At 37.2% G+C, this 72,089-nt stretch overlaps 2 long non-coding RNA genes across 2 annotated transcripts; both read right to left on the bottom strand.

Moving 5' to 3' along the window:
• Positions 1–20,182: 20,182 nt before the first annotated feature.
• On the bottom strand, positions 20,183–22,079 carry LOC139353258 (uncharacterized). The gene is made up of 3 exons (XR_011604441.1): positions 21,297–22,079; positions 20,993–21,242; positions 20,183–20,935 (listed from the first exon to the last, which is right to left on the bottom strand). It is a non-coding gene; the product is annotated as an uncharacterized lncRNA (long non-coding RNA).
• A 4,731-nt stretch (positions 22,080–26,810) lies between these two features.
• On the bottom strand, positions 26,811–35,184 carry LOC118877751 (uncharacterized). Its single transcript, XR_011604337.1, has 4 exons — positions 34,696–35,184; positions 34,392–34,641; positions 34,265–34,334; positions 26,811–27,214 (listed from the first exon to the last, which is right to left on the bottom strand). It is a non-coding gene; the product is annotated as an uncharacterized lncRNA (long non-coding RNA).
• Positions 35,185–72,089: the final 36,905 nt, after the last annotated feature.

Below are 72,089 nucleotides of genomic sequence, written 5' to 3' on the forward strand. Positions count from 1 at the left end.
TATTTTATATTTTGTATATCATATTTAATGTATCATACTATCAACTTTAACTATGCTACACTACTAAAACGACTTAAGGAACTTAAAAGAAGATCAACTCGGAGATCAAATCAAAAAACAAAATGATAATTCAAGTACAAGTAAAATGGGATTATTACTGTATCCATTCATTTCTTTGCAAGAAAAGAGTTTGTCAGCTGTGTCTGCTCTAAGCGAAGCACTGCGTTTAGTAATAATAAGTTTAGCTTCACGCTCAGACTGGTCGATGTTGCGGGAACACATACAAATTTTGATTTTATAAACTTATCGGTTTTAATTTAAAAATTTTAAATTTGGTTGCGCTTTTTGTTCTTCTTGATCGGCGTCGCTTATTAGTACTGTGCCCGTTCATTATTATTTACAATATCTCTTAAAACTAAATCGATTAATACTGATTGCACTAAATATACTAAATAACATTATGCACTGGAATTACACAGCTTACATTCGGCCAATCCTGACTCTAGATCGACCTCGATCTTTACATATTTACTAACTACATAGTCAACTATAAGAATTAACGGTTTTCATACACGTTTGCACCCAAGGCTTAAGTCTGGCGGCTTCAAAAATGCCCTTTTAAGGAAGTTGGGTGAGCTGGCACTCTTCTATGTCGGTGACTTCATATCTATCATTCGGGAATACACGGTTGATTTTATTAGGACCACGATATTTCGGCGAGAATTTCTTACAAGATCCTGGAGTAACATCAACATTTCGGATAGCTACAAAATCGTTAACCTTATAACGGGGGGGGGGTGCCTTATGTTTCAAAGCATATCGAAACTCATTTTGCTCTTGTGACCGTTTAATATTTTCACTAGCTTTTATCCTTTCGGAGGTAACATCACGCGGGTCAGAAAGGCTAAACTTCTCCTCAAGATACTCGGATAATTCGTCTACAATAGGTCCCCGTTGGTTGCTACCAAAAAGCAAAATACTAGGGGTCTTTCCGGTACTCTTCTGAACGGAATTATTGATTGCAAATTCAACTCGGTTGACCAACTTGTACCAATCGGATTGATTCAACGGTTCGGATAATTTAGCAACTTTAATGTGCTCTATATTTCGCTCACTTAGGAAACTAGAAAACTCAAATGATGTAAAACAAGTACCACGATCCGAAATAATTCGTCGTGGTCGGCTATAATACTCAAAATATTTTAAAAGACTGGAATTAACTTCTTTGGTACTGGTAGAATTAACCGGGTACAATTTCACGAACTTGGTAAAAGCATCGATAGCAACTAACAGGTGTTTTCTTTTCGAATTGATGCACGGCAACGGACCCAAATGGTCAATGTGAACGGTATCAAACGGAATTGGGGCATTCGGAATGCTATGAAGGGTACGGTCATGGACACTTTTAGGTACTGAATGCAGGATACACGGCAAACAATTGCGGATAAAGGATTCAACTTTGCTTCTCAACAACGGAAACCAATACTTATCTTTCAGGTCATCAACACACTTATCAACACCAAGATGACCCAACTTTTCATGACATAATCTGATCAACTGTTCTTGTATTTGAGTTGGAGCATACAAACATAACCTTCCGGCATCATTCTTTCTATAAATTATTCCATCAATAAGTTCAAAACAACCAACGGCTTCTCTTTCTAATTTATCACGGAGTTTGACAATTTCCGGATCCCTAATCTGCTCGGTCTGTAAGAGTAAATCTATATCCCCAGGGGTAGCTCCAACTACATTTACTACGGTATCCATATTTACATCGCACGGAAGAGACGGTTTATACGCTTCACACAGATTCACGGAACTTTCGGGAATAGCTACGTTACGGAGTCACACGGACCTAACGGTTTTTCATTATCGTACGGGCTCGAGGATCTAACGGTCTTACGCGGGTCTATCGGATTCATATGGCTAACGGATTCACACGGATCTATCGGATTCATACGGCTAACGGATTCACACGGATCTATCGGTTTCAAAGGATCGTACGGGTATATCGGTTCTAAAACACTATCATGAAGGGATTTCGGCTTAGTCGGAAGCACACACGGATCGCAAATTTCATCTATCACGGTATCTAACAATTCGGTTTGCCGACTCAAGGCATCAACGTGCGTCATACTAGCACCGGGTCTATGTACAATAGAGTAGTTATAATTTTCCAATTCTAAGGACCATCGTGCAATACGGGGATTTATGGATTTCTTACTTAACGTCTGAACAAGAGAATTACAATCGGTAACGATACAGAACGGCTTGTGTTCTAAATACACACGGAAACGACGGAGAGAATATATTATCGCAAGGGTCTCAAGCTCAAAACTATGATAACGAGATTCGGCGGCAGTCGCTTTACGGGAATAGGAAATCATCATCGTATCATTTCATGGAGTACGTTGGAAATAAATCGTTGAAAACGGCAGGGCCATTTTTTAGACCGAAAGGCATACGCAGGTATTCATAGTGTCCGTCAGGTGTTATAAATGCGGTGTATTTCACGGACTCGGGGTCCATACCGATTTGGTGGAATCCACTCTTTAAATCTTCAACTGAAAAAACCTTTTTACTTTCGAGATATTCTAAGCAATCTTCGATCAATGGGGACGGAAAGTTATCTCTAATTGTTAATTTATTTAACGCTCGGTAATCGATGCACATGCGGATTTCTCCATTCTTTTTCTTGACAAGGACTTTGGGAGATGCATAAGGGGACTGACTAGGCTAACAACTCGGCAACTGTTTTATTAACAACGTCTCTCTCTAAGTATGAAAATCTTCTCGGTGCACTATGAAACGGTGTAGAATCAGTTAATCGTATGCTCATTAAACATTTAGGCGACCCGTACGCGTTAGTTATATTATCCGAGTAATGCTTTATGATACTACTACATTCCTCAGCTGAAGAAACACCAAAATCGCGGCCTATATCTACATTATCAAGGTCAATAGACATAGCTCCACAAATGCTTTTCATATCAGAAAGCCAATCCGCGAGAGAATCATCAGGAACCAAGGGTGCATTCGGGTTTACAGAATCAATACTTAGTTTAAAGTTAGTCTAAAATTAATCTATTATTTATATCGCTAAGCAAGGATGCACAGAATGATTCATTAACGAAAGCAATACGATTATTTATTGAAATTAAATTTCATTCATTTCTTTCATGATTTCTTTTCACAAAAAGTTTAATATTGAGTAACTTAAGGGCGTCTCTGCCAAGGAGAAGCGCTGTAGGTAAGATGAGATCGGGAATAACGTATACTTCTAAATCGTGATACTTTTTCTCGAACAAAATTGAACAGGGTACTTTTCCGTACGTTGGTATTGATGTGCCACCAATTCCGCGAAAGGGACTTTTCTTTAGCTGATGATCTTCATTTAAATATGGATAGTATTACTTTCCCAAAAAGCTTATTGGGCTTCCGGTATTAACTGAATATACGGCTTTTCATCCATGGTTTCTTCAGCTTCTGGCAAGGTAAAGCCCACGGTGCGCTTGGGACACTGACGGTGCATATGGCCCACTTCGAAACAGATGAAGCATCCGTTGTCCGGTCTTTTCGGCTTCTTGCAATCTTTGGCGGTGTGCCCCATTTGTCGGCAGTTGTAGCATCTAGTGTCTTTCGGAATTACGGCTCCTGGGCGAGGGATCATGGTGACGGCTTTACGATTGGACTCCAGACGTACAGACTGGAATCGCATTAACTTTTGACGTAGCTCATCCAACGTGATACAATAGTAGAGTGGAGCAGCGCGTCCACTGTGGTCCTCTAGTCCATCGACGATGTACTTCACGACATCTACTTCATCGAAGTTGCCGTGCTGGGCGATATTACGCATTGTTATGAAATACTGCATAAAGGTCTCGGACTTCCCAATTGTGCGTTTTTGCAGTTGTTTCGCAATTTCCTGGTTTGACATTCTGTTTCCAAAAACTTGGGTGAGCGCGGCGCTCATTTCTGGCCAGGAAGACACCTTTCGGTACAGCATGTATTGCCTAGCTGATCCTCGGAGAAGACGGGTGCCAATAGATAGGCATTGTGTAACGCTTAGTTTATGAACCTCGGCAGCTTTTTCCAATTCACGGATCCAAACCTGGACCGACAGGTTGTCGTCTCCTGAAAACTCCGGGATCATGGCCTCCACATCCTTCAGATCGACTTGATGTATGGAAGCATTCGCTGTAGTCATGCCTTCCAATTCGGCGACTATCAATTTGAGTTCGGCTAGCTTCTTTCTAGCGGTGTACAGTTCCATCATCTGATTGATTTCCGACGTTTCGCGAGTCATTGAGCGAATGTTCTGCTCAATCGGTTCTTGCTTCAACATGTTCATAACGGTTTGCTGCGAACTTCCAGAAGGTTCCAATAACGGCGCCACAGCGTCGGCCATTTGCAATTTCTCACGGTCTTCGATCAGCGTTAGCATGCGGTTTGCAAGCTTCGGTGTGCTCGGGGAATCCTGCTCCTCATCTTGACCCTGGATCTCTGTGTCCTCGGCGTCCTCGATGTTAGCCTCCAGATTCCTTGCACGGCGTAACGCAGCACGGAGTTGGTAAATTGTTGCATCAGCCCCGAACATGATGCCCTTCTCGGAAAGGAGCTCCAGCAGCTCGTCTTTGGACATCTTAACAACCTCACTGTATGATAACATTGCGCAACATTTGGGCAAACCCCACACCTGATTTGTAAACTTATCAGTTTTTATTTAAAATTTTCAAATTTGGTTGCGCTTTTTGCTCTTCTTGATCGGCGTCGCTTATTTGTAAACTAAACTAAATCGACTAATACTAGATTGCACTAAATATACTAAATAACATTATGCACTGGAATTACACAGCTTACATTCGGCCAATCCTGACTCTAGATCGACCTCGATCTTTACATATTTACTAACTACATAGTCAACTATAAGAATTAACGGTTTTCATACACGTTTGCACCCAAGGCTTAAGTCTGGCGGCTTCAAAAATGCCCTTTTAAGGAAGTTGGGTGAGCTGGCACTCTTCTATGTCGGTGACTTCATATCTATCATTCGGGAATACACGGTTGATTTTATTAGGACCACGATATTTCGGCGAGAATTTCTTACAAGATCCTGGAGTAACATCAACATTTCGGATAGCTACAAAATCGTTAACCTTATAACGGGGGGGGGGTGCCTTATGTTTCAAAGCATATCGAAACTCATTTTGCTCTTGTGACCGTTTAATATTTTCACTAGCTTTTATCCTTTCGGAGGTAACATCACGCGGGTCAGAAAGGCTAAACTTCTCCTCAAGATACTCGGATAATTCGTCTACAATAGGTCCCCGTTGGTTGCTACCAAAAAGCAAAATACTAGGGGTCTTTCCGGTACTCTTCTGATCGGAATTATTGATTGCAAATTCAACTCGGTTGACCAACTTGTACCAATCGGATTGATTCAACGGTTCGGATAATTTAGCAACTTTAATGTGCTCTATATTTCGCTCACTTAGGAAACTAGAAAACTCAAATGATGTAAAACAAGTACCACGATCCGAAATAATTCGTCGTGGTCGGCTATAATACTCAAAATATTTTAAAAGACTGGAATTAACTTCTTTGGTACTGGTAGAATTAACCGGGTACAATTTCACGAACTTGGTAAAAGCATCGATAGCAACTAACAGGTGTTTTCTTTTCGAATTGATGCACGGCAACGGACCCAAATGGTCAATGTGAACGGTATCAAACGGAATTGGGGCATTCGGAATGCTATGAAGGGTACGGTCATGGACACTTTTAGGTACTGAATGCAGGATACACGGCAAACAATTGCGGATAAAGGATTCAACTTTGCTTCTCAACAACGGAAACCAATACTTATCTTTCAGGTCATCAACACACTTATCAACACCAAGATGACCCAACTTTTCATGACATAATCTGATCAACTGTTCTTGTATTTGAGTTGGAGCATACAAACATAACCTTCCGGCATCATTCTTTCTATAAATTATTCCATCAATAAGTTCAAAACAGCCAACGGCTTCTCTTTCTAATTTATCACGGAGTTTGACAATTTCCGGATCCCTAATCTGCTCGGTCTGTAAGAATAAATCTATATCCCCAGGGGTATCTCCAGCTACGTTTACTACGGTATCCATATTTACATCGCACGGAAGAGACGGTTTATACGCTTCAAACAGATTTACGGAACTTTTGGGAATAGCTATCGCGAGACGACCAACGAGATCTAACTGGTTTACGGAGTCACACAGACCTAACGGGTTTTCATTATCGTACGGGCTCAAGGATCTAACGGTCTTACGCGGCTCTACCGGATTCATACGGCTAACGGATTCACACGGATCTATCGGATTCATATGGCTAACGGATTCACACGGATCTATCGGATTCATACGGCTAACGGATTCACACGAATCTATCGGATTCACACGGATCTATCGGTTTCATACGGCTAACAGATTCACACGGATCTATCGGACTCAAAGGATCGTAAGGGTACATCGGTTCTAAAACACTATCATGAAGGGATTTCACACACACACGGATCGCAAATTTTATCTATCGCGGTATCTAACAATTCGGTTTGTCGACTCAAGGCATCAACGTGCGTCATACTAGAACCGGGTCTATGTACAATAGAGTAGTTATAATTTTCCAATTCTAAGGACCATTGTGCAATACGGGGATTTATGGATTTCTTACTTAACGTCTGAACAAGGGAATTACAATCGGTAACGATACGGAACGGCTTGTGTTCTAAATACACACGGAAACGACGGAGAGAATATATTATCGCAAGGGTCTCAAGCTCAAAACTATGATAACGAGATTCGGCGGCAGTCGCTTTACGGGAATAGAAAAAGACCGGATGTAACTTGCCATCATCTTGGCGCTGCATCAGCACAGCTCCAAACCCGTGGTAGCTCGCATCGGTATGCAGTTCGGTTTCGCTATGAGGGTTAAGTAAGGAAAGAACGGGAGGACTTGACAATGCTTTCTTTAAGCTAGTAAAAGCTTCCATTTCCAGTTTTCCCATCGGGAACGCACCTCCATTTTTAAGCAGATCTGACAACGGTTTAGCAATACGTGAAAATGACGGAACAAACTTACGGAAGTATGAGAATAAGCCTAAACAAGAATGAAGGGACTTACAATTCAGAGGTTCAGGGTATTCACGAATGGCCTTTAGGTGTGTCTCGCTTGGAAGAATACCATTCGTACAGACATTGTATCCTAAATAATCAATGCGGTTCTTTAGGAATACACTTTTCTTGTAATTAATTTCAAGACGGTTTTCATTGAGGCGGTCTAGTAATTTGGAAAGTAAAACAAGATGTTCTTCTACCGTACAAGTCGCCAGGATGATGTAATCCATATAAACATAAACCCGACGATTACGTATCATTTCATGGAGTACGTTGGAAATAAATCGTTGAAAAACGGCTGGGCCATTTTTTAGGCCGAAAGGCATACGCAAGTATTCATAGTGTCCGTCAGGTGTTATAAATGCGGTGTATTTCACGGACTCGGGGTCCATACCGATTTGGTGGAATCCACTCTTTAAATCTACAACTGAAAAAACCTTTTTACTTTCGAGATATTCTAAGCAATCTTCGATCAATGGGGACGGAAAGTTATCTCTAATTGTTAATTTATTTAACGCTCGGTAATCGACGCACATGCGGATTTCTCCATTCTTTTTCTTGACAAGGACTATGGGAGATGCATAAGGGGACTGACTAGGTCTAATAATATTACTGGCTAACAACTCGGCAGCTGTTTTATTAACAACGTCTCTCTCTAAGTATGATAATCTTCTCGGTGCACTATGAAACGGTGTAGAATCAGTTAATCGTATACTCATTAAACATTTAGGCGACCCGTACGCGTTAGTTATATTATCCGAGTAATGCTTTATGATACTACTACATTTCTCAGCTGAAGAAACACTAAAATCGCGGCCTATATCTACGTTATCAAGGTCAATAGACATAGCTCCACAAATGCTTTTCATATCAGAAAGCCAATCCGCGAGAGAATCATCAGGAACCAAGGGTGCATTCGGGTTTACAGAATCAATACTTAGTTTAAAGGGTTGCGTTTTATCTAAAATTAATCTATTATTTATATCGCTTAGCAAGGATGCACAGAATGATTCATTAACGAAAGCAATACGATTATTTATTGAAATTAAAGTTTAATATTGAGTAATTTAAGGGCGTCTCTGCCAAGGAGAAGCGCTGTAGGTAAGATGAGATCGGGAATATCGTATACTTCTAAATCGTGATACTTTTTCTCGAACAAAATTGAACAGGGTACTTTTCCGTACGTGGGTATTGATGTGCCACCAATTCCGCGAAAGGGACTTTTCTTTAGCTGATGATCTTCATTTAAATATGGATAGTATGACTTTCCCAAAAAGCTAATTGGGCTTCCGGTATCTAACAAAGCCAAAACATCTTTAATATCGGTGCATCCTGCTAAACTACTTAATCTTAAACTTACTAACTGAATAAACGGCATTTCATCCATGGTTTCTTCAGCTTCTGGCAAGGTAAAGCCCACGGTGCGCTTGGGACACTGACGGTGCATATGGCCCACTTCGAAACAGATGAAGCATCCGTTGTCCAGTCTTTTCGGCTTCTTGCAACCTTTGGCGGTGTGCCCCATTTGTCGGCAGTTATAGCATCTAGTGTCATTAGGAATTACGGCTCCTGGGCGAGGGATCATGTTGACGGCTTTACGATTGGACTCCAGACATACAGACTGGAATCGCATTAACTTTGTGATTTCCTGGAAGCGTCACACTATTTCGTCAGAATCCAGATTTCACGTGTTGTCTCTTGTATTCGTCCTGTGGTCCTCCCACAGCATGTATAATGTGCTCGGCGCAATACTACACTTCCCACCAACTCACAATCCAAGTTAAATACACTTTATGTATAGATTTAGATATATATTTTAAGTTCCTTGGATCACGTCTTGTCACTTCAAAATTATGCGGAAAAAGTGAGAGCTGAACCAGCTCATCGGAACCAAAACGATATTAGTGTTGCTTATACGATATTCTTATCGGTATGAAGTAATGTCATAGTCCAACACACCTCCTCAAAAGTCTGATGCTCATGATTTATAAATTTAAAGTTTAATAAAAAATTTGAAATTTGAATTGGCAAGACAAGATATTTCTGGGAGTGCACATTGACCCAACATTTGTTGCTTGAATTGGGGAAACCCAGTAAAACCCAATTAGGTCAATCTTAAAATTAATACAAAGAAAAATGAATATTCAAAATGACAAAATGATGTGATGCAAAATTAACATACAAAACAATCAAAGGCAATTTCAGGAAGTAATCTTATAAGTTTGAAAATTATAAAGTAATTAGGAATATCTTCTGTTTCCAAACTTAATCAATAACTAGAAAATATAACAGATTTTAAATTCAATAACATAGTTTCAAAAAATTATTCTTTTAAATGATAAATTAAATTATGTCTTCAACTTTTATGTAAGTATATAAAAAAAAATTGTCGTCTGCATCCATCAATCGGTTAAGCCAAGACGCTGTCTTAGTCGTGCGAAGCGTGGAGCTGGGAGTGGTTTTGTTAATATATCCGCCAGTTGATGATCTGTAGAAATATACTCAAGTTTTATTAGTTTATTTTCAACTTGTTCACGTGAAAAATGATATTTGATGTCTATATGTTTTGAACGTTTGTGGCAAGAGGGGTTGTTGGCGATACTAATACAGCCCTGATTATCTTCAAAAATTGTAATAGGTTGCTTTAGATTTATGTTCAAACTTTCTAGTAAAGATTTTAACCGTAGGGCTTCCCTTACAGCCTCAAACAATGCCATATATTCGGCTTCGGTTGATGATGCTGCCACTGAATTCTGTTTTCTAGTACTCCAACAAATCAGGTTTGTTTTAAACATCTTGAAAAGATATCCTGTTGTACTTCTCCTATCCAATTGACTTCCACCCCAATCTGAATCTACATATCCAACAAAGAAGTCGTCATTCTTCTCAGTTTTAGTGAATGTTAGCTTAAAATCAATAGTACCTTTCAGATATCTTAATACCCTTTTTAAGCATAGCCAAAGCTCTTTATTATTTTTCTGACTATACCGACTCAAAAGATTTACAGATATACTGAGATCTGGCCTTGTACATAGCATTACATACATAAGGCATCCAATCAAACTTTGACAAGGAGAATCGTCTCTTTCATCAGAGTCTAATAAATCAAAGTTCAGTTTTCTTGGAAGTGGTGAATTTACAGAATTACATTGCTCCATTTTAAATTTTAATAAAATATTTTTAATGTAAGCTGATTGGCTTAATTCCACTTTACTTTCTTTTGTGTCTATTTTAATACCAATAAAATACTTAATTTCCATTAAATCTGTCATTTGAAACTTGCTCATTAAATATGACTTAAATTTATTCACTGTTAAAATGTTTTCTGTACAAATAACCAAGTCATCTACGTATAACAAAACATATATATTTTTTAAAATAGTCCCTTTATCCAAAATATATATACATCTATCCACAGATGAATTTTTTTTTTTAATCTTTTAAAGCTTTTTCAAACACTTTAAACCAACATCTAGCCGCCTGCTTAAGACCATAAATTGCCTTATTCAATTTACAAACATGACTGCTATTACAAGACAGTCCTTGAGGAACTCTCATGTATATTTCCTCTTTTAAATCTCCATTTAAAAAAACAGTTTTTACATCCGTATGATGTACTTTAAGGCTTTACTGGTTTGAAAAAGACATTATAAGTCTGAAACTTGCAATTCTAGCCACAGGGGCAAAATGTTTCGTCGTAATCGATTAAATATTCCTGTGTAAATCCTCGTGCTACAAGTCTGGCTTTATATTTTACTGGTCTACCAAACTCGTTCTGTTTTATTGTAAATATCCATTTACAATCGACTATGTTTTTGTTTTCAGGTCTTTCTACCAGTGACCATGTATTGTTAATTTCATGAGAATTAAGCTCATCTTCAATAGCTGCTCTCCACTGTTCTTTATCACTCCTATTATTAATTTCATCAAAAGATATTGGAGCACTACCTGTGAAAGCTTGCGCATTCATAACACAATTTTTAATCATATCTCTATATGACAATTTGGGCTTTTCTTTTAGTCTATTGCTTTTTCGAATTTGAGTATTAGAGTCACTTGGTTCACCTTCAGATAAAACACCAGATATCTCTGGATCGGCATTTTCCACTTCATTCTCCACTTAATTTTCAATTTCACTAGGCTGCACATCTGATACTACCATATCAGTGTTTTTCTGAACCGTTTCACTCTCAATAAGACCAGAGTCTTGAACAGCAGGTTCAATATTTTCTTCAAGAATGGGAAAATCCATGTTGTTATCAACATCCACAGCTCTAGACATTATCCTGCTTGATTCATCAAACACTACATCTCTTGCAATAACAAATTTGTTATTCTCCACATCCCATACTTTATATCCATTTGGTTCATACCCGACCAGTATACCTTTCCATGATTTGTCATCAAATTTTCTTTTTTTCGTTTTATTGAAAACGTATACTGTCGAACCAAAAACTCTTAAGTACTTCAGGCACGGCTTTTTGCTGTGCCACATTTCAAAAGGTGTCTTTCTGTATTCATGTAATGCACTAGTTGGGCTTCTATTAATAAGGTAGGTGGCTGTTAGCACTGCTTCACCCCAGAAAGTTTTCTGAATCTTGCCCCCTATAACTAAAGCTCGAGCTTTTTCCGTTATAGATCTAATCATCCTTTCGGATACACCATTTTGTTGTGGAGTATGTGGAACCGTCAAGTGGTAACTAATGCCTTTTTGAACACAGAACTCTTTCATTTCATTCGATAAATACTCCCTACCATTATCAATATAAAGGTTAACTATATTTAAATTAAACAAAGCATGCGTTTTAGCTACATAGTCTTGAAATACACTAAAAATTCTGACTTATAACTCAACAGGTAAGTTATACAATAATGCGTATACTCATCAATAAAAACTACATAATAATTCTTATGATCAACAGTAGATGGGGTTATTGGACCACACACATCAGAATGTACAACAAATAATGGTCGATTTATGTGGTCCTTATTTTTAAATTTATTAAAACTTAATCTCGCCTGCTTTCCCTTGACACAAGCTTCACATAATTCATTTTCTGGTTTTATGTTATTCAGCAAATCTGTATCGTCAAACATATTTTTGGTTTTAATTTCTAAAAACTTTCCCTTACTCAAATGACCTAGCCTCTCATGCCACAAACTATAATTATTATTTTTAGCTGCATTTGCAATACAAGCTAGTTTATTAGAATAGAAATTAACCAATGGAACATTTCCAAATATACTTCCATTCATTACAATTATTTTACCTTTTCTAACAGTTACACCTCCTGGGTGAAATACAATGGTAAGGCCTGCCTCCTGCATTTTTTTAACTGAGATCAAGTTTTCAGGGATGTCAGGACAGTATAAGACATCTTTAAGCTCAATTTTCTCATTTAAATCTGTGTACAGCTTCACTGTTTTTCTTAACTGCATAAATGAATACATCGTTCTTGGCAACAGAAATTTTAATAGGTTCATCTAGTTCAGTGATAGTTGTAAACAAACTCTCATTGTTGGCCAAATGGTCTGATGCGCCAGAATCCAATAAGAACCCAATGTTTGGTTGGCTATTTGCGCTTCTCATCATAAATGCGATCCCATTATGATTTCCTTGGCTTTGTGTGGATGTCATCTGCGCCTGTTTGCCATTTCCATGTTTCTCCATTTCCCTTTTTAGAGCAAAGCAATCTTTTTTAATGTGACCACTCTTGCCGCAATGAAAACATTTTTTCTGGAACTTTGAAACTCTATTTGTTGCAAATTTGCTACTTTTCTTATAAGAAAATTGAGGCTTACTGTCCTTTCTTACAGCCTGCATAACCTTTAGACTGGTATCTCTGCTAATATTTTTTAGCTTGATCTCGTGATCCAACAGACGATTTTTACAAAGGCCAAGGTTAAATTGTTTTCTGCTAAAGTTTCTATTGCCGTTATAACGCCGTCATACGAAGATAGCAGTGTTAGTAGTAAATGCGAAACCTTGTCCATTTCTTCAAATTTAGCACCTGATGCTAGCAATTCGGCAATGAGTTCGTCAAACAAATTAAAATGGCTTAATAACTGAGAATCGCTCTTAAGTTTTAAAGATAGCAGTTGCTTGCGTGTAGACAACTGTGAGGCCAAACTCTTCCTCTCATAGATTGAATCTAAATTTTAGAAAACCTGCTTTGCAGTATCTTCACTTTTAGCAAAACCTAAAAACGAGTCACTTAAGTACTCAATGATCACGCTTTTTGCGCATTTCTCCTTTTTTCTGCCATTCAACCAAATCTTCTTCTTCTTCTTTTTGGTCTATAACCTTCAACACATCTATTTCGTTTAACAATGCCCTTATACGAAATTTCCAGATGGAATATTTTTCTCCATCAAATGGCCTTATATTTCGTTTATTGGTTTTCTCCATTTTTTTGTTTAATATATATAATAAAATGATACTTTTACTTAGCTGCAGTTATGGCGTGGTCTGGGCCCATAATCTTTAAGAATACACACAATTTATTTATGTGTGTGTGTGATTTCCTGGAAGCGTCACACTATTTCGTCAGAATCCAGATTTCACGTGTTGTCTCTTGTATTCGTCCTGTGGTCCTCCCACAGCATGTATAATATGCTCGGCGCAATACTACACTTCCCACCAACTCATGAACCAAGTTTTTATTATTATTATTATCTAATGCTAACTTATAGTTAAAACTTTAAGCTAACAGTGGGTTTATTCTAGAGCTATAGCAACAAAAGGCCTTAAGCTCGCTTGTGGTAATTTAGTAGTGATGATTATATTTTACAATTTATTATATCTTATATAATATGTTCGAATTATTAAGAAAGAGTAAGATTTTCTGGGTATTGATTAATGTAGGATTTGATATAATGTGGAAAGGGTTTTGGGAGTTGAACGATGCAGTTCTTTGGAGAGTAAGGGCGGGGCATGAGGTAATAATATGGGTTAGGGTTATTGGGCTGATGTTGCACAGGGGGCAGATAGAGGAAAGGTTTTTATCAATGTAATGCGCATTGGTGAACTTGGTGTGTCCAAGTCGTATTCTGTTAATAATAATTTGTTGTCTTCTATTCATTTCGTGTTTGTGTGGGAATGTTAGGGGTTTTACAAGTTGGTACCAAGGAGATGCTGTTTCCAAGGTTTTTATCAGTTCATTATCTAAGCATTGTTTTAGGTGGCGAGCGATGTCAGTAAAATTGTAGTTGGGGGTGTATATAAGGGGGGATTGAAGGCTAAGTTTGGCAAATAAGTCAGCAGTTTCGTTGCCTTTTATTCCTATGTGGCTAGGAATCCAAATAAGGCTTATTTTTGGGAAGTTTTTGGTTATGATGTTTCTTATTGATGTAATGCAGTAGGAGTGTTTATTAAGGTTTTTAATCGAGTTAAGGGAGGAGAGGGAGTCGGTGCAGATTGCGTGTTTTCCAGACTTTCCTTGACAAAGTTTTGTGGCTTCTAGGATGGCAATGATCTCGCTCGTATAGGAGGAAGAGTACATTGGTAGTAGACCGGATTTTAAAAGGTTATTTTCATCAGTAATACTGAATCCAGATATACCATCAGCCTTAGAACCGTCAGTATATACAAATTTGTGATGTGGGTATGAGGATTGTAAGGACCTGAAAAGATGTTGGTAAGTTGTTGCAGGGGTATTTTGTTTATTATGAGATGACAGACTGGTGTCGATAGCTTTATGTATGGTAGTCATATTAAATTTTTTACAGTTACTGATTCGGATAGGAGAAACGGGGAGGGATAGGTGGTTGCATGCTTGGATTATTCTGTCTATGGTACTAGGGTATCTGTATTTTCTTTTATGTGGCTTTATTAGTTTAGTTATATGGGTGCCGTGGGCGAAAAGGATATTTTTACTTAATTTGGCTGTAAGGAAGTTTCGTTTTTGTTCTAATGTGTTTGTTTTAGTTTCTAGTAGTAAGTTGTTTACTGGTGTGGTTCGGTAGGCTCCTAAGGCTGCTCTTAGAGCTGCGTTTATTGTTGATTTTAAGCAGTTTAATTTAGATTTGGGACAATATCCGTAGAAAGGCAGGCAATAATCGATTTTAGAAATGAGGATAGATTTAATTGTATTGATAAGAGTGGTTGTGTTACTGTTATATTTAAGGGAAGAGAGATGTTTAATAATATTTAGAGTTTTTGATAGTTCTGTTTTTAATTTTGTAATATGGGTGTTCCAGGTGTATTTGTTGTTAATAGTAAGTCCTAGTATTCTGAGGGAGTTTGTACTGGGAAGATTTGTGTCGCCTGTAAGGATCTTGGCAGAGCAGTTATGTTTTCTGCATATGTGAAGGACTTGACATTTTTCTTTTGATAGAATTGATCCAGAGTACGTACACCAGTCGTCTATTTGAGTAAACAGGGTTTGGAGGTTGGTAGTGGGGTTTTTTTGTTTATTGTGTTCGATTATAAGATGGAAATCATCGGCGTATGCTGTTAGTTTTATTTCTTTGTGTAAGGAGATAATATGGGAGAGAGTGTTGTAAGCTATGAGAAAGAGAATTACTGAGATTGGAGACCCCTGGGGTATGCCATTGTTAAGTGGGAAAAGGCTTGAAAGGTTGTTGCCGGATTTTATGATTATTTTTCTGTTTGACATAAAGTTAAGGACATAATTTAATATGCGTTTGCCTATTTTCCATTCCTTCAGCTGGTTAATTACGGAGTGGATGCCTATTTTGTCAAATGCCTTGTTGAAATCAAGAGAGATCAATGTGACGTGCTTCTTGAGGGAAAGGGATCTTGTTGCTATGTGGTCTACTAAGAGTAGACTGTCTATAACAGATCTTCCCCTTCTAAATCCAATCTGATTGCTGTTGATTAGGTTGTTATTTAAAACAAACCACCACAGTCTCTTTGCGATAATCTTATCAAGTGTTTTGGCTAGGCTTGAATTTAGGGATATCGGGCGGTACGATTTAATGTCTGTTTTGGGTTTTTGGGGTTTTAAAATGGGAAGTACAAGGCTATGTTTGTAGGCTTGAGGGATTAAGGAATCTAGGATTGAGTTGAAATGGTTAAGGACTCTGTGTTTGAATGATATGGGGGAGTTGTTGATCATAATGTATGAGATTCGATCTAAGCCTGGAGTTTTGCCTTTCAAGGAGTTGAGTGCGCTGCTAAATTCAATGAACGAAATGTCCTTTTCTATTTCTAGTGCAGTTTTGGAGGGTTGGTAGTCTAATGTGTGGTTTAAGAGGAATTTATTAGTGCGAAAAGTTGGAGAAAAGTTACCGTCGTCGGCTTCTTTGGACCAGGCAAGTCCAAAAGAGTTAGCGATTTCACTTTGGGATGTTCTGGGGGTGGGGAAAGAAGGGTCGTTAATGCAGTGTATGTGCTTTGTGAGGTAAAGGCCGCAAAGGCGTCTGATGTTGGACCATGTTCTTGCTGGAGATGAGAAGGGACTAATATCGGATGTGAAATTAAAAATAGAGATTCGTTTGGCTTCTCTAATGGCTTTCTTTAGTTTAGCGTTGGCTCTTTTGTATTCTATTATATTATACGTAGTAATGTTACGTTTTAGTATTGACCATTTAGACGATTTGGCATTCTTCAAAACTGATAAGTTTTGATTCCACCACGGGACTGTTCTAGGGAATTGAAAAGTAGAGTTCTGGGGGATTGATTGGTGCGCGCTGTGGATAATAATTTTTCTTAACAAAGCTGCTTCTTTATTGACATTTTCGCTCGGTGGCTTGTCAGTAGAATTGATACGAAAAGATTTTTTGTATGCTTCCCAGTTTGCTTTCTTTAAGTTAAAGGAGGGTTTGGAGGTGTAGGATGAGGGGGAGGCATTAAGGTTCATTGAGATTAAGATAGGGAGGTGATCACTTCCGTAGAGGTCGTCTATTGTTTCCCAGAGAAATTCTGGGGCTATAGTGGATGAAGAAAAGGATAAGTCTATATGTGTGAAAGAGTTGTGAGTGGAGAAGTGGGTGGGGCTTTTGTCGTTTAATAAAATGTAATCTGAACGGTCTAGGAATTTGGCAATAATATTGCCTCTGGTATTAGGGCTAGGAGAGCCCCAGTAGGGGTGCCAACTATTAAAGTCTCCGAGGACTAAAGTGGGTGTGTTGTCGAAGCAGAGGACGTTTTCTAGGTTACTTCTGTTAAAGGACTTAGTTGGTGAAATGTAGACTGATATTATGTTTAGTTTAAGTTTTGTATCTATTGAGACTCCAGTTGCTTCGAAGTCTTGGGTGATTGAGATTTGTCTTTGAGATATTGAGTTATGTATCAGTAGAGCTGCGCCCCCGTAAGAGTTGGTGCAGCATTGTTGGTAGAGTGTGTAGTTAATGGGAATGGGTAGAGAGTTAAAGTGTGTTATGTGTGTTTCTTGTAGGGCAAGAATTAGGGGGTTAAAGGTCTTGATCAGGGTTTGGAGTTCAATGTAGTTATTTCTATATCCATGGATGTTCCATTGAATGATTTTAAGCATTAAATGTAAAGAGAAGGTGTATTACTTAGTACTAATTTGAGTGATTAATTAATAAAGTTCCTTGGCAGTGTTGTTTGGGTTACTTCGAGTGTTTTAGTTGGTTTGTATTTACTGTTTTCGATTTGTCTGCTTTGCTTTTAGCCTTTAGGGGTATAGCCAGAGGGTTGGTTTTTTCTTTGTTGTAGCTTCTGAGAGTGCGGTCTGAGGTTGTAGTGTTTGTACTGGTTCTGATAGATTCTGTTGTATCCATTTCGATGTCGTCCTCGCTTGGAGTTTGTGGGGTAGGTTCCATGATGTCGTCGTATGTCGTGATCTCACGAGTATTCGATTTATCCAGAACTGGGGCGATAGAATTTGATGGGGGTTGTGCTGCAACTTGGGAGTAAGGAGTGGCCTTGTGGAAGTGACGTTGGATGTATATTTTTGATGCGCTTTTGAAGTCAACATTTTCTATTGTTTTTATAGCCATTATTTCTTTTTGTTTAATAAATGTTGGGCACTTATTGTCCAATGGGCTATGATGAGGGTTGTCGAGGTGTTTGCAGTTGATGCAGAATTTAGGCTTGGTGCAGTCTTCGTCGTCGGGGGAGTGAACTTCAGAGCAGTTTGAGCAAGTTTTCTCGTTATTGCAGGCTTTGGTGGGGTGATTAAATTTTTGGCAGTTACGGCATTTAAGAGGTCGAGGAATGTGTGGTCGAATTTTGACACGTTCATATCCAATATTTATGGTTTCGGGTAAGGTGGTGGTGGCGAAGGTGAGAATGATGAGTCCGGTTTCTTCAAGATTGTTGTCTTTCTTTCTGAGTATTTTATTTACTTCAGTGACGTTTTGCGTCTTGAGTTCATTGAGAATATCTTCATTGTTATGTATCGGAGGTCATTGGAATAGATGACTCCTTTTGAAAAGTTAAGTGTTTTGTGTTCAGATGCTTCAACTTCAAAGTCGTGGAATTTGGTGAGTTTCATTAGCCATTGAGCTTGGAGTAGGTCTTTGGTTTTGACAAGAAGAGTACCTGCTTTGGTTTTTGAAACTGACGTTACTTCCCCGCAGCATGTATAGTCAATAACTTTTTTGATAATGAATGGACTAACTTTTTCAAAGGATGCGATGTTGTCTTTTCTTTTAATGACGATGAATTTGGGTGTTTGGAAAGGTGCTTTTTCTCGCGGTGTGGTTTGGTTTATGTCTGGTGGTCGTGTCATGGTTGTTGTTGTTGGGCTGCTGCCCGATGCACTTGCACTTTTGTAACTGTTCAGATGCAGTAATTGTTTTTGCTTTAGTTGGCGAGTTTGCTTTGAGGTCTTATTTGTTTTGACAAAATTGGTAGGTAATAGTTGCAGATTACACTTGCGTGGATTTGCCTATAGCACGTCTTTACTCTTCGGAGTCTAGATTGGTACTGTCATGAACCAAGTTAAATACACTTTATGTATAGTTTTAGATATATATTTTAAGTTCCTTGGATCACGTCTTGTCACTTCAAAATTATGCGGAAAAAGTGAGAGCTGAACCAGCTCATCGGAACCAAAACGATATTAGTGTTACCAGTAGTGAGCAGAATACTTTTACTTATACGATATTCTGATCGATATGAAGTAATGTCATATTCCAACACGTATAAACCGTCTCTTCCGTTCGATGTAAATATGGATACCGTAGTAAATGTAGTTGGAGCTACCCCTGGGGATATAGATTTACTCTTACAGACCGAGCAGATTAGGGATCCGGAAATTGTCAAACTCCATGATAAATTAGAAAGAGAAGCCGTTGGTTGTTTTGAACTTATTGATGGAATAATTTATAGAAAGAATGATGCCGGAAGGTTATGTTTGTATGCTCCAACTCAAATACATGAACAGTTGATCAGATTATGTCATAAAAAATTGGGTCATCTTGGTGTTGATAAGTGTGTTGATGACCTGAAAGATAAGTATTGGTTTCCGTTGTTGAGAAGCAAAGTTGAATCCTTTATCCGCAATTGTTTGCCGTGTATCCTGCATTCAGTACCTAAAAGTGTCCATGACCGTACCCTTCATAGCATTCCGAAAGCCCCAATTCCGTTTGATACCGTTCACATTGACCATTTGGGTCCGTTGCCGTGCATCAATTCGAAAAGAAAACACCTTTTAGTTGCTATCGATGCTTTTACCAAGTTCGTGAAATTGTACCCGGTTAATTCTACCAGTACCAAAGAAGTTAATTCCAGTCTTTTGAAATATTTTGAGTATTATAGCCGACCACGACGAATTATTTCGGATCGTGGTACTTGTTTTACATCATTTGAGTTTTCTAGTTTCCTAAGTGAGCGAAATATAGAGCACATTAAAGTTGCTACTGCTGCCCCCCAGGCGAATGGTCAGGTGGAACGCATAAACCGAGTGTTAACCCCGATGTTACATAAATTATCTGAACCGTTGAATCAATCCGATTGGTACAAGTTGGTCAACCGAGTTGAATTTGCAATCAATAATTCCGTTCAGAAGAGTACCGGAAAGACTCCTAGTATTTTGCTTTTTGGTAGCAACCAACGGGGACCTATTGTAGACGAATTATCCGAGTATCTTGAGGAGAAGTTTAGCCTTTCTAACCCGCGTGATGTTACATCCGAAAGGATAAAAGCTAGTGAAAATATTAAACGGTCACAAGAGCAAAATGAGTTTCGATATGCTTTGAAACATAAGGCACCCCCCCGTTATAAGGTTAACGATTTTGTAGCTATCCGAAATGTTGATGTTACTCCAGGATCTTGTAAGAAATTCTCGCCGAAATATCGTGGTCCTTATAAAATCAACCGTGTATTCCCGAATGATAGATATGAAGTCACCGACATAGAAGAGTGCCAGGTCACCCAACTTCCTTACAAGGGCATTCTTGAAGCCGCCAGACTTAAACCTTGGGTGCAAACGTGTATGAAAACCGTTAATTCTTATAGTTGACTATGTAGTTAGTAAATATGTAAAGATCGAGGTCGATCTAGAGTCAGGATTGGCCGAATGTAAGCTGTGTAATTCCAGTGCATAATGTTATTTAGTATATTTAGTGCAATCTAGTATTAATCGATTTAGTTTTAAGAGATATTGTAAATAATAATGAACGGGCACACTACTAATAAGCGACGGCGATCAAGAAGAACAAAAAGCGCAACCAAATTTAAAATTTTTAAATAAAAACCGATAAGTTTATAATTTATTATATTAGATAAATAAATTTTAATAAATATACATTGTTTATAAAAAAGAAATATATTTACCTTTTCTTTTCAAATTCACTATATATTTATCAATGCTTAGAGCCATAACCAACGTCCAATTAACGCTAATCTAGAATGCGTTTTAATTAGAAAATACATAATATATAATTTTTTACATTTTGCTTACCCAGCACCATCGATAGCGACTATAAACTATCGATGGTGGCCGAGAAAGTTAAACATTCGATACGTGGATAGTGCCATCTATAGTTTCCCAGCTCTAGTCTACATCTCGGCGGATGATGCAAGGTGAAAATAAAAGCTTTGTCGGGCGTCTTGAATTGTTAGTTTCTTATTTTTCGCCTTTGTAACCACTTTACGAGCTTTTGCTTTTAGGGTGGCATGTAAAATTGTACGAGTTCCAATATTAAGTAGATCTGCAAGCAAACACTTATAAATATGATAGACCTTAACAGAGTAGGAAAACTTACCGTCGTCAATTAAATCCTTTTTCAATTCGTTTAGCACTTTGAGGCTGTAATTTTCCTTTACTCTATCTCGTGCTAGCTTCAGAAACCTTGTACTTGTCAACGACCATTGAGTTTCCGAATTAACGATATCTGGATATTTCAGTGTACGTCTCTATTTATTTAATATCTGTCCGTATGAACGCTGAAATATCTGAAACTATAAAAGCTTGAAAGTTGGCTTTTGGCATGTATATTCTTAAGCTTCTTGCGCAGCGTAAGTTTATTTTAGCAGAGTGCCAAATACTATGTCTCCTGTACAGATAAAAGTCAAATAAAGCGTTCTGAAGTTGAAATTACACAGACCACAAAATTAAGCCTCGAATTGAAATTTCCACGAACCATTTCTAGTTTTCCAAGATATTTAAGTGCTACTGAGTAAAAGTCCCATACATACTTTTTTTACATCACCTACAGTTTCCGCTTACAATACAAAAGTCTGATGTTTGCTGACAAATTATATTGCCCATTGGACATATCTTAAATACTTTCGCTGAAACACACTCTCAATACATGATGGCATCGCTAAAAAATAGCCCCCATCTTAAACCATGGTCCATGCCTTTGGAATTTGACGTAAGTTAAACTCCCAAAATGTTCACAATTTCTCTGATGAAAATCCGCCTGTAAAAATAAATTATAAATTAAATTAATTTTTATTTAGTATTTATTTGGTAACAGATAGGAGCAGTTGATTAAACCAAAAAACAGTTTTATTGATATAACAAATCCAATAAAATATCTTTATAAAATCGCGTTAAGCCCAAAATAAAGCATATAGTGGAAAGTAGATTCCAAGAACAACAAAAACTATTTCCATTTAAGATTTATTTTTAAGGGGCCAATTTCCATCAGAAAAGTTTTAAAAAATTAAGAAATTTCAGCGTTGACGTCAAATTCCAAATACATGGGTAATGGTTCAAGATGGACAGAGAGAAATATTCATGTAATTTGCACTCATATTGAGAATGTTTGTACTCAAAAATTCAGCATGAACAAACATTCTCACTTTGAGTGCAAAATAATCACTTTCAGTAAAAATTAAAAAAAAAATTGTAGCTAAACTGAGTCCATTTGTGATGATATATGATATATGAGTATTTAACAGTTATTCGAGCTACAGATACTTCTGATCCGATTATTTCTTCGGTGAATTTGGATAGACGAATTCAGCGACAAAAAAGAATGAGTCATCCATTAGAGGTTTTGGACCTATTAGAATGCTCATCCAAAAAGACAACACGGCGCTCGAGGATGAAAGACCCTTTAATGTATTCGATTTAGAGCATCAAGACAACGTTGTGTTGGAAACCGAAGAGGAGGATTTTTTCTAATAGGTGTGTAAGAAAAATGTATTTTGTATTACTATTTATTTATTTACTAACTGTGCTTTATTACAGGGCTGCAAGATGAATGCGCTTTATATTACTTTCCTTCTTAAAACCTTCTTAAGGCGAGCCACGCCCATTATTTGTTAATAAATAAACAAACAGTAATATGTTACTGTTGCTAAATAGTTTGTTACTTGTTGAAGTAGTACTCTTTAAATGTTGAGAAGTTTACATTACTCCCAAAAAAAATGGGCGGTGCCACACCCTCGATTTTTCTATTTCTAATATATATTAGCTAGCTTAACCGGATGCAAGAAACAGAAGCCAAATATCTTGTTCCGTTCTTGAGTTATTAATTTTGGCCAGAGAAAGGGTCAAATTTCACATAGTGCGATGGGGGAGATAAAACCAGGGGTACTTCTTAAGCATAGCCACCAAATTTTGCTGGATGTATCCTGTAGCCCAAAGATAACGCTTGCAACAAAGTTGAGTCTCTGATTATATAGTCTTTCTCAATTCCCATATTGTCGGCAGATATATAAGAATTATTGAAGAACTTTCTGCCAACGTTGCCACCATTTGAAGTTCCACTTCCTATTAGACCCATTTTGGCCCTAAACTCATATTTGATACATTTTTTTCTTAATAAAATCTTTTCCTTAGCCTCTTGTAATCGAATTTGCCATTTTTCCTCGTCCAATCTGTACGATATGTGAATAAAACACTTAAAAAATCGAGTACGCGCATGAAGTGGTGAAAAGTCAAACTCAAATCGGTCCTCAAGAACCTCTTTTTATAAACAAATTTCTAGATAATTAATTTCTGTAGGCTATATATGCATACATAGCATTTTTTGGATGTTATATCACTTAATGCATTACAAACATTACCATCAGCCATGGTAAGTTGCAAAGAATATTCGATTTTAATTGTTCGATTTCGTATTGCAACCATGCTACAATTAAGCGGATCAATTTTGTTTTCGAAGTTCACCTCTTCGTCAGGGCAAAGCTGAGTCGTCTCCTTTTTAAAATGGGAACCGGGTTGGTCTGCCATGTCGGGTAGATGATTGCCGTGGATTCTTCCAGTCTAAGGGGCATATATGATGTAAAAAACATAGTGCTGTCAGTTAGGTCGCTATCCATCATCGTCTGTTTATATTCAGCACGACTCGTGCTACCATCAAATCCCCATTTTCAGAAAAAAGTCAGATGATCAACATTGATATCGTTGATATGAGAATTTTTTATTATTTCGACATTCACTTTGCGATCCTTTCTATGGCAACTATTTGATATAGTAATCCGACTTTAATCAAATTTAATTCGTAATTATGAAATATTAAAAAAATCTATATACCGGAGAAGAGAATATGATCAAAATTAACAAAGCCATAATTATCCGACTCTCCTGAGGTTATCTAATCCTAGTCTTCAAATGTAGAATGCAAACCTTCTTCCAAAGAGTCTGGTTTTTCTGCACGGTCAAAGCTTATTTCGCTGGGTCTCCCCTACATTACCCCTTTAAAAACACAACTGGAATTACCTTTACAGCAAAATTAAGTATCATTATTTCTCTATGTAAGTACATCGAATTGATGCAGATGACGGGCAACAAGATCCGGACCTCGGAGCTGGTGGAGGATCATCGGAAGAAGCGGCGACGGGCGGATCGCTGCGATGACGACCGTAATCCTTTCATTTAACGGCGTACCCTGCCAACGCGGTTCAAGTTTATGACGCGGTGGCGTCTTTGATTAAACACGGCTAGGACCATAAACCCTCGTATGGTTAGGAACAGGACTATGATGCTCCAGTGACTCCACGCAAAGCTTCCCATCCATTGGAGCGGTAAGCCTTCGACTATCATTTCCGTTGCAATATGCGTGTGTGATTCAATAAACTTTGAAGTTCAACTTCTGAATGAGATTCGCTGACAATTATGTTATTCATATTTCATATTTATGTACCGTCCAATTTGAGAGCTGTTTTTAAACAGTTGTACATATTAGATGATCATGTTTATATAATAAATTTGTACTGTTTTGTCAAATGCTTTATCGTGTTAGAGTGAAGTCATTCAAAACCGAAGTATTTGTGTATTCATTCAGTTTTACAAAAATTAAAAAAAAACAAGGAAGAACGGTATAGTCGAGTACCTCGACTATCAGATACCCGTTACTCAGCTAAATAGAGATATGCAAGTAGCAAAGCGAGATTAAAATACGCCACCTACCGGCGGTATACAGATTTAAGCGTTATGGGCGTTAGAGTGGGCGTGGCATTCCGAAAGCCCCAATTCCGTTTGATTCCGTTCACATTGACCATTTGGGTCCGTTGCCGTGCATCAATTCGAAAAGAAAACACCTATTAGTTGCTATCGATGCTTTTACCAAGTTCGTGAAATTGTACCCGGTTAATTCTACCAGTACCAAAGAAGTTAATTCCAGTCTTTTGAAATATTTTGAGTATTATAGCCGACCACGACGAATTATTTCGGATCGTGGTACTTGTTTTGCATCATTTGAGTTTTCTAGTTTCCTAAGTGAGCGAAATATAGAGCACATTCAAGTGGAACGCATAAACCGAGTGTTAACCCCGATGTTAGGTAAATTATCTGAACCGTTAAATCAATCCGATTGGTACAAGTTGGTCAACCGAGTTGAATTTGCAATCAATAATTCCGTTCAGAAGAGTACCGGAAAGACTCCTAGTATTTTGCTTTTTGGTAGCAACCAACGGGAACCTATTGTAGACGAATTATCCGAGTATCTTGAGGAGAAGTTTAGCCTTTCTAACCCGCGTGATGTTACATCCGAAAGGATAAAAGCTAGTGAAAATATTAAACGGTCACAAGAGCAAAATGAGTTTCGATATGCTTTGAAACATAAGGCACCCCCCCGTTATAAGGTTAACGATTTTGTAGCTATCCGAAATGTTGATGTTACTCCAGGATCTTGTAAGAAATTCTCGCCGAAATATCGTGGTCCTTATAAAATCAACCGTGTATTCCCGAATGATAGATATGAAGTCACCGACATAGAAGAGTGCCAGGTCACCCAACTTCCTTACAAGGGCATTCTTGAAGCCGCCAGACTTAAACCTTGGGTGCAAACGTGTATGAAAACCGTTAATTCTTATAGTTGACTATGTAGTTAGTAAATATGTAAAGATCGAGGTCGATCTAGAGTCAGGATTGGCCGAATGTAAGCTGTGTAATTCCAGTGCATAATGTTATTTAGTATATTTAGTGCAATCTAGTATTAATCGATTTAGTTTTAAGAGATATTGTAAATAATAATGAACGGGCACACTACTAATAAGCGACGGCGATCAAGAAGAACAAAAAGCGCAACCAAATTTAAAATTTTTAAATAAAAACCGATAAGTTTATAATTTATTATATTAGATAAATAAATTTTAATAAATATACATTGTTTATAAAAAAGAAATATATTTACCTTTTCTTTTCAAATTCACTATATATTTATCAATGCTTAGAGCCATAACCAACGTCCAATTAACGCTAATCTAGAATGCGTTTTAATTAGAAAATACATAATATATAATTTTTTACATTTTGCTTACCCAGCACCATCGATAGCGACTATAAACTATCGATGGTGGCCGAGAAAGTTAAACATTCGATACGTGGATAGTGCCATCTATAGTTTCCCAGCTCTAGTCTACATCTCGGCGGATGATGCAAGGTGAAAATAAAAGCTTTGTCGGGCGTCTTGAATTGTTAGTTTCTTATTTTTCGCCTTTGTAACCACTTTACCAGCTTTTGCTTTTAGGGTGGCATGTAAAATTGTACGAGTTCCAATATTAAGTAGATCTGCAAGCAAACACTTATAAATATGATAGACCTTAACAGAGTAGGAAAACTTACCGTCGTCAATTAAATCCTTTTTCAATTCGTTTAGCACTTTGAGGCTGTAATTTTCCTTTACTCTATCTCGTGCTAGCTTCAGAAACCTTGTACTTGTCAACGACCATTGAGTTTCCGAATTAACGATATCTGGATATTTCAGTGTACGTTTATATTTATTTAATATCTGTCCGTATGAACGCTGAAATATCTGAAACTATAAAAGCTTGAAAGTTGGCTTTTGGCATGTATATTCTTAAATTTCTTGCGCAGCGTAAGTTTATTTTAGCAGAGTGCCAAATACTATGTCTCCTGTACAGATAAAAGTCAAATAAAGCGTTCTGAAGTTGAAATTACACAGACCACAAAATTAAGCCTCGAATTGAAATTTCCACGAACCATTTCTAGTTTTCCAAGATATTTAAGTGCTACTGAGTAAAAGTCCCATACATACTTTTTTTACATCACCTACAGTTTCCGCTTAGAATACAAAAGTCTGATGTTTGCTGACAAATTATATTGCCCATTGGACATATCTTAAATACTTTCGCTGAAACACACTCTCAATACATGATGGCATCGCTAAAAAATAGTCCCCATCTTAAACCATGGTCCATGCCTTTGGAATTTGACGTAAGTTAAACTCCCAAAATGTTCACAATTTCTCTGATGAAAATCCGCCTATAAAAATAAATTATAAATTAAATTAATTTTTATTTAGTATTTATTTGGTAACAGATAGGAGCAGTTGATTAAACCAAAAAACAGTTTTATTGATATAACAAATCCAATAAAATATCTTTATAAAATCGCGTTAAGCCCAAAATAAAGCATATAGTGGAAAGTAGATTCCAAGAACAACAAAAACTATTTCCATTTAAGATTTATTTTTAAGGGGCCAATTTCCATCAGAAAAGTTTTAAAAAATTAAGAAATTTCAGCGTTGACGTCAAATTCCAAATACATGGGTAATGGTTCAAGATGGACAGAGAGAAATATTCATGTAATTTGCACTCATATTGAGAATGTTTGTACTCAAAAATTCAGCATGAACAAACATTCTCACTTTGAGTGCAAAATAATCACTTTCAGTAAAAATTAAAAAAAAAATTGTAGCTAAACTGAGTCCATTTGTGATGATATATGATATATGAGTATTTAACAGTTATTCGAGCTACAGATACTTCTGATCCGATTATTTCTTCGGTGAATTTGGATAGACGAATTCAGCGACAAAAAAGAATGAGTCATCCATTAGAGGTTTTGGACCTATTAGAATGCTCATCCAAAAAGACAACACGGCGCTCGAGGATGAAAGACCCTTTAATGTATTCGATTTAGAGCATCAAGACAACGTTGTGTTGGAAACCGAAGAGGAGGATTTTTTCTAATAGGTGTGTAAGAAAAATGTATTTTGTATTACTATTTATTTATTTACTAACTGTGCTTTATTACAGGGCTGCAAGATGAATGCGCTTTATATTACTTTCCTTCTTAAAACCTTCTTAAGGCGAGCCACGCCCATTATTTGTTAATAAATAAACAAACAGTAATATGTTACTGTTGCTAAATAGTTTGTTACTTGTTGAAGTAGTACTCTTTAAATGTTGAGAAGTTTACATTACTCCCAAAAAAAATGGGCGGTGCCACACCCTCGATTTTTCTATTTCTAATATATATTAGCTAGCTTAACCGGATGCAAGAAACAGAAGCCAAATATCTTGTTCCGTTCTTGAGTTATTAATTTTGGCCAGAGAAAGGGTCAAATTTCACATAGTGCGATGGGGGAGATAAAACCAGGGGTACTTCTTAAGCATAGCCACCAAATTTTGCTGGATGTATCCTGTAGCCCAAAGATAACGCTTGCAACAAAGTTGAGTCTCTGATTATATAGTCTTTCTCAATTCCCATATTGTCGGCAGATATATAAGAATTATTGAAGAACTTTCTGCCAACGTTGCCACCATTTGAAGTTCCACTTCCTATTAGACCCATTTTGGCCCTAAACTCATATTTGATACATTTTTTTCTTAATAAAATCTTTTCCTTAGCCTCTTGTAATCGAATTTGCCATTTTTCCTCGTCCAATCTGTACGATATGTGAATAAAACACTTAAAAAATCGAGTACGCGCATGAAGTGGTGAAAAGTCAAACTCAAATCGGTCCTCAAGAACCTCTTTTTATAAACAAATTTCTAGATAATTAATTTCTGTAGGCTATATATGCATACTAGGGTGTCCCTTATATGGCAAAAAAAAATTTTTTTTCGAATTTTGTAATGCATACCCCCTGTATCTTTTATAAATGTAAAACCTTACTCAAATATGAAATTTGATCTTTCTAGCATGATTGCAACCCGTGCCGACCGAGCTTCAAATTTGATCAAAAAATGTTTTTTGTCCTATTATTCCAATCTTCTATAAAATTAATCAAAATGAAATTAATGAAGTGAATAAAATGGAAAATGAATTTATTGTAATATTTATATTTATTTAAACACATAAAATAATAACAATCAGGCAGGGTAACTTCTATTTAGTGTGGTTTTTTTACAGTCCGGATATAAATGTCTATGTTCGTTGACACAGCGCAACAGGTATTGTTTTTGTTCTTCTTCCGCCGTGATAAGTCCTTGAAAATCTTGCATTAATTTGACAGCCCTCTCAGCAGTGTCATTTACAACCTTCAACCGACTTATCCTACTTTTAGCTTTCAGAAAAGCAGCATTATCATCCCAAGAAGATATATCTTCCTGAAGAAAACTGTCGTCAATCTGCAGTCGAGTTAGAAATTGTTTGCTCTTCTCCGATACAAAATCATCCAGCGTTTTATCTGAAACAAAAAACAGGTTAATTAACAAAAAGAATTACAACGTAAAGTATATAAAAAACAGACACAAAAAATAATTTTAGCTTACCAAACAACGTTTGGGACATTTCTTCCTTTGATGGAATATAGCGTTTGCCAACATCTGACCTCTTGTCCCTGTCTAAGTTTTCAATCATTTTCATTTTGGTTTGGTTATCAACCTCATTATCAAACAGTGATAAAATGACTGTCTCTTCACACAAGTACCATAGGTGGTGGCTGAACTTGCTTAAAGCAGCTTTTGAAACTGTTGTGTCAACTTTTTCGTACTCTTTTAATGCCTTCAAGAAGTACAAATCTTGGTTAGGTGCTTTAATCGCCACTGTGCATTCAAGCCAAGGCTTTACATACAATGTGACGATAAATAGGCAAACATCTTGTAGGGCCCTTTTGTCTTTTACAATCATTCTGACTTGAGATTGCAGCAAACATATTTTTAAAGAGTAAATCGCTCTTGCCATCCACCGTGCCTGATGCATAGCTCCAGGGGGCCTGATTTTTATTTTCTTGTTTGTATCTCCTCCCAGAAACACTACGCAAAGTTCAACTAATTCACGATAATCGTCTCTTATGAAAGATTTTTCCAGTTCTGCTTTATAAAACATTATCAAAGATGTAATATTTGTCTCAGCAACATATTCTTTAACGAAATCAAGGCATAGTTCAATTTTATTTGAATCGATGTTTTTCCAATTGTCTCTGAACTTCTTAAAGAGCGGAATATCTGCGCTGTTAGTAATGTGCTTTATCTTGGTTTCGAAGACAGTTTTTAAGACCAACTCATAAACATGATGACGACAAGCGAACAATAACAATTATCTTTCTAAAGTGTGTTCTAAAAGAGCGCAAGCTCCATTGTAACGTCCAGTATTCGAAGATGTGGTGTCGCAGCACATTATTTGTACCTTGTTATTAAGATCCCAGTCACAAAGGGCGGTTGAGACGGCTTTTGATTGATGTTTACCAGAAGAACTCTCCAGTTTTGGTACTGCAAGAAGCTGTTCTTTGTCGTCAAATGAAACTATAATTGGCAAGCGTTCTTCTTTTGAAACTCGCACATTCAGCCCTGGTAATAGTTTTCCATCCCAATGGACTGTGACTACATCAGGAACATTGTTCTGAAAATCAGTTTTTATTGCTTCTGCCCTAGATTTTCTCATCTGAGTACGAATTCGCTGAATCGAGGATTTATTAATTGGGAAATCATCACTGCTCAGACCAAGCGCTTCTACAACCGCATGAAGAATGTAAACGGAGTCTCTAATGCTCAACTGACAACGGTCTAAAGCTGCGACAAGTTTAGGTGTTATCAGTTTCTTTCTACCTCTTTTCGAACTTGTTTTAGAGCCGAGAACCACTGGCAAGCTGATTTCAGAATACAAAATCTGTTCCCCGTCCGAATCTTCGGAATGTTCCAAGTTTTGTGTAGTAGAAGTAGATGCAACAGCCAATAATTCCATTTGTCTTAATTTTCTTTCCTCATCGTCTAATCGTCTCTGTCTAACTCTTTCTTCTTTCTCCGTCAATTTTTTGTCTACACCAGCTAAATATCCTGGTCGACCTGGTTCTCTTTGTTTATTCAAAAATAGTTTGTCTTCCTCTATTTTTATTATTTTCAAGGCATCAGCATGTGCAATATCAAATAAGTTATCAAGGCTTATTTTAAAATTCTTTTCTCGGTCCTTGAAAGTGGCTAGAGTTTTTTTACAATTTTTTTGAAGCTCTCTCCAAGCATGGTATAAATCAATAAGTTTCTTCACGCAATTGGGCAATGCCCTTGTGGGAATTCTCGCTTTTTCCCAAAATATTAAACACTCCCTAGTCACAAGATTTGCACTTTCACTGAGAGTTAGCTTGACTTGCCGAATATTATAAAATAAAACGGAGAGAACCTGGCGATTTGATGGTAACTTTGCACCAGTGATTTGATGACTAGGTAGCCCGATAAGAAAAATATTTTCTTTATCACTACGTAATGTCACTGACATCTTTACTCAACAAACAATAGTGCACCAATAACACCAAAACTTACGAATGAAATAACGAATGAAGCGTAGTCCATAGTCGCAGCGCTGTAACCGCACCAACTTGTACGGACAAGCTTAAATTGCAAGTCGGCACGTGTTCTCTTGCATGCAACGGGCTAGTATTTTTTTCTAGAACATATTGAGTTATTAGGAACGTTTTAAGAAGGTATGCGTAAAAATATATCAAACATGAAAAATAAGGGACACCCTAATGCATACATAGCATTTTTTGGATGTTATATCACTTAATGCATTACAAACATTACCATCAGCCATGGTAAGTTGCAAAGAATATTCGATTTTAATTGTTCGATTTCGTATTGCAACCATGCTACAATTAAGCGGATCAATTTTGTTTTCGAAGTTCACCTCTTCGTCAGGGCAAAGCTGAGTCGTCTCCTTTTTAAAATGGGAACCGGGTTGGTCTGCCATGTCGGGTAGATGATTGCCGTGGATTCTTCCAGTCTAAGGGGCATATATGATGTAAAAAACATAGTGCTGTCAGTTAGGTCGCTATCCATCATCGTCTGTTTATATTCAGCACGACTCGTGCTACCATCAAATCCCCATTTTCAGAAAAAAGTCAGATGATCAACATTGATATCGTTGATATGAGAATTTTTTATTATTTCGACATTCACTTTGCGATCCTTTCTATGGCAACTATTTGATATAGTAATCCGACTTTAATCAAATTTAATTCGTAATTATGAAATATTAAAAAAATCTATATACCGGAGAAGAGAATATGATCAAAATTAACAAAGCCATAATTATCCGACTCTCCTGAGGTTATCTAATCCTAGTCTTCAAATGTAGAATGCAAACCTTCTTCCAAAGAGTCTGGTTTTTCTGCACGGTCAAAGCTTATTTCGCTGGGTCTCCCCTACATTACCCCTTTAAAAACACAACTGGAATTACCTTTACAGCAAAATTAAGTATCATTATTTCTCTATGTAAGTACATCGAATTGATGCAGATGACGGGCAACAAGATCCGGACCTCGGAGCTGGTGGAGGATCATCGGAAGAAGCGGCGACGGGCGGATCGCTGCGATGACGACCGTAATCCTTTCATTTAACGGCGTACCCTGCCAACGCGGTTCAAGTTTATGACGCGGTGGCGTCTTTGATTAAACACGGCTAGGACCATAAACCCTCGTATGGTTAGGAACAGGACTATGATGCTCCAGTGACTCCACGCAAAGCTTCCCATCCATTGGAGCGGTAAGCCTTCGACTATCATTTCCGTTGCAATATGCGTGTGTGATTCAATAAACTTTGAAGTTCAACTTCTGAATGAGATTCGCTGACAATTATGTTATTCATATTTCATATTTCTGTACCGTCCAATTTGAGAGCTGTTTTTAAACAGTTGTACATATTAGATGATCATGTTTATATAATAAATTTGTACTGTTTTGTCAAATGCTTTATCGTGTTAGAGTGAAGTCATTCAAAACCGAAGTATTTGTGTATTCATTCAGTTTTACAAAAATTAAAAAAAAACAAGGAAGAACGGTATAGTCGAGTACCTCGACTATCAGATACCCGTTACTCAGCTAAATAGAGATATGCAAGTAGCAAAGCGAGATTAAAATACGCCACCTACCGGCGGTATACAGATTTAAGCGTTATGGGCGTTAGAGTGGGCGTGGCATTCCGAAAGCCCCAATTCCGTTTGATACCGTTCACATTGACCATTTGGGTCCGTTGCCGTGCATCAATTCGAAAAGAAAACACCTTTTAGTTGCTATCGATGCTTTTACCAAGTTCGTGAAATTGTACCCGGTTAATTCTACCAGTACCAAAGAAGTTAATTCCAGTCTTTTGAAATATTTTGAGTATTATAGCCGACCACGACGAATTATTTCGGATCGTGGTACTTGTTTTGCATCATTTGAGTTTTCTAGTTTCCTAAGTGAGCGAAATATAGAGCACATTCAAGTGGAACGCATAAACCGAGTGTTAACCCCGATGTTAGGTAAATTATCTGAACCGTTAAATCAATCCGATTGGTACAAGTTGGTCAACCGAGTTGAATTTGCAATCAATAATTCCGTTCAGAAGAGTACCGGAAAGACTCCTAGTATTTTGCTTTTTGGTAGCAACCAACGGGAACCTATTGTAGACGAATTATCCGAGTATCTTGAGGAGAAGTTTAGCCTTTCTAACCCGCGTGATGTTACATCCGAAAGGATAAAAGCTAGTGAAAATATTAAACGGTCACAAGAGCAAAATGAGTTTCGATATGCTTTGAAACATAAGGCACCCCCCCGTTATAAGGTTAACGATTTTGTAGCTATCCGAAATGTTGATGTTACTCCAGGATCTTGTAAGAAATTCTCGCCGAAATATCGTGGTCCTTATAAAATCAACCGTGTATTCCCGAATGATAGATATGAAGTCACCGACATAGAAGAATGCCAGCTCACCCAACTTCCTTACAAGGGCATTCTTGAAGCCGCCAGACTTAAACCTTGGGTGCCAACGTGTATGATAACCGTTAATTCTTATAGTTGACTATGTAGTTAGTAAATATGTAAAGATCGAGGTCGATCTAGAGTCAGGATTGGCCGAATGTAAGCTGTGTAATTCCAGTGCATAATGTTATTTAGTATATTTAGTGCAATCTAGTATTAATCGATTTAGTTTTAAGAGATATTGTAAATAATAATGAACGGGCACACTACTAATAAGCGACGGCGTCAAGAAGAACAAAAAGCGCAACCAAATTTAAAATTTTTAAATAAAAACCGATAAGTTTATAATTTATTATATTAGATAAATAAATTTTAATAAATATACATTGTTTATAAAAAAGAAATATATTTACCTTTTCTTTTCAAATTCACTATATATTTATCAATGCTTAGAGCCATAACCAACGTCCAATTAACGCTAATCTAGAATGCGTTTTAATTAGAAAATACATAATATATAATTTTTTACATTTTGCTTACCCAGCACCATCGATAGCGACTATAAACTATCGATGGTGGCCGAGAAAGTTAAACATTCGATACGTGGATAGTGCCATCTATAGTTTCCCAGCTCTAGTCTACATCTCGGCGGATGATGCAAGGTGAAAATAAAAGCTTTGTCGGGCGTCTTGAATTGTTAGTTTCTTATTTTTCGCCTTTGTAACCACTTTACGAGCTTTTGCTTTTAGGGTGGCATGTAAAATTGTACGAGTTCCAATATTAAGTAGATCTGCAAGCAAACACTTATAAATATGATAGACCTTAACAGAGTAGGAAAACTTACCGTCGTCAATTAAATCCTTTTTCAATTCGTTTAGCACTTTGAGGCTGTAATTTTCCTTTACTCTATCTCGTGCTAGCTTCAGAAACCTTGTACTTGTCAACGACCATTGAGTTTCCGAATTAACGATATCTGGATATTTCAGTGTACGTCTCTATTTATTTAATATCTGTCCGTATGAACGCTGAAATATCTGAAACTATAAAAGCTTGAAAGTTGGCTTTTGGCATGTATATTCTTAAGCTTCTTGCGCAGCGTAAGTTTATTTTAGCAGAGTGCCAAATACTATGTCTCCTGTACAGATAAAAGTCAAATAAAGCGTTCTGAAGTTGAAATTACACAGACCACAAAATTGAGCCTTGAATTGAAATTTCCACGAACCATTTCTAGTTTTCCAAGATATTTAAGTGCTACTGAATAAAAGTCCCATACATACTTTTTTTACATCACCTACAGTTTCCGCTTAGAATACAAAAGTCTGATGTTTGCTGACAAATTATATTGCCCATTGGACATATCTTAAATACTTTCGCTGAAACACACTCTCAATACATGATGTCATCGCTAAAAAATAGTCCCCATCTTGAACCATGGTCCATGCCTTTGGAATTTGACGTAAGTTAAACTCCCAAAATGTTCACAATTTCTCTGATGAAAATCCGCCTGTAAAAATAAATTATAAATTAAATTAATTTTTATTTAGTATTTATTTGGTAACAGATAGGAGCAGTTGATTAAACCAAAAAACAGTTTTATTGATATAACAAATCCAATAAAATATCTTTATAAAATCGCGTTAAGCCCAAATTAAAGCATATAGTGGAAAGTAGATTCCAAGAACAACAAAAACTATTTCCATTTAAGATTTATTTTTAAGGGGCCAATTTCCATCAGAAAAGTTTTAAAAAATTAAGAAATTTCAGCGTTGACGTTAAATTCCAAATACATGGGTAATGGTTCAAGATGGACAGAGAGAAATATTCATGTAATTTGCACTCATATTGAGAATGTTTGTACTCAAAAATTCAGCATGAACAAACATTCTCACTTTGAGTGCAAAATAATCACTTTCAGTAAAAATTAAAAAAAAATTGTAGCCAAACTGAGTCCATTTGTGATGATATATGATATATGAGTATTTAACAGTTATTCGAGCTACAGATACTTCTGATCCGATTATTTCTTCGGTGAATTTGGATAGACGAATTCAGCGACAAAAAAGAATGAGTCATCCATTAGAGGTTTTGGACCTATTAGAATGCTCATCCAAAAAGACAACACGGCGCTCGAGGATGAAAGACCCTTTAATGTATTCGATTTAGAACATCAAGACAACGTTGAGTTGGAAAACGAAGAGCAGGATTTTTTCTAATAGGTGTGTAAGAAAAATGTATTTTTTATTACTATTTATTTATTTACTAACTGTGCTTTATTACAGGGCTGCAAGATGAATGCGCTTTATATTACTTTCCTTCTTAAAACCTTCTTAAGGCGAGCCACGCCCATTATTTGTTAATAAATAAACAAACAGTAATATGTTACTGTTGCTAAATAGTTTGTTACTTGTTGAAGTAGTACTCTTTAAATGTTGAGAAGTTTACATTACTCCCAAAAAAAATGGGCGGTGCCACACCCTCGATTTTTCTATTTCTAATATATATTAGCTAGCTTAACCGAATGCAAGAAACAGAAGCCAAATATCTTGTTCCGTTCTTGAGTTATTAATTTTGGCCAGAGAAAGGGTCAAATTTCACATAGTGCGATGGGGGAGATAAAAGCAGGGGTACTTCTCAAGCATAGCCACCAAATTTTGCTGGATGTGTCCTGTAGCCCGAAGATAACGCTTGCAACAAAGTTGAGTCTCTGATTATATAGTCTTTCTCAATTCCCATATTGTCGGCAGATATATAAGAATTATTGAAGAACTTTCTGCCAACGTTGCCACCATTTGAAGTTCCACTTCCTATTAGACCCATTTTGGCCCTAAACTCATATTTGATACATTTTTTTCTTAATAAAATCTTTTCCTTAGCCTCTTGTAATCGAGTTTGCCATTTTTCCTCGTCCAATCTGTACGATATGTGAATAAAACACTTAAAAAATCGAGTACGCGCATGAAGTGGTGAAAAGTCAAACTCAAATCGGTCCTCAAGAACCTCTTTTTATAAACAAATTTCTAGATAATTAATTTCTGTAGGCTATATATGCATATATAGCATTTTTTGGATGTTATATCACTTAATGCATTACAAACATTACCATCAGCCATGGTAAGTTGCAAAGAATATTCGATTTTAATTGTTCGATTTCGTATTGCAACCATGCTACAATTAAGCGGATCAATTTTGTTTTCGAAGTTCACCTCTTCGTCAGGGCAAAGCTGAGTCGTCTCCTTTTTAAAATGGGAACCGGGTTGGTCTGCCATGTCGGGTAGATGATTGCCGTGGATTCTTCCAGTCTAAGGGGCATATATGATGTTAAAAACATAGTGCTGTCAGTTAGGTCGCTATCCATCATCGTCTGTTTATATTCAGCACGACTCGTGCTACCATCAAATCCCCATTTTCAGAAAAAAATCAGATGATCAACATTGATATCGTTGATATACTCATCTTGAAGTTGCAATATGCGTGTGTGATTCAATAAACTTTGAAGTTCAACTTCTGAATGAGATTCGCTGACAATTATGTTATTCATATTTCATATTTATGTACCGTCCAATTTGAGAGCTGTTTTTAAACAGTTGTACATATTAGATGATCATGTTTATATAATAAATTTGTACTGTTTTGTCAAATGCTTAATCGTGTTAGAGAGAAGTCATTCAAAACCGAAGTATTTGTGTATTCATTCAGTTTTACAAAAATTAAAAAAAAAACAAGGAAGAACGGTATAGTCGAGTACCTCGACTATCAGATACCCGTTACTCAGCTAAATAGAGATATGCAAGTAGCAAAGCGAGATTAAAATGCGCCACCTACCGGCGGTATACAGATTTAAGCGTTATGGGCGTTAGAGTGGGCGTGGCAAATTCGCGTAGCAAACTTGCGCTGCGTATAAGGCTACGGAATCTAAATCTGAAATCCCTATTCTCTGTCTTTGATAGTTTCCGAGATATCCACGTTCATATTTACGATTTTTTGAAGTTTGTGGGCGGTTTATGGGCGTTAGGGTGGGCTGGGCAATCTTTTTTTTGGGTCAATCGATAGGTATTGATGAGAACATTACATTTCAGATAAAATTTTTATTCTAGCATCAAAACTGTAGGAGCCACAGTGTTGGGCGGCTTGTGTACTGAAACAAACTTGCTCTGCGTAAGAAGCTCAGGAATCTGCACGCCAAATCTCAATAGCCTAGCTCCCATAGTTTCCGAGATCTCAGCGTTCATCCGGACAGACAGACGGACAGACGGACATGGCTAGATCGACTCGGCTAGTGATCCTGATCAAGAATATATATACTTTATGGGGTCGGAAACGCTTCCTCCTGCCTGTTACATACTTTCCGACGAATCTAGTATACCCTTTTACTCTACGAGTAACGGGTATATAAATGTAGGCGTTTGTGGGCGTTAGAGCTGGCATGGCAACCTGCTGAAATAAACTTGCGCTGCTTTTATAGTTTCCGTTATCTCAGCGTTCATACGGTCAGTCGGACTTGGCTATATCGACTCGGCTAGTGATCCTGATCAAGAGCATATATACTTTATAAGGTCGGAAAGGCTTCTTTCTACCATACTTTCCGAATAATCTAGTATACCCTTTACTCGACGAGTAACGGAATTTGGAACCATATAGTCCTTGAGATTCCTTAGCTTTTGATATATCATTCAAAATCACCCCTTATCGGGGTTCAACAAGTGACTATAGTTCTGATATCAACTTATGTGACGAAAAATGATTTGAAATTCAGAGTGGCTAGATGATTTAATGATTGTATACATATAAACCAAATTATATGGGGGCGTCTTCTGTGATGGTTTTTACAAAAGCCAAAATGATTTTAGTGAACATTTTTTCAAGCTCCGAAAATAGTCTGGTTATGGTAAGTCGAATCTCGACTTGAACACGGGTGCCACGGAAATCTCTTCGGGCGGTATTCGGGAAAAACGAAAACCAAAAAGTTAAAAAATTCAATGTAGAGTGCCATGACTTTCCATTTATTCGAACTTGGGGGTACCATATCTAAAAAGTTTCATTTTTGTACTGGTTTCCCGCAGTTCATATCAATTTTTCTTTAGTCGTTTTACTCCAACATAAAAACCGAAAATTTACGCAGTGATAATTTTTACAAAAACCAAAATGATTTTAGTGAACATTTTTTCAAGCTCGGAAAATCAGTCAGGATATGGTAAGTTGAAAGTTCGACATGAACGCGGAAGACACGGAAATCTCTTCGGGCGTAATTCGGGAGAAACATGTAGTGTGCAAAAAAGTTTACATATTCAGTGTAGAGTGCCATGACTTTCCATTCATTTGAACTTGGGGGTGCCATGTCTAGATGCTTTCATTATTGTACTGGTTTCCCAACAGTTTATATGCATTTTTCCTTGCTCATTTTACACTAAAATAAAAACCGAAATTTTGCGTAGTGATAATTTTTACAAAAAACAAAATGATTTTAGTGAAATATTTTCCAACAAGGCCATTTAGACGAGGCAAGTACATCGTCGATGGATTGGAGGAGAAAACTCGAAAAGATGCTTTAACCAACTTGAATGTAGTATCCAGCCCTTCTTTCCTTGTTTAACGCTCATAACGAAGCAGAGCTGCATACTGACGTAAGTTATCATGGATTGGGAGCCGTGTTGGTGCAACGCCAAAGTGATGGAAAGCTACATCCAGTCTTCTTTTATTCCCGTAGAGCAACTACTGCTGAATCTCGTTATCATTGTTTTGAGCTTGAGACTTGCGAAAATATATTCCCTCCCAGTGGCGCAATGTGGTTACGGCCGAATTTGGTAATGAAGACTAAATGCATCGACGAAGGTAAGTTCGTAATCGATCGTTTCCCTAGTTTTGGAACATAGGATTAAAATGAGGCATTGTTTTCTTTTTTCGCTCTCCCCCTTATTTTTCGCTGGCCGTACAAGCGAAAGAGCGATAACTCTATCGCCTATCGTTTAGAAGTTAATTTTGGACTTACATTATAAAAGTAAGTCTTTACTTTAGAGGGCAAGACTTATAATGTAAATAAAACGAAATTTGGCTTCCGTATTAATACGGTCAGTGACATTGTCCAAAGATTTAAGAAGGAGAAAAGAGTGGAGTCAATCAAGCAAAAAGAACAACCAAAAAAACAGAATGATCACGAAGAAGCCGAAATAGTCCGAAAAGAAAAGATAAATCCTCGACTTCGTGCTTTAGAATTGAAGGCCGAAATCTTTGCCGACGACGGGAAGACCGTTTCAGCGCAAACCGTTCGTCGTCCTATAAAAAAACATGGGTGGTACGGCAGAGTCTCTAGAAAGAAGACTTTGCTGGCTGAGCGAACCGGAAATTAAGGGAGTACAAGACTACCAAAGCTGTTGGGACGATGTTATTTTCTTGGACGAAAGCAAATTTAACCATTTCGGCAAGACTATGGTTTGTTGGAAACCAAATACCGAGCTCAAGAAAAAACTTTTAGACCAACAGCGAAACACTGCGGGGGAAGTGTGATGACTTGGGGATGAATTTCCACAAAAGGAGTGGAAAATCTGGTATTTATTGATGAACCAGAACCAGTACCTAAAAATTTTGAAAGAAAATTTGAAGCAGTTTGCCTAGAAAATGGTCATTGCCAACACTTTTAAGTTGTATCAGCACAACGACACGATGCACAGGGCCCATAAAGTAAAGGTCCGGGTTGCTGCATAACTGCCCAAACGCTTGGAAACGCCTCCCCAATGCACAGTGATCGCTGCCATAGGTCAAAATTTAAAAAATTTGATTCTCAGCCAGGGAAAACTGATTCTATGATCAGCTGACTGTTGTGACACAATCGATTTTTTTAAATTTCTAACCGGACTTTTCAACACTGGAATGAAAAGAGCGAGGACGTGCTTACTTGCAATTTGGCCGCACTGCAGTGCAATGCAGTGAATTAAAAAAACTCAAATAAATTATAAAGCATTGTTTAACCCAATAAGGAAGGTTTCTGAGGTTGCAAATAGGACGAAACGCGGCCTTGCGGATGTCTGATTTCCAAGAAAATAAATCCATTTCCGAAATAAAAATTGAATAAGTTTAAGCACTTTTCATGGAGTGTCGATTAACTAAACACTTAAATATATCGACCAATTATTGCCCAGCTATGATAAAGTTCTGTGTGCTAAACAAAAAAGCTATCCGTTCCACTGCAGCAGGCGGATCGGCCGGAACTGCACCACGTCGCAGCAGCCTTAGACTGTTGGCCCAGAACAACCAGGAGAACACCGGGCCAAGCAGCTCTCCATCTTACACTGGCACACGTTCTTTGCGCTCCCGTCGCACAATGCCCGCCAGAATGCTAGATTCAGACGATGAATCTGATACACCCAGAAAAAAAAAGAACGAAAAAAATCAAGAACATTTTTCATGAAATTCGAACAATCCGTTCTCCATTTTTAGTTCTCACATTTCGAACGTTTGTTCACGAAAATCGAACGGTGTTGGTAACAATTTCTACCGACGAACAACTTGGTTCCAAATTGCGAAAAATGTTCTCAGATATCGAACGCCGTTCATGAAAAAGCTGCGATAGACGCGTTAAAGTCTATCGAAATCGATAAATTATCAACATCGTTCATAAAAACATGTATGTAGGTCTAGTGTCCCGATTGTCCGCGCTCGAAAAATTCGCTCGGTGGTCCAGCTGCTAGACCGTCCGCCTTCGACACATGGTAGCACAGGTTTGAGTCCTCGAGAAGACGGTTGTGAATTGTAAGTTTTATTAAAATATTATTTCTAATGTTTATATGTACTTCTATTAATAAATAAATTCTTTGTCTTCAGCAAAATATTCAAAATACATTGAATTCTAGCAATAACAAAACATAAGGTGGGAAATTAAATAAATCTCTACCAGGCGTCCAGAAAGTCTAGCGTGTACACAAACCTCGTTTTTTTTTTTAGATTTTTATGTTTTCAGGTTAAGCACGAAATGTTCTTAAACCGACACCATTCGTTCGGAGTCCGACCCTAAAGTTTCGGTCACATTTTACGAACGACCGTTCATGAACTGTCAACAAACGGGCTCACGCACTTTTTGACAACGTTTGGTCTTGATTTTTGAACGTTTCGAACGGATTTTTTTCTGGGTGATACTGATGCCGAAAAGAGGAACGAGCGCAAGCCGAAGAAGCGCGCCGTGTCGCCTTTCCACCTGCCATGCCAACACGTAGGCGCTACTTCGGCACCATCACGCCGGAGCCTAGCATGAACGGCTCCATCACTCCGGAGGCCGTCGCCAGTCGTTCCAAGGGCCAATCGCCACCAGGCAGAAACTTGCGCCGCAGGACCATGGCCAGCTCAAATCCGACTCGCAACATGGATCTGTCTTGCGTGGCGAACAGAACTCGCAACCGTTTTTACATCGTTTACACTACACGTACCACAAAACGCTAGTGGTAGGTGAACCCTGATCTCGAAACGAAACGTATTACTAAGAATTGGGGATACTTTTTTTAAGTCATTCAAAAACGTATTTATTTGAAATTCATTAAAAAATTTTTTTTTAAACTAAATTATCTGCATTTCAGTTAAAAACTGGTGCTAAACAATGCTTACATCACATTAATTGCAACTTATAAAATACCTATTCGAATGGTTTATGGACAACATTCAACAAAATTTGTATGTTGCCCTTTTTTTTAAACTCACATTTTCGTGTTTCTGTCAGTCAACGAAATATCTATGTAACTAAATTATTTTCTGTTTGTTTGAAACTTACATCACTTTTGAAACTGATAAAATACGTATCTAGATAGTTACGAAAAAATATTCAAACATATTTGTATTCAACTAATTTTTTTTTCCCCTTGTATGAACTCTGTCCAATATTTTTATACCCGTTACTCGTAGAGTAAAAGGGTATACTAGATTCGTCGGAAAGTATGTAACAGGCAGAAGGAAGCGTTTCCGATTCCATAAAGTATATATATTCTTGATCAGGATCACTAGCCGAGTCGCTCTAGCCATGTCCGTCTGTCCGTCTGTCCGTATGTCTGTCAGTCCGTATGGACGCTTTGATCTCGGAAACTACAAAAGCTAGAAAGTTGGGATTAGGCATGCAGATTCCAGAGATTATTACGCAGCGCAAGTTTGTTTCAGCAGAGTGCCACATCCCACAAACCGCCAAAAGCTGGCTCCTTTTATGCTAGACTACAAATTTTAACTGAAATACATTGCTCTCGTCACTCAGCCCCACAAACCGCCCACAAACTTCAAAAAATCGTAAATATGAACGCGGATATCTCGGAAACAATCAAATAGAGAATTGGGATTTCAGATTTAGATTCCGAATAGTCAATATACTTTATGGTGCAGGCGGTCGGAATTATAAATCTTGTTCCGCGGCTCTTGTAGTTTCCGAGATCAAAGCGTCCATACGGACTGACAGACATACGGACAGACGGACATGGCTAGAGCGACTCGGCTAGTGATCCTGATCAAGAATATATATACTTTATGGAATCGGAATCGCTTCCTTCTGCCTGTTACATACTTTCCGACGAATCTAGTATACCCTTTTACTCTACGAGTAACGGGTATAAAAATATTGGACAGAGTTCATACAAGGGGAAAAAAAAATTAGTTGAATACAAATATGTTTGAATATTTTTTCGTAACTATCTAGATACGTATTTTATCAGTTTCAAAAGTGATGTAAGTTTCAAACAAACAGAAAATAATTTAGTTACATAGATATTTCGTTGACTGACAGAAACACGAAAATGTGAGTTTAAAAAAAAGGGCAACATACAAATTTTGTTGAATGTTGTCCATAAACCATTCGAATAGGTATTTTATAAGTTGCAATTAATGTGATGTAAGCATTGTTTAGCACCAGTTTTTAACTGAAATGCAGATAATTTAGTTTAAAAAAAAATTTTTTAATGAATTTCAAATAAATACGTTTTTGAATGACTTAAAAAAAGTATCCCCAATTCTTAGTAATACGTTTCGTTTCGAGATCAGGGTTCACCTACCACTAGCGTTTTGTGGTACGTGTAGTGTAAACGATGTAAAAACGGTTGCGAGTTCTGTTCGCCACGCAAGACAGATCCATGTTGCGAGTCGGATTTGAGCTGGCCATGGTCCTGCGGCGCAAGTTTCTGCCTGGTGGCGATTGGCCCTTGGAACGACTGGCGACGGCCTCCGGAGTGATGGAGCCGTTCATGCTAGGCTCCGGCGTGATGGTGCCGAAGTAGCGCCTACGTGTTGGCATGGCAGGTGGAAAGGCGACACGGCGCGCTTCTTCGGCTTGCGCTCGTTCCTCTTTTCGGCATCAGTATCACCCAGAAAAAAATCCGTTCGAAACGTTCAAAAATCAAGACCAACCGTTGTCAAAAAGTGCGTAAGCCCGTTTGATGACAGTTCATGAACGGTCGTTCGTAAAATGTGACCGAAACTTTAGGGTCGGGTTCCGAACGAATGGTGTCAGTTTAAGAACATTTCGGGCTTAACCTGAGAACATAAAAATCTAAAAAAAAACGAGGTTTGTGTACACGCTAGACTTTCTGGACGCCTGGTAGAGATTTATTTAATTTCCCACCTTATGTTTTGTTATTGCTAGAATTCAATGTATTTTGAATATTTTGCTGAAGATAAAGAATTTATTTATTAATGGAAGTACATATAAACATTAGAAATAATATTTTAATAAAACTTACAATTCACAACCGTCTTCTCGCGGACTCAAACCTGTGCTACCATGTGTCGAAGGCGGACGGTCTAGCAGCTGGACCACCAAGCGAATTTTTCGAGCGCGGACAATCGGGACACTAGACCTACATACATGTTTTTATGAACGATGTTGATAATTTATCGATTTCGATAGACTTTAACGCGTCTATCGCAGCTTTTTCATGAACGGCGTTCGATATCTGAGAACATTTTTCGCAATTTGGAACCAAGTTGTTCGTCGGTAGAAATTGTTACCAACACCGTTCGATTTTCGTGAACAAACGTTCGAAATGTGAGAACTAAAAATGGAGAACGGATTGTTCGAATTTCATGAAAAATGTTCTTGATTTTTTTCGTTCTTTTTTTTTCTGGGTGTATCAGATTCATCGTCTGAATCTAGCATTCTGGCGGGCATTGTGCGACGGGAGCGCAAAGAACGTGTGCCAGTGTAAGATGGAGAGCTGCTTGGCCCGGTGTTCTCCTGGTTGTTCTGGGCCAACAGTCTAAGGCTGCTGCGACGTGGTGCAGTTCCGGCCGATCCGCCTGCTGCAGTGGAACGGATAGCTTTTTTGTTTAGCACACAGAACTTTATCATAGCTGGGCAATAATTGGTCGATATATTTAAGTGTTTAGTTAATCGACACTCCATGAAAAGTGCTTAAACTTATTCAATTTTTATTTCGGAAATGGATTTATTTTCTTGGAAATCAGACATCCGCAAGGCCGCGTTTCGTCCTATTTGCAACCTCAGAAACCTTCCTTATTGGGTTAAACAATGCTTTATAATTTATTTGAGTTTTTTTAATTCACTGCATTGCACTGCAGTGCGGCCAAATTGCAAGTAAGCACGTCCTCGCTCTTTTCATTCCAGTGTTGAAAAGTCCGGTTAGAAATTTAAAAAAATCGATTGTGTCACAACAGTCAGCTGATCATAGAATCAGTTTTCCCTGGCTGAGAATCAAATTTTTTAAATTTTGACCTAGCAGCGATCACTGTGCATTGGGGAGGCGTTTCCAAGCGTTTGGGCAGTTATGCAGCAACCCGGACCTTTACTTTATGGGCCCTGTGCATCGTGTCGTTGTGCTGATACAACTTAAAAGTGTTGGCAATGACCATTTTCTAGGCAAACTGCTTCAAATTTTCTTTTAAAATTTTTAGGTACTGGTCCTGGTTCATCAATAAATACCAGATTTTCCACTCCTTTTGTGGAAATTCATCCCCAAGTCATCACACTTCCCCCGCAGTGTTTCGCTGTTGGTCTAAAAGTTTTTTCTTGAGCTCGGTATTTGGTTTCCAACAAACCATAGTCTTGCCGAAATGGTTAAATTTGCTTTCGTCCAAGAAAATAACATCGTCCCAACAGCTTTGGTAGTCTTGTACTCCCTTAATTTCCGGTTCGCTCAGCCAGCAAAGTCTTCTTTCTAGAGACTCTGCCGTACCACCCATGTTTTTTTATAGGACGACGAACGGGTTGCGCTGAAACGGTCTTCCCGTTTTCGGCAAAGATTTTGGCCTTCAATTCTAAAGCATGAAGTCGAGGAATTATCTTTACTTTTCGGACTATTTCGGCTTCTTCGTGATCATTCTATTTTTTGGTTGTCCTTTTTGCTTGATTGACTCCACTCGTATTAATACGGAAGCCAAATTTCGCTTTATTTACATTATAAGTCTTGCCCTCTAAAGTAAAGACTTACTTTTATAATGTAAGTCCAGAATTAACAACTAAACGATAGGCGATAGAGTTATCGCTCTTTCGCTTGTACGGCCAGCGAAAAATAAGGGGGAGAGCGAAAAAAGAAAACAATGCCTCATTTTAATCCTATGTTCCAAAACTAGGGAAACGATCGATTACGAACTTACCTTCGTCGATGCATTTTGTCTTCATTACCAAATTCGGCCGTAACCACATTGCGCCACTGGGAGGGAATATATTATCGCAAGTCTCAAGCTCAAAACAATGATAACGAGATTCAGCAGTAGTTGCTCTACGGGAATAAAAGAAGACTGGATGTAGCTTTCCATCACTTTGGCGTTTCACCAACACGGCTCCCAATCCATGATGCAGCTCTGCTTCGTTATGAGGGTTAAACAAGGAAATAACGGGCGGGCTGGATACTACATTCAAGTTGGTTAAAGCATCTTTTCGAGTTTTCTCCTTCGATCCATCGACGATGTACTTGCCTCGTCTAAATGGCCTTGTTGGGCAATATTGCGCATCGTGATGAAGTACTGCATCAGGGTCTTGTTTCTGGCAATTTTACGTTTCTGCAGCTGCTTGGCGCTCTCCTGGTTCGATACTCGGCTTCCAAATACTTCCGTTAGCACTGCACCTATTTCTGGCCAGGATGCCACTTTTTCGTAAAGCATATATTATTTAGCTGATCCTCGAAGAACACGGATGCCGAGAGATAGCTAATACTGAAATAATACAAATAAAAATATTGTCATCTCAGAGTGTAAACCTTTTTTTTATGATACACAATTGCGGTTATAGTTCTTTGAAGCGGAGGACCGCATTTATGTCAATTAAATTTTTTTCCTGTTACTTTTAAAGTAAACGGTTATGTTGTATTCGGGAAAAAGTATGTATCAGGAAGAGGGAAGCGTTTGCGATCCCATAAAGTATATATATTCTTGATCAGGATCACTAGCCTGGTCTATCTAGCAGTGCCCGTCTGTCAGTTTGAACGGAAAACTATGAGAGCTAAGAGTAGAGAGTTTCAGATTTGGATTTCTTAGCTCCGTACGCAGCTCAAATTTGTTATGCTGATGTGGCACGCTCACTATAACGCCCACAAACCGCCCAAAGCTGTGGCTCCTACAGTTTTAGTGCTAAAATACAAATGTTAACCACGTTTTGAGCGCTTGAATTAGTATTAGTACGCCTTGGGTCATCGAGCACTTGACAGGTACCATTACCACTGGTACCATTCTATTTACCTTCAACTATCATTGACCCACAGGGAATTATTTGGGTTGCTGCATAATTACCCAAGAATGAAGAGCAAAAAAATTAAAAACAGGTATGCGCGCATATTAAACTAGCCGCTAGTGCCAAAAACTTTCCTTGCCCCTTAACTATCCTTACCCCACTCCGCCCTATAGACTTTTTATTGGATTTGGTTGAAGGACGGATTTGTGTCATACTTTTTAGTCTAATATTTTGAACAAGAATTTACCTCCGCCCCTGGCCGCATGAGAAATGCATGGTGTTTGAATTTATCAACTTAATGACATTCCACCATCTGTTTTCTTCAAGTACATTTTCGTCTGATAAAAAGTTTTTCGCCCTAAATAACTTTCTCACGGTATACCAGTTAATATGAGTATCCTAACTTTTTTATTAAATTCACCCCTGCACGTATGCCAAGTTTGTTCCAGTTTGAGCGTCTTCCTCAGCGCGAGTTGCTTATTAAATAAATATTTGACTTAACTTTCGGAATATCCAGCGGTTTTATTGAATGCCCAACTGTAGCAGGGGTGGCAGGAAATATCAGGTAAATAAACTTTTCGTATTTAATAAAAATACTGTGCATACTGAGATTACTCAAACTGCCTGATAGTGTTGTTAAACGGTTGCCGTTTTAAAATCCCATACTTCAACTTAAAGTTCTACAAACTCACCGTATCTTTGTGTGACTCAATAGCTACTCGGACACTAGCTAATCAGATGTAGTTTAATCTATGAACGAAATAAAAGCAAATGCATTTGAGACATCATAATCATAATAAGCATATCATAATCCGTCGTATTTGTGAATAAAGGATGCTTTATATCTGGAGAAATCGAAAAAAAGGTGCCAATGCTTATATACGTGGAATTAAGAAACAATTTAATCAGCATACTCTGCGGTTTTGCAAAACTCCTTATTTACCCTTTCCCTTTACGTATGGAATTGAAAAATGTACTTGTCTAGGTATTTATTTTTGCATATGTCTTCTACCTTACCTATCTGGGTACTAACAAGGGAAAACGCTAAATTTTAAGGCAATTAACGGCCAAATTTAACCCATTTTTGGAATGCCAATAGATATTGACAGATAAAAAATAAAAATTTGTCAACTGGAAAAAGACAGAAGAATATAGGTGTTACAATCTGAAGATGAAAGAAAAACGTTGATTGGTTCCTCTGTTGCACTATGGGGACTTTGCCCTTGTTTTTTTTGGCATAAATGTGTTTTTCACAAGTATTTCAAATTTCGATATATTTCATAATACATTAAACTAATTTATGCCAAAGTTTCAAAGAATTCGGGCAAGTAGTTTTCTTTTACCGTATTTTTAAAGTAAAAAATGCATCACATATTGTTGAAAATGAAAAAAAAATCTAGAAGTCAAAGATGCTGATGTAGCTGTTCGACTTCTTCACAAAACTTTTAGAAGTCATTATTTTCAACAAGTAAAAAAATATCAAATAGCTCGTATGTCTTACTTGTTTCCTAAAAGAAACTTTTTCGTTGATTTTTACTGCTTTTTTTAGCAAATGAGTACTTTGCTTTTCGAGTGCTTTTAAGTGCCATCCCCGAATGAAGTCATTACATCAAAAATAAATTCTTTTGGTTTTGCCTTAGTTTTCAGTAATTTTAGTTTTAATAGATGGCTTAATTTGAAATCGAACCATTTTGATGAGCTTTACTAAGAATTCCCAAAAGTATGCCGTATTTTTTCGTCAGGTTTTAATGAACGTTTGATTTTAGTCTGCCTAACATCTAAAATCTACTTTTTTCATTCAATCCCGCTTCTTTTATTTCTGAAACCCAACAATCGAATGTTATATCGATATATCGAAAAGAGAAATATCAACTTTTTTGGCTCTTCTCTAAAAAATGTTCACAATTTCTGTCATTCGGTGCTCGAAACTCGAAGCGAGCACACCATGGCTAACTTTAAAAAAGAGGAAATTGTGGATTTACTTTCTAAATACAACAATGATATATCTTTAGTAGCTGGTTTTATTGCATCTAAATCTGAAATTTCTGATGACAATTGCATTAAAGCTATAAATCTTAAGGTATGCAAACTGAGATCCGAATACCATGTTAAAAGGAGTAATTTGAAAAAGTTAAGTCTCAATTTTGACGAACGTCATTTGACTTGGTTAAATTCATTATTCTTATTTCCAATGCCCCTAAAACGTGGTCCATCCGAGAGGGGTCGTCCGAAATTAAAATTTTCGGAAATGTCTAACAGGTCGCAGCTTCGAGAAATTTTAAATATAAGTGTCAAGCATAATAATGATTCACAGAAGCTTCTCCAAGCTGGGACATATGCTGCAAAGAGGTCTGGGGATGAGAATCTTAGTTCAGCATTGAACAATATCTCTAATAGACCGGAATTAAAAAGGGAACTTTAAAAAAAAGTGCCGATGAAGCCTTGCCTTTTTTTTTAAATAATTCGTTTTCTAAACCACAATATACTGCCATTTGAATATTGTCGAAGGAACCTGATGCCGACATCTGGCCTTCTTATAATACTTTAAGGAGGCTAAACATAAATGCCATCCGTTCGCAGAGACTGTGAAAATTTCCGAAGACAGAGCTAAAGTTAAGCTACAAGCTTTAGTGCATCACACGACTCAATGGCTTTTAACTTTATGTTCAGACTTAATAATAAGTTTAGGCAGCAATTCACTTGACGTGCAGGCTATTTTTTCCTATGGGTTTGACGGCAGCAGCGGACATTCGGCTTATAACCAAAAATTTTTTGAATGGGCCCGGAAAGGATGAAAATTTGTTCGCAACAACTCTTAATCCTCCTAGAATTATTGTCAGACCATCTGGCGAAATAATTTGAAACAACAAATCGGCTCAGTCCGACAAATTTTGTAGGCCGATAAAGTTACAATTCGTGAAGGAAAGTAAAGAATAGATCTTATCGGAGTACAATAATTTGGAAAAGGAGATTTCTAGTCTACATCTGTTCCAAACGATTACTGAAAATACCAATATTTCAGTAGAGTTCGTGCTATCTCTTACATTAATAGACGAAAAAGTTCTAAACGTTTTGGCAGGCACAAAATCCATGCAAACATGCCCCATTTGTCATCGAAATCCCAAGGATTTTAATGTAAATGCCAATATTGAGGGTCGTCTTTTTGTGTCAATAAAATCTGCACTTACCTTCGGCATAAGCCTATTGCATGCCTATATTCGAATTTTTGAAATGTGCCTACAAATATCGTACAGGCTGAATATAAAAATACATCACATTCGGTCCGAGGAAGACAAACTGGTATTTAATTCCAGAAAGGCTTATATCCAAAATCAGTTTTGGGAAAAGCTGAGCCCAAGGGAAAGCCAGCCAAAGCCCGGCGGGTACGGCAACACCAACACTAGAAATACTGCCAGAACAGCCTTCAAGGATATCGACGTTCTTTCAAAAATAAAGGGCTTAAAATCCGAGCTCCTTTATAAGTTAAAAATTATTTTAATAGTTATTAACTCAAAACATGATATAAATGATCAAAAATTTGAAAAATATGCTTTACAAACAGCTCTTCTTTATAAAGATGCATATCCGTGGTACCCAATGACCGCTACTTTACATAAAATATTGGTTTATGGAGCAGATATAATTCGAACCAGTATTTTACCGGTAGGTATGTTGGGCGAAGAAGCCTCTGAGGCTAAAAACAGAAAGTGTGATCACATATCAACGATGTCAGACCTATTCTATAGACAATGGACTGTTCCGACCCTGTTATTTCTTCGTTACGTTTAAAAAATTACAAGGAACGAGAACAGCACTTTCCAAAAGAAGCATTGTGTATGTTAAACCCAAATGAAGATTTATACATAAGCCTCTCAGAATTTTCCGATTCAGACTCAGAGGACCAAAACTCCCTAGAATTGTCAGAAGAAGAATATTAAAGGCTTACAATCTCTATAATGTCCGTTCAACTCTCGGTTTCTTTACCAATCACATGAAATCCCACATAAACGGTCAACGGCCCACAACATTTGACAGAAGGATCATGATCACTAGAATAGACAGACTGTCAGTTTCTGTTTCAATACCGCTTGCGAGCTGAGCTTAAAGGCAAGCGAATCTAATACGCTTCGTTTTCTTTGTTGACAAATGTTGTGAGCGCCACTTTGACCGTTTATGTGGGATTTTATGTGATTGGTACAGAAAAGTACACTAACCGTTCATGTCACTTTCAAAATCTGTATAGTTTCCATGCGGAAACTATTAAACAGGAAATTACAGCGCAGAGATTAAATGCCTGGCAGAGCGCTTAAGGGAGGACTTAAGTATGCCTAAAGGTATGCTGCATTTCTTGCACTTTCTTCGGAGAAGAACTAAAATATATTATACAAATATAAATGTAGCATAAACAAATACGTAGTCAAAGGCCTAGCACTACACCTCCTATGTTAGTATTTGTTTTGTAAACTTTACTATGATCTTAAATAAATAAATAAATAAGTGAAGCATACTTTTATGATGACTTCAGAAAATGTCACATTAACATTAAACAAATTAAAAAACAATATTTTACAAACATTTTTTTTTCAAATAATTCGATTATAAAAAATATAACATTTTGTTAGGTCGATTATTAAATAAACGTTTAAATGGGAGCCTCCGAAAGTAGCAATTTTTAACGGTTCATAAATCTCAAACGACATAATATTATATAGTGGTGTTAATTTTTTAAAATTAGTTTTCTCTCATACTTAATCGTGTATGAAACTAAATTGAGTGCGTCTTCTAGTTATTTTTTTTTAAATAAAAAGCCGAAAAGTATGTAAAATTTTTCGATTTTATAAAATTCCAATAAATTTTACTTTTAGTTCGTTGAAAAGTTCAATCTTTTAAGAGAAAAACGCAAAAAACTGCATCCTTATAACTATCCCAGGAAAAAAATTACTGATTTTTGGCCAAAAAATTAACTTTCTGGCCCAGTGTGCTATGGCAAAAATGCCATAGAAAATTGGACAAGTTCACAGAAAAATATTCAAATTGGCTGGAAGGCAATCTAAGCTTAGATTTAATTGGAAACGAAAGCACAGCAAAGCCGAAAAAAAATTGGCTGGACGCCCAAAGATTACATTCTCTTTAAAGGGTACAAGAGGCCAGAGGAAGGATTCAGCAGCCCTCTCAACGGCGCAGAAACATAATTCAAAACAAGGAAGAACGCAATAGTCGAGTACCTCGACTATCAGATACCCGTTACTCAGATAACAAACTTTAAAATAAGTTAGCCGCGCACTTTGTTCTCTCTCCCTTGCTCTCATTTCTCGGCTCTGCTTTTGTTTCAGCCATGTATGTATGTCGTTTTCTGGCTCTAGTGTCAAGGCTTGTCCTAACTACTTTGGAAAAGTTTTTTTGGGACAATCTATAGGTATTTATTAAGCTAATTCATATTCTTTGAAAGAGATAAATAAAGATGTACAGATCTTTAAAGGTTTTTGCCCGTCAATGGGACAAATGGATAAAGGGTTCATTATTCAATAGAATAAGTTAGCCGCGCACTTTGCTCTCTCTGAGCGCCGGCAGGGCTTTTTTCTTTGCCGCTAAGTTCGGCCGGCAACTATTTACATACGCACACATACACGCGTAAAAACATTTCGCATTGTCTGGCTCTGGCGTCATAGCTTTTTTCTTTGGAGGTTTGTGGGCGTTAGAGTGGGCGTAGCAAAATTTTTTTTTGGTCAATCGATAGGTATTGACAAGACTAATACATTTCAGTTAAAATTTTCTATCTAGCATCAAAACTGTAGGAGTTACATTTTGGGGCGGTTTGTGGGCGTTAGAGTGGGCGTGGCAGTCTACTGAAACAAACTTGCGCTGCGTAAGAAGCTCAGGAATCTGCACACCAAAGTCCATTAATGCCAAATATTGGCACTAAAATTACTTATCCCTTATATACCAAAGAATGTTTTAAGAAACCCATCATGTAATTTCTACTATCCGAAAACTAGAAGCTTCTAAAAAATTGAATTTGAATCATTTCTTTCTTATGTCTATAATAATTAACTAATATGTATTACTCAAACAACTCGAATCTCTTTTTAATGGAATCTTATAAATAATGTTCGATGGAGTCTTATCTCATACTATTTTTGTTTGCTTAAAATGAAGTATAATTTAATTATAATAAATTATGAAACCTAAAGATCAATTATTGGTTTGTTTATTTTAATTTACTTTGTGATTACAACTAAGATTTTAGATGTTATTCCTTAAAACTTACAGCGTACTCAACAGACACCTTACCAATTGGTCTATCACACAACATTTTCCACGGCTGTTAAGTTTAAGTACCATGGTAACCGATGCTTGCTTGCTAACGCAAATGCGATAGGTACAGTTCGAAACTCGGACAATCGAAAAAGCCATTATCGGTATCGAAGTAACCACAGTTTTTGTCAAAATGGCGCTAATTAGGGCCTGTTAATGGCCGCGCTCAGCAGAACAACATGATACATGATCAGTGATATAATTCTTTCAATAGATCTGCTGAACGCACAACTAATCATGGCGAAAAATTCATGATTGAAAAAAAACGATTCATTATCAATTTGATATGAGCATGGCAAATTTGTATTTTTTGAACACATATCATTCTTTCCATGAAATAATGTCAAATTGATTCCAAAAAATGTCAAGTTGTCGATTTCCCTCTTTTCGGAAATTCCTTAACATCGAAAAAGAGAGGACACAGCAATATGACGACATCAACCACGTGAGTGGAAGCGAAAAATATTTATTTATTTGAAATTCGAATTGGACTAATTCGAACGTTTTGTCTCTCTTGCACTAGCATACGTTTTAGTGGATTTTTCGGCACATATATGCACAGCATACTAAAGCCGACTGTCAGGAGCTGTAAAACATCAAACGCACGCGGAATCGCAGTTCATGTGCCTTCCGTTCAGGATTCAATTAATAGCAGCGTGATTTCTTAAGTAATAAATACACAAAAGTAAATCAAATGTGTTTTCTAACCTTCGGATGTTCAGCTCATGAAAAACATAGTGTTTAATGGTAATGGAAATTGTGAAAAATGGACGTATTTTTAAAACAATTGGACGGAGAAGCTTTTAAATCAATTTTTTTCGGAAAGCATTTTTATACCCTTATTACATAGATGTGTATGTTTTAACATGTATATATATACACATATCCGAGTTTATATATTGGCATGTGATTTACAAACATTTATTTCAGATCATAGTAGAAATGAAGAAAGTTTGCCATTCAGATGAACAAAATTATTCTGCAAAGCATGGAGAATTGGCAGTCTCAAGTATTTTATTTAAGCTTTAAAATTGTAACAAAGATCTGCGCACCAGAACATTCCAGGACTTTTGCGTCTGCGTACGAGTTTGCGTGCGTCCTAATTCGCATTGCAAGTCGATTAACTAAGGCTGTTCCGCAAAGCAAGGCGGGCCGCAATTACATTTTTTTTTCAAAATTTGGAGAATTGGCGGCAGTCTCGAGTATGTTGTGCAGCAGAACAATCACGTGCACACACGACAAGACATTTATGGAATGTTTTACATTTCACAAACACGGGGGGACATGCGGCTTGAACAAAAATTCAAAATATAACTAATTAACATTGCTTGATTATTACTCATCATCATGATTATCATAAAAAGCTTAAAACTAAAAATTAAAAATGTACATATGTAGTTGTAGATAGAGTAGCTAACTTGACATCGTGGTTTTTCTAATAATTTCGATGGCGTTATTTGTATTTAGTTGGTGATATGTAAGAACATTTTTATTTGTGTTATTTTTACAAAAATTTATATTTTTTCAGAGAACTTTCCGATCCGATGATAAATTTTTTTAAACAAAATTCTACTGAACAGCTCAAAAGGAAAAGTTCTTTTAAATTATTTGTCTATGGAAAAACGATTGATCCCAAAATATAGAAAACTTTTGAGCCAAATAATAATTGAGCATTTGGTGGCTAGCAATATACAACCAAAACAAAATCTGTTAAAAGAAATTTCCGAAAAAATTGTCTTGTTATTTGAGTGTGATATTAAGGTAATATTTGTGACCATGAACATACATAAATTTACCTTTTTTATTTTAAATGCTTTTAGGATACTTTTTTTATACAAGTAAAAGGAAAAAGCCTAAAGGATTACTTTACAACAATTATTATAATTTTTAATCGAAATATAAAGATTCCGCAACTGTTTCTAAAAATCAAACTGCTCCTGAAAAGTAGTTAGTGGAAAGTACAGACGATAATATTGATATATGTTGGTTAAAATTCAATGTCGAGCCGATGAAGACAGTTGTTGAAGTATGGGAAAGGACTTACGAATATAGAAATAACTTTTTTGAAACCGCTGAGTCCTTGGAAAATATTTTTGATACCCTACCAATCCTTAAGCAGTCGTTTGGGTTTGAGCTCGTAAATACAATTTATTTAACTTTTATGTTTATTTATTGACTTATTTGTTAAATCAATTTGTTAAATCAAAACCAAAAATGAAATGAATTTTTATATATACCAAAATTTATTTAGTTTTCAATAAAATCAGTTCTTGATATTGAAAAATTGGCCTTTAAATAAAGAAAATGGGATAATTGATTTTCGATTGGTAATTGGTTATTCAAATTAGAAAAAATAGCCTTTAAATATAGAAACAAGTTTCTTGATTTACGAAAAAATGAGTTGTTCGATTTACAAGAAATTGACTTTAAATATAGAAACAAATTTCTTGAAATACGAAAAAAGAAAAACAATATATATTTTAAGAAAGAAATTCCCTAAAGATTACAAAAGTAGTACTTGTTCCTTGTTCTGTTTATCCTTCTCTTTCTGATCCTTGTGTACAAGTGGCTGGCTGTGTGCAGAAAACAAGAAATATAAACTAATAATTAAAACAACAATCATAAAACATATCCATCTAATATTTGTGTTCTTATTTAAACTGATAAAGGACTGAACAGTTGAACGGTATATTTCAATAATATGAAAGCATATCAGTTTGGTATGCGTTGTGTCCTGCTTTTTGCGCAGTGTAGATGCCGGCTAGTCATCGACAGTCCCAGGGAGGGGAACAACCAACAATGCTGTCTACGCAGCAGACGCTCGGACAACGGCAATCTTCACAACGGATTTTTCTTGAACATCTGGACTGGACAACACAGCTCTTATCGTGGTCCTGGAGTCCCTCCCAACATCCCAATGTTAAGTGCATCCTTCAACATACTTTTGGACACATCTCCCAATTCTGCCTTGTGGGTCGTGCTACCTCGCCTAACTCATCTCACCGCCCAACACGAATTTCTATTCACACGACTTCATTTCGTTTTCACATTATAATTCAGAATTTTCTCTTAAATTTTAACATTTAATAATCCTACCTACGGTACCGAACTTTTACAGGGAATACATATATATATGAATCAATAAATTAATAACAATAAACAATATTCCAATAGTTTTGGGTTTGTGTAAATAAATAGGTTAAATAAATAAATAATTTAAATAGATATAAGTAGGAATAAATTAGTTCGGGCGGGTTACATAATCAGAGATATCAGTCTCAATTCTTTTATTTTAATTTTCGGCTTGCTGACTGGGTTTGCCGCTTGCAGTTTCGGGAACAAATTTTTATTTCTTGGTGGCAAATATAATTTTAAGGGGCGAATAAAAACCTGGGGCCACCTGGGGATGAGTGGCCAATTTTCTTGTCGAAAATTTAGATCTCCTCCTGGTGGCTGGTCTTCGTCTCTCCTTACGTAAGTCTATTTTCCTGATCCAGGCTTATCCCTCACGGAATATACTACAAATATTTATATTTTAACTCCACTCACATCAACAAGTATTTTTTTATCACTCACTGGGTAGGAACTTGACTTCTGCTAATATTATATTTTTTTCCAACAGAACCGACTGCGACCAATTACTTTTGCCCTTTAATCACCCTTGCTTGTTTCACTTTTCCCAGCCTCTCTCCGCCCAGAACCACTCAAACTTTTCGAATTTAAACCTTGGTTCATTTCGGAGTTTTCCGGTTTAAGGAACCAGTTCCATGACTTGACTAAGCTGCACGACTCCCTGAGCTCACGAGTCGTCGATAGTCGTGTATCGATTTTTCGCCTATCGTTATCAGTCTTAATGTAAACAGCTTTGCTAAATTCACAATTTGTGCATATTTTTGTCGTTTAGCACATAACATATGAAAGCATATCAGTTGGATATTAAAAAATTTGGTAACAACTTTGATATATGCGCATATCAATCTGGCATGAAAAATACCAAACTGACATGTTCGAAAATATGAATATGATATGGCAACATAAGGGATCAGAATTGATATGCAAATATACCCGATTGATGACCAGTTTTGGTATTTTATTTTCTTTGCTCAGCTCTTACGTTCATACCCCCTTCCCATAGAGTCAATCCGTTCGAAACGGTTGGGATTTTTTCATAGAGTAAGAATCTATATAGAGACACCATTTGCTCTGCCCGAACGTCTGCCCAACCTCTGATGAGAGCCAATTCAAGGTCAAGTTTGAAGCTATCTTCGATTTTTCAACACACCCAACAAGTGTGAAGCAAATTTAAAAATAAATAATAATTTTTTTTTTTTTTGGTTAGTATTGAGGAGAACAACATTTTTTTTAATGTGACTAGATTTGTAAAATAATATAATTTAATAAAAACTGTGAGTGATCCTACCGTTTTTTTTACTGGAAATCGAATTTTGTTTATTTTGACAAACATTTTCCTGAACAAATTCACAGAGTGTTCAGAACAGCAAAACAAATCTGTAATAAACTATAGATGTTTAGAATTTTGTTTTGATTTATAGTTTTTTTTTTGCGCGCCTATTGACCGTGGTTCTCGTTTTCCAGATGTGTATCCCATGAGCTTCCAAGAATATTATTTTCCACGTCTTCATCGTCTAAGTTGCCTGTACTTTTGAGTTCGCAAGATAGTAACTGCATAACCTCGCTTCGATGGTTCACCTTTTTTTGTAATCGCCTGATTAGGTTAACACTGGAAATATGGGATCTGATGTATCCATTGTTCTTTGGAACACGTCTGTAATCACCCACGACGGGCTCACGGACGTGGAGGCTAGTCCGCAGGCTTGGCAGATTTTCTGGCAGGGCCTGCGCATCAATACATCGATAGCCCCGCAGAGCCAGGAGGATCCTGTAGAATACGAAAAATAATTTTATTTTGGTGTAAAAGAACTAGAACATTTTATGTATTTACACAGCTAGTATATGAAAATATTGACTATTCGGAATCTAAATCTGAAATCCCAATTCTCTATTTGATTGTTTCCGAGATATCCGCGTTCATATTTACGATTTTTTGAAGTTTGTGGGCGGTTTGTGGGGCTGAGTGACGAGAGCAATGTATTTCAGTTAAAATTTGTAGTCTAGCATAAAAGGAGCCAGCTTTTGGCGGTTTGTGGGATGTGGCACTCTGCTGAAACAAACTTGCGCTGCGTAATAATCTCTGGAATCTGCATGCCTAATCCCAACTTTCTAGCTTTTGTAGTTTCCGAGATCAAAGCGTCCATACGGACTAACAGACATACGGACAGACGGACATGGCTAGAGCGACTCGGCTAGTGATCCTGATCAAGAATATATATACTTTATGGAATCGGAAACGCTTCCTTCTGCCTGTTACATACTTTCCGACGAATCTAGTATACCCTTTTACTCTACGAGTAACGGGTATAAAAATATTGGACAGAGTTCATACAAGGGGAAAAAAAAATTAGTTGAATACAAATATGTTTGAATATTTTTTCGTAACTATCTAGATACGTATTTTATCAGTTTCAAAAGTGATGTAAGTTTCATACAAACAGAAAATAATTTAGTTACATAGATATTTCGTTGACTGACAGAAACACGAAAATGTGAGTTTAAAAAAAAGGGCAACATACAAATTTTTTTTGAATGTTGTCCATAAACCATTCGAATAGGTATTTTATAAGTTGCAATTAATGTGATGTAAGCATTGTTTAGCACCAGTTTTTAACTGAAATGCAGATAATATAGTTAAAAAAAATTTTTTCAATGAATTTCAAATAAATACGTTTTTGAATGACTTAAAAAAAGTATCCCCAATTCTTAGTAATACATTTCGTTTCGAGATCAGGGTTCACCTACCACTAGCGTTCTGTGGTACGTGTAGTGTAAACGATGTAAAAAAACATAACAAACCAAAATAGCAGCAGCGGATGGAACGCACGCATTGGGATCCGCTGCATAGTCAATGTTCTGTACATGGAATGTTTTCTGTAGAGTATAGGATTGCTAACCCTACTTGCGATGGGCCCTGTAGCTAGGCAGACGGTTGCGAGTTCTGTTCGCCACGCAAGACAGATCCATGTTGCGAGTCGGATTTGAGCTGGCCATGGTCCTGCGGCGCAAGTTTCTGCCTGGTGGCGATTGGCCCTTGGAACGACTGGCGGCGGCCTCCGAAGTGATGGAGCCGTTCATGCTAGGCTCCGGCGTGATGGTGCCGAAGTAGCGCCTACGTGTTGGCATGGCAGGTGGAAAGGCGACACGGCGCGCTTCTTCGGCTTGCGCTCGTTCCTCTTTTCGGCATCAGAATCAGATTCATCGTCTGAACCATGATACAATTACCCGAGGTAGTCTCGACGGCTCACGAAGCGGTCGTGTTCGGCTTCAGTGCATGTTCGTTGCTTGACGCGAGAGCACGTCTGCGGACCATTTTCTTGGCAATTTTAACCCTTATGCAAAAATGACTTTTTGCAATGTGTGTCGTAAAAACGTGGATGGTGTTAAATTTTTAAAAGCACCAAAATGTTTAGAAAAAAGAGCGATGTGGGAAGAAATTTACGAACCGTACTTTAGGGATAAACAATGGTTGTTGGCAACAAAAAATGGTCCGAATTTAAAAAAAAAGCGACTGAACGAAGATGCGGTTCCTGATTTAAATATTCCCAAACAAGGCTACGCCGACTCAATCACGCAAACAGAGTAAGTTGAACGTATTAAAATAAACAAACACATATATACATATAGACGTCTGTCCAGTTTATAGAAAAACTAAAAAAATTGGAGGAACTATTTTTAGTCTTTGTTAATGATGATTTTCAAAAAACCAAAAATGTTAAGCAAATATTATTAAGATCAGCGGAAAATGTAAATATTAATTTAGATATAAAAAAGTTTTATTTTAAGATTAGAATATATTTTAGAATTAAGAACCTGAACAAACGGCTTGCAAGCCAAAAACAAAAACAACGCCTGTTGTAAAATTCTAAATTATTAAAAATTAAACTATAAAAAAAACCTTCAACTCTTTTTATTACAACACGCAACTTAAAGCCCCACGCACCATCTAAGGGTTAAGCCACACACTCAATTGTCGATTCGCTCGCACTTACTGGGCGAGTCCCTCTCAATCGCACTCATTGTAGAGACGAGATTTTGCCGACGGGACTACCTTCAGTAATTGTGCCATGGTCTGAATCTAGCATTCTGGCGGGCATTGTTCGACGGGAGCGCAAAGAACGCCTGCCAGTGTAAGATGGAGAGCTGCTTGGCTTAGTGATGTAAATTTGGGTCGAAACATCGATGTCGATCTTCATCGTTGTTTTCAAAATGATACATCGATGTTTTGTGAAACATCGGCTAGAAACATCGATGCATCGATGTTTTCAACCCATTCCGTTATTTTTCGTTAATTCAATTTGTAGAAGCCTATTAAATTTTTTATTGACATTTTTTAATATTTAAATAAGAAGGAATTAAGACTACAAAAATAAAAGCTTTCTTAGTTTATTCTTTTTTATTTCTTCATTGAGTGGTTTTGTTAACAATTTTATAAACGAACTTAAAACTATATCAATTCATGAGCATTTAGCAGTCTTTTTCATTACATTGAGAATCAAAAATAATAAAATAATATAAAAATAAATGCTTCCTTAGCACTATTTTTCATTACATTCAGAATCAAAAATAATAATAAAAACAAAATAATGTAACAATAAATGCTTCCTTAGCTGTCTTTTTGTTATGCTTTTAAAGCAATATTAATTATTATAATTATAATAAGTAATTAAATTTTTCCAAATTTTGCAAATAACTATATTTATATACATCTATATTTCACATAATACTTACTTTGGCATTGCAAACACGGTAAACTAAAACAAACACCGCGAATTTGTCTGTGCAGCACTGAAACCATATGTTCTGCAATGTTGTGCAACTCGACGCCCAATGTTTTGGTTAAACATCGATGCATCGATAAACATCGGCATAACATAAAACATCGAAAAACATCGCCGAAAAATCATCACTAGCTTGGCTCGGTGTTCTCCTGGTTGTTCTGGGCCCACAGTCTAAGGCTGCTGCGACGTGGTGCAGTTCGGGCCGATCCGCCTGCTGCAGTGGAACGGATAGCTTTTTTGTTTAGCACACAGAACTTGATCATAGCTGGGCAATAATTGGTCGATATATTTAAGTGTTTAGTTAATCGACACTCCATGAAAAGTGCTTAAACTTGTTCAATTTTTATTTCGGAAATGGATTTTTTTTCTTGGAAATCAGACATCCGCATGGTTTGATTATTTTCAAAGCTTGGAAAATATTTCACTAAAATCATTTTGTTTTTTGTAAAAATTATCACTACGCAAAATTTCGGTTTTTATTTTAGTGTAAAATGAGCAAGGAAAAATTGATATAAACTGTTGGGAAACCAGTACAATAATGAAAGCATCTAGACATGGCACCCCCAAGTTCAAATGAATGGAAAGTCATGGCACTCTACACTGAATATGTAAACTTTTTTGCACACTACATGTTTCTCCCGAAGAGATTTCCGTGTCTTCCGCGCTCATGTCGAACTTTCAACTTACCATATCCTGACTGATTTTCCGAGCTTGAAAAAATGTTCACTAAAATCATTTTGGTTTTTGTAAAAATTATCACTGCGTAAATTTTCGGTTTTTATGTTGGAGTAAAACGACTAAAGAAAAATTGATATGAACTGCGGGAAACCAGTACAAAAATGAAACTTTTTAGATATGGTACCCCCAAGTTCGAATAAATGGAAAGTCATGGCACTCTACATTGAATTTTTTAACTTTTTGGTTTTCGTTTTTCCCGAATACCGCCCGAAGAGATTTCCGTGGCACCCGTGTTCAAGTCGAGATTCGACTTACCATAACCAGACTATTTTCGGAGCTTGAAAAAATGTTCACTAAAATCATTTTGGCTTTTGTAAAAACCATCACAGAAGACGCCCCCATATAATTTGGTTTATATGTATACAATCATTAAATCATCTAGCCACTCTGAATTTCAAATCATTTTTCGTCACATAAGTTGATATCAGAACTATAGTCACTTGTTGAACCCCGATAAGGGGTGATTTTGAATGATATATCAAAAGCTAAGGAATCTCCAGGACTATATGGTTCCAAATTCCGTTACTCGTCGAGTAAAGGGTATACTAGATTATTCGGAAAGTATGGTAGAAAGAAGCCTTTCCGACCTTATAAAGTATATATGCTCTTGATCAGGATCACTAGCCGAGTCGATATAGCCAAGTCCGACTGTCCGTATGAACGCTGAGATAACGGAAACTATAAAAGCAGCGCAAGTTTATTTCAGCAGGTTGCCATGCCAGCTCTAACGCCCACAAACGCCTACATTTATATACCCGTTACTCGTAGAGTAAAAGGGTATACTAGATTCGTCGGAAAGTATGAAACAGGCAGAAGGAAGCGTTTCCGACCCCATAAAGTATATATATTCTTGATCAGGATCACTAGCCGAGGCGATCTAGCCATGTCCGTCTGTCCGTTTGTCTGTCTGTCCGGATGAATGCTGAGATCTCGGAAACTATAAGAGGTAGGCTATTGAGATTTGGCGTGCAGATTCCTGAGCTTCTTACGCAGCGCAAGTTTGTTTCAGCAGAGTGCCACGCCCACTCTAACGCCCACAAGCCGCCCAAAACTGTGGCTCCTACAGTTTTGATGCTAGAATAAAAATTTTAACAGAAATGTATTGTTCTCATCAATACCTATCGATTGACCCCAAAAAAAGTTTGCCACGCCCACTTTACCGCCAACAATCCGCCCAAGCCTGAGACGCCCACAATTTTCATGCTAGATAAAAAATTTTAACTAAAATGTATTGGTCTCTTTAATACCTATCGATTGATCCAAAAATAAATTTGCCACGCCCACTCTAACGCCCATAACGCTTAAATCTGTCTACCGACGGTAGGTGGCGCATTTTAATCTCGCTGTGCTGCTTGCATATCTCCATTTAGCTGAGTAACGGGTATCTGATAGTCGAGGTACTCGACTATACCGTTCTTCCTTGTTTTTATTTAATTTCTTTGTGTACCAGCAGACTCCTCCTTTTTAAATTTTAATTTCAAACCCAACTGCTTGACAGTAAGACCGTGCTACATGCATTGCGGGTGAACTTTGAAAACTTCGGTCACACTACAAAGAATACGATTTTTCGATTTTTCTTGGTCGATCTGAGTACTAGGCTTTAAACATGAGGATTTTAGTGGCATAAATTACTCTGCCCATCCATCTGGTTTGGTGAAGACCTCCAGGTGCTTTTATCGATAAGATTCTTTTATCAGACATTCCAATAATAAATAAAATCGATAGTTCCAAGAGCTCTTTGTAATCGTTTCGCTTTTGGCCGCGGGAAATAAAGTAAATCTGTAAAAGTAAATTCTGAACATCCGGTACCCCTAAAAGTTTTTCTACACCATTTCCTGTGACTAAAATTGGGAGTCGTTCTACTGGCTTTTCATTTGCATCTGAGTGGTATAAGTATATACACAATTTAATAATTTCCTTTTTTTTGTTTTATACACATTCTGAGGCGGAACCAACTTTTCGTTCCAGTGCACAGTTAAAGCTGTTGGCACTAACTTGCCGTAGTCATTTTTTATGTTTTCCGATCTTTCCTTTCGAAGCTGATTTCGAGTCCTTAACCCTCTAGTGCCCAAATTTTCTTTTCCAAAAAAAAAAATTATTTTTGGATTCATTGTGTATCAAAAGTGAATGTTTGTTTTAGAAAAACTTTTACTTTTGCATGGATCGAGTTTTGTAGGACTATATCGTTGGACCGCCTAGAGGCGGCTTTGGGAAGGTAGGCCAACAAAGAATTAGGTAATCAATTCTTTTGCTTACACGTTTTATTATAAATTACTTAAAGAAAGGCTCCAAAAACAAATAAAACAACAAATAAAACTAAAGTTACTTAAATTCACAAAGCTTCAAATATTTGGGTACAAAAAGTTATATTACTTATTTGTGGTGAAAATCATAGAAACAGTCTTTTTTCTGGGAAAAGCACAGGTTTATATTACTATTGCGGCAGACAATTTGAGTTTCCGATGTACAACCAGGAAGCTTACAGGTTTTTTTGTCAGCGCGTGATAAAAACATTGGAAAATTCTCGACTTTATCATAACGTACATCATTAATCGGAAGGAAAGTTTTCTTCCCTGTGCATTTATTTTCCTTTCCATCAACTTGTCGCGGGCGCCCGGGTCCTTTTGGCAGATAAGGAGTTTGTAGCATGCAAAGAACATTTGCAACTTCTGACCGGAAGTTTGGCAATTGGTATTTTGTGTTATTAGCGTCCGGCTGGTTTATTCGGTGGAACAAAATGTAAGCGTTTACCATGGCTAAATCGAGCATATGTGTAAATAGTCGATTTGTATACTTGTTGCTCTTTACGGGAATTTTATATCGACCAATAAGTCCGTCCATTGAGTCGACACCACCCATGTGGCTGTTGTATTCGTGGATTACATTTGGGCAATTTATGTCAACGTAATTTTTTTCGGAACGAACAAAACGTGAAACCTGATCTTTTGAATTCGTTTCATTCAGGAAAGGCTTTGTGCCCGCGTAAGTCGAAGCAAGTCGTACTGCCTTATTGTCCTTCCAAATCGTCAAAGACAGTTCGACTCCTGATACAGATCCACAAAATTCTGTAGAATATCCACGCACTTGTTTCTTGAGGTCGCTGTCAGATGGCAGCTTACAATTTGGAATGCGATTCGAGCGAATAGTTCCCAAAGAAAATATTCCCCGGGACTTGAGATATACAAGAAGCGGCAAAGAAGTATAATAATTGTCAAAGTAGATAATCTGGTTTTTGAAATCCGGAACATTGCGTGACAATCGAACAACTACATTTGCTGCCGCACCAAGATCTGGTGAGCCAGTTTGAACAACGTTGTCACCTGCTCCACAATATATCTCGAAATTATAGCAAAAGCCAGAAGAGTCACACAAATTGAAGAATTTCACTCCCCATTTGTGTGGTTTGTCTGGTAAATATTGTCTAAGAAAGGTCTTCATCTTCGTTGCACACATTTGTTCATCCACAGATAAGCGTTGGCGCATCGGAACTGACTGACACTTCTCATTGAAGTGATTCACGAGCGGCCGTATTTTGTATAAAGGATCGTGGTCGGTAGAATCCTTGGAGGGCAATATCAATTGAATTTAAAAATTTTTCAATCTCCACGTCGGAAAGAGCTGATAGCTTATTCACTTGTCGTCGCTCCATGTCTACTGAAGCAATTATTTGTACTTAAATATGTCATAGGTTGTTCCACTTTCAAACTTACCTTATAATTTTTTTTTCCCGAATTGTCCCAAGACCGCCTCTAGACGGGATACCTTATAAAAGCTATAGAAAGCTAACGAAATCTTATTTTTAGTGTGGGTTTCGTTTTTTTAGTCCTTGAGACTATCAGCAACACGGTACAATTTTTTTTTCCAGCAACAAACTTTTTACAATATTTTAAAAAAATATTTATACTTTGCACTTAATTTGCAAATAATTATTTCGTCCGAATTGCACAAATTTTCTGCTTCAAATGACTACAGCAGCTTGCGCAAGCTCTAGTATGTATTCCAAACGCAACGAACTTAATTTTTGGACTTCCCCGAATTAGAAAAAACGCAAAACCGAGTCAAAAGGAATGAAAAGACTACAATAACGGTGTTTTTAACCTTGCCCGTCTGGAGGCGGTCTTGGGCACTAGAGGGTTAAGATATTCGTCCTGCTGATGGATAGCGAGTCCAAAGGCATGTTAAGAGCTTCCGCAGTTGCTTCCAAATTATAAACAGCATTTCGTGAACTGACTTGGCATCTAAGAAGAACCTCAACCAGCTTTGGAGTAATAAAGTTGTTTTTCTTTGACACCGTTGGTATTATCGGTCTCTTTTTTTGAATGGCTATTGTCACTTATACTGCCATCGCTTACACTGCCATCACTTACATTTCCATCACATGTCAGGGCATGGTTGATATTAAAGCATTTATTCACCGTGATTTTAAAACGGTTTTTCCTGTTTTGGTGAAGCTCTTCTTTTTATTTAAATTTTTTTTAGGACAAAATAATCTTTAATCAAACTAAAAAATGTTTTTAAGAAAATCATTAAAAAATATGTTCCGCAAATAAAATATATTTAACTTTTTTATCGTGATCTAGGGGTCCAACTCTTCCACGTTACCACGTTACTCGTAGATTTTTTTTTAAATTATTAGAATGCACTTATACTTCTTTCCCTGAGGTACATATGTACAAATGTGCATATATGTACTATTATGTAATCTCAGTTTTGGTGAAATTTAAGTCAAGCATCATGTCATATTATTATTATTAAGAAAAAATTTATATTTTCTTTATATAAAGCAAATAATTATATTTTTTTGAAACTATTTTTACTTTGTAAAGTAAGAATCATTTTAGGTTTAGGGTATTTATTCTAGTTTACGATAAATATCTAACTTACTATTAAGAAGGCTCCTTAAAATGGAAATTTGCTCCTGCAGCAAAAACAGCTTGACTTAAAAATCTGAAAAAAAACAGAAATTAAAAAATCATTCGAAGACGCTTGCTTAGTATAAATTGGTACAAAAAGCCACCCCCAACTGCCCCAAAATTCCATTTGTCTTATTTTAAATTTTTTTCTTATCCCATTTCAGCCTTATACATTTTCCCAATCTTAAGGCATACCCGCAAATAACTGCATACAATTTTTTTTTTGGAAATGAAGGTTCCTTACCCAAGTCACCCAATTTTTTCCTATTCCGCCTTGTCTCTTGTGACGTCATGGCCTTCACATCTTGCTGTCTCGCTCTCTGGCTTATGGAAAAATGTACGAATAAATGTAAATGTTCGGAGCAGATCGCCAGCGCCTAGTCATGCGCGCATAGGTGTACGACGGCCTCTGCAGCGCTCTCTGCTTATCTTTGTCGCCTTCTTTCTTATACCACTAGATCTGTCGCTTATCTATTCAGCAACTACTTTGTAAGCCTGCAAATGTCTATATGAAGTTCTTGGAGCCGAGCTTTTACACAGTCCGTCTGCCGCTCCGAATAAACGCTATACATTTTAATATAACCTATTCGTGCGTTATTTATTATAAATATAAGGGTGGCATATTTGTTGTGCTCCCCATAAACAGTAAATAAATGTAATTTTACCGCTTACAAACTTCATAATATCGGCTTGTGAACGCTGATATCTGAATTTTGGGCGTTAGAGTGGGCGTGGCATGTTTTCGTGGCAAACTTGCGCTGCGTACGAAAATATGGAATCTAAATCTGAAATCTCATTCCTCAACTCTTATAGTTGACGAGATCACAGCGTTCACACGGACAGACGGACATGGCTAGATCGACTAGGCTAGTGAAGCTGATCAAGAATATAGAGTGGCGGACAAAAGTCTACGAACGACCCCCTATTTTGAAGTTCACCCACCCCTATAGATTTTAGAGGAGAAGTAATGATGCAGTTTTGTTTTAAATGGTAATAATATACCAAAACCAAAATGTTATTCTTATTCATAAGCAACTTTTAAAGTTACAAAATAAAAACTTAAAAAAGGCACAGACAAAAGTGTACATACGATTTGTTGGACAGCTGTTTGTCCTGTTTTTTCCAGCTAAAACCTAACGGCAAAGTACCGTTGAGTTATACCCGTTAAGGGTATACTAGATTCGTCGTAAAGTATGTAACAGGCAGAAGGAAGCGTTTCCGACCCCATAAAGTATATATATTCTTGATCAGGATCACTAGCCGAGTCGATCTAGCCATGTCCGTCTGTCCGTATGAACGCTGAGATCTCGTAAACTATACAAGCTACAATACTGGGATTAGGCATGCAGATTCCTGAGATTCCTGCGCAGCGCAAGTTTGTTTCAGCAGAGTGCCACGCCCACTCTAACGGCCACAAGCCGCCCAAGCCTGTGGCGCCCACAATTTTCATGCTAGATAAAAATGTTAACTGAAGTGTATTGGTCTTGTCAATACCTATCGATTTATCCAAAAAAAATCCGTAACGCTTAACTCTGTCTACTCTGTCTTGCATATCTCTATTTCCCTTTGGTCCCTTTAGCTGAGTAACGGGTATCTGATAGTCGGGGTATTCGACTAAAGCCTCCTTCCTTGTTTTGTTTTATGGTTTGCTTAGTATTTGGCGTTGGTCTTATTTCATTTCATCACTTGAAGAACGATACAATCGCGAAAATGTCTCCCCGAAAGAAAATATCTCTTCCTGTTCGAAAATTAGTTGTAAAACATAGGAAAGAAAAGAAATCTTTCGCCGAAATAGGTAAATTGTTAAATTTAAGCAAATTAGTTGTAAGACATAGGAAAGAAAAGAAATCTTTCGCCGAAATAGGTTAATTGTTAAATTTAAGCAAATACAAATTGTAAAAATTCCCAAGAATCGAGGAAATTGGAATGTAAGCCGCGCAGTGGTCGTCCAAAAAAGCTTAGTCGTAGGGACATCTCCTTCATCCGCAATGAAGTGAATCAAAACCCCAAGGTACATGCAATCAATTTGGCCCAGGAGATAGCTGAAAGGTCCAAAATTGTTGTCCCCTCCAGCACAACAACACGGAAGGACAACAATGAAGGATTTTACAGCAGAACTCCTCGCAAGAGACCTCTCATAAGCGAGAAACCCTGTGCACTTCGTTTGGAATTCGCTAAAAAGCATCTAAACAAAGATATGGAGTTCTGGATAATAATTTATTTACTGATAAGTCCAAATATAATATCTTTGGATACGATGGAAAATCAAAAGTTTGGAGGAAGCGCAATACAGCCATGGATTCTAAGCATCTTATTCCAACCGTAAAGCACGGTGGTGGAAGTGTCATGGTGTGGGGAGCAGTTGCAGGCTCGGGAGTTGGAAATTTGGTCTTCGTCAAGCGTATCGTGGATCGCTTTCAGTATAATACCATATTTGAAAATAATTTGAAACCCTCTGTGGACAAATTAAGTTTCGGTGCGAGCTGGATATGTCAACAGGATAACGATCCTAAGCACACGGCGAAGATCGTAAGGGATTGGCTGCTCTATTATGCTTATATTCACCATCACATAGCCCGTATTTAAATATTATAAAGCACGTGTGTGAAATATTGGAACGAAAAATTCGAAAACACGCCATGTAAGTAGTGCTCCCATGCTTAAAGAGAGGCTCCAAGAGGAGTGGGCCAAAATAACAAGTGAAGAGCTGAAAAATTTGGATTCTTTAATGCCCAGACGGTTACAGGAAGTTATTGATGCCCATGGTGGTCTAACAAAATATTAACTGTGTTTCGTAAATCAATAATATATCATATAAGTGCCAAAAAAGAAATCGTACGTACACTTTTGTCAGTGCCTTTTTTAAGTTTTAAGTTTGTAACTTTAAAAGTTTTTTATGAATAAAAATAACATTTTGGTTTTGGTATATTAATACCATTTCAAACAAAACTGCATAATTTCTTTTCCTGTAAAGGCAATAGGAGTGGGTAAACTCCAAAAAAGGGGGTCGTTCGTAGACTTTTGTCCGCCACTGTTTGTATATGCTTTACCCATTTATTAAAAGAAAAGTGTTAGGGTTTTGATTACCTTTTTGTTTATATTACTTGAATACATATTAACAAAAAAATAAAAATATTTTTTTCGTGGTTTAACTTTAAATTAAATAAAGAACTTTAATTTCATATGAAAAAAGTATATGTGCATTCTGCACGAAAATTCGAAATACAAGTTGAACATTTTTTTTAAAAGTTTTAACAATTTTAATATACTTCTTTATAGTTTATATGTTTTCCTTTTTTAATACAAATTTAATTAATTCGGTTGCGCATTGAAGTTGCCAAGTTTTGCAGAGTTGTCGGATTAATTTGATGCCATTCCTTGATGAAAGCCTTTTTGAGGTCATTAACGGTGTCGAATTGGCGGCCATTCTTGTAAACTTTATTAGAAAGTATTCCCCAAAGATCTTCTATTGGGTTTAGGTCCGGGCTGATCGCTGCCAGAAAGGCGTTAGTTTTGGCGCGTTGTCTTGCTGAAATATCCATATCATCCCCATAAATGTCTCTAGAAAATTCGATGAGCACTGTTTCTAGTAACTCTATATAAATTTCTGCATTTCTTCTAGTTGGTATAAAACAAAGTGGAGACTACCCAGCATATTCAAGTCCGGTCCAAACCATTAATGATCCTCCACCGTGGTTTCGTTTACGATATACCTTTCGTGGTTGCCTTTTGTCGCGCCAGTACTTTTGACAGGAGTCAGGACCGTCTAAATTAAATTTTTTTTCGTCCGAAAATATAACTTTTTATACGCGTTAACTAGATTCGTCGGAAAGTATGTATCAGGTAGAATTAAGCATTTCCGACCACATCAAGTATATATATTCTTGACCGGGATCACTAGCCGAGTCGATCTAGCCATGTCCGTCTGTCCGTCCGTCCGAATGAACGCTGAGATCTCGGAAACTATAAGTGCTAGGGTATTGGGATGTGGCATGCAGATTCCTGAGCTTCCTGCGCAGCCCAAGTTTGTTTCAGCAGGGTGCCACGCCCACTCTAAGCCCATAAACCGCCCAAAACTGTGGCCCCCACAGTTTTGATGCTAGAATACAAATTTTAACTGAAATGTATTGTTCAAAGTTTGCCACGCCCACTTTAACGCCCACACCCAGAAAAACAAGAACGAAAAAAATCAAGAACATTTTTCATGAAATGCGAACAATCCGTTCTCCATTTTTAGTTCTCACACTTCGAACATTGGTTCACGAAAATCGAACGGTGTTGGTAACAGTTTCTACCGACGAACAACTTGGTTCCAAATTGCGAAAAATGTTATCAGAGCGTCCGCCTTCGACACATGGTAGCACAGGTTCGAGTCCGCGAGATGACGGTTGTGAATTGTAAGTTTTATTAAAATATTATTTCCAATGTTTATATATATGTACTTTTGTAAATAATAAATTCTCAGCAAAATAACCAAAATACATTGAATTCTAGCAATAAGGAAACATAAGGTGGGAAATTAAATAAATCTCTACCAGGCGTTCAGAAAGTCTAGCATGTACACAAGCCTCGTTTTTTTTAAATATTTTTATGTTCTCAAGTTAACCCCGAAATGTTCTTAAACTGACACCATTCGTTCGGAACCCAACCCTAAAGTTTCGGTCATATTTTACGAACGACCGTTCATGAACTGTCAACAAACGGGCTTACGCACTTTTTG

This window comes from Drosophila suzukii, chromosome 3 (genome assembly GCF_043229965.1).
Source record: "Drosophila suzukii chromosome 3, CBGP_Dsuzu_IsoJpt1.0, whole genome shotgun sequence".
NCBI lineage: Eukaryota > Metazoa > Arthropoda > Insecta > Diptera > Drosophilidae > Drosophila > Drosophila suzukii.